General features: G+C 31.1%; 7 protein-coding genes and 1 long non-coding RNA gene across 8 annotated transcripts; 4 read left to right on the top strand and 4 right to left on the bottom strand.

Moving 5' to 3' along the window:
- Positions 1-11,687: 11,687 nt before the first annotated feature.
- Positions 11,688-13,523, bottom strand: LOC136785715 (putative nuclease HARBI1). Its single transcript, XM_066746946.1, has 3 exons — positions 13,408-13,523; positions 12,242-13,007; positions 11,688-11,747 (listed from the first exon to the last, which is right to left on the bottom strand). The coding sequence occupies exons 1-3, from the start codon at positions 13,521-13,523 to the stop codon at positions 11,688-11,690; spliced, it is 942 nt and encodes a 313-aa protein (XP_066603043.1).
- A 5,512-nt stretch (positions 13,524-19,035) lies between these two features.
- On the bottom strand, positions 19,036-21,420 carry LOC136785706 (uncharacterized). Its single transcript, XM_066746933.1, has 5 exons — positions 21,338-21,420; positions 20,883-21,249; positions 20,607-20,804; positions 19,762-20,107; positions 19,036-19,463 (listed from the first exon to the last, which is right to left on the bottom strand). The coding sequence occupies exons 1-5, from the start codon at positions 21,418-21,420 to the stop codon at positions 19,036-19,038; spliced, it is 1,422 nt and encodes a 473-aa protein (XP_066603030.1).
- A 939-nt stretch (positions 21,421-22,359) lies between these two features.
- On the top strand, positions 22,360-24,743 carry LOC136785698 (uncharacterized). The gene is made up of 5 exons (XM_066746921.1): positions 22,360-22,442; positions 22,531-22,897; positions 22,976-23,173; positions 23,672-24,017; positions 24,316-24,743. The coding sequence occupies exons 1-5, from the start codon at positions 22,360-22,362 to the stop codon at positions 24,741-24,743; spliced, it is 1,422 nt and encodes a 473-aa protein (XP_066603018.1).
- A 939-nt stretch (positions 24,744-25,682) lies between these two features.
- On the top strand, positions 25,683-27,575 carry LOC136774916 (uncharacterized). Its single transcript, XR_010822872.1, has 3 exons — positions 25,683-25,881; positions 27,039-27,186; positions 27,265-27,575. It is a non-coding gene; the product is annotated as an uncharacterized lncRNA (long non-coding RNA).
- A 13,053-nt stretch (positions 27,576-40,628) lies between these two features.
- Positions 40,629-42,106, top strand: LOC136774960 (myb/SANT-like DNA-binding domain-containing protein 3). The gene is made up of 4 exons (XM_066729463.1): positions 40,629-40,642; positions 40,728-41,138; positions 41,202-41,410; positions 41,488-42,106. The coding sequence occupies exons 2-4, from the start codon at positions 40,865-40,867 to the stop codon at positions 41,839-41,841; spliced, it is 837 nt and encodes a 278-aa protein (XP_066585560.1). The 5' UTR covers positions 40,629-40,642; positions 40,728-40,864; the 3' UTR covers positions 41,842-42,106.
- Positions 42,107-45,914: 3,808 nt separating this feature from the next.
- LOC136785691 (putative nuclease HARBI1) lies at positions 45,915-47,132 on the bottom strand. Its single transcript, XM_066746908.1, has 3 exons — positions 46,703-47,132; positions 46,340-46,626; positions 45,915-46,213 (listed from the first exon to the last, which is right to left on the bottom strand). Exons 1-3 carry the CDS (start codon positions 46,915-46,917, stop codon positions 45,915-45,917), a joined length of 801 nt encoding a protein of 266 aa, XP_066603005.1. The 5' UTR covers positions 46,918-47,132.
- A 14,353-nt stretch (positions 47,133-61,485) lies between these two features.
- Positions 61,486-63,842, top strand: LOC136775377 (putative nuclease HARBI1). Its single transcript, XM_066730141.1, has 3 exons — positions 61,486-62,519; positions 62,706-62,862; positions 63,024-63,842. The coding sequence occupies exons 1-3, from the start codon at positions 62,384-62,386 to the stop codon at positions 63,817-63,819; spliced, it is 1,089 nt and encodes a 362-aa protein (XP_066586238.1). The 5' UTR covers positions 61,486-62,383; the 3' UTR covers positions 63,820-63,842.
- A 1,100-nt stretch (positions 63,843-64,942) lies between these two features.
- Positions 64,943-66,999, bottom strand: LOC136785684 (uncharacterized). Its single transcript, XM_066746894.1, has 2 exons — positions 66,954-66,999; positions 64,943-65,484 (listed from the first exon to the last, which is right to left on the bottom strand). The coding sequence occupies exons 1-2, from the start codon at positions 66,997-66,999 to the stop codon at positions 64,943-64,945; spliced, it is 588 nt and encodes a 195-aa protein (XP_066602991.1).
- Between the last annotated feature and the right edge of the window lie 4,913 nt (positions 67,000-71,912).

Below are 71,912 nucleotides of genomic sequence, written 5' to 3'. Positions count from 1 at the left end.
TTTTGCTAAGGTGAAAAAATACACTTGCTTAATATTTGGATTTCACTACTTTTTTTAATTGGATAATTTTACTATATTATTTATGCTAGATGGTTTATGTACTTGCCGCCTTTTTTTACAGGCGAAGTCTGTTTTTTGTGGTCAATTATACCTGTTACTCCAAATGCTAATACAAATCTTAAACTTTTATATTGTTAACTAAATATTTTTCAAATTATTATTATGGTGTTGCTTACATTCTTATGATGAAAATGAGCCTAAACACGGCATAACTCGGATACTTATTTCCATATTAATAATGTTTTACATATTTAATTATAATAAATTGTAATTCAAATTAAGCTTAATTTTTTTTATTTATTTAAATAATACATTCCTAAAGAGTATAAAGGGCTTATTAATTGTTATCAGGACTGATACGATGTCTAAACAGATATTGAGCATTGTTTTAGTTTTTAATTTAAAGCTCTATCAAGCAATAATCGAAAGACAATACTCTTTTTTTTATTAACGGCTGTTCTTGTTTACTTTTCTATGGATTGAAGTTAATGTATGTCTCTCAACTGCTATATTATTATTGTTATTGATCTTCTTCAAAAGTTAACAGGCATATGGGCTCTAATCCCATCTATTTGAATTTGACTGTTTACTTCTCACGAGAAGCTGTCAAACGTGCGTCAATTTTGAAGTACCTCGACAAAAAATTTGAAATTATCAAGAGACACGGTAGTGTCTCGACGGCAAGTACATAAAAGTAGGTATAGACGTGTCTATACCGCCGTCGAGGCACTACTGTATCTTATACAGCAAGTTTGGCCGTCTCAATTTTTAAGTCGATTTTTCTCCTTAAATGATACACTGTCATGATTTCAGTAAAGCTTTTCTGGAAATGGTTTGGAACAAACTTTTATTTGAGCCCATGAACATCAAAAATGGTTCACGCAATCCAGAGATCTCATAATCTGTTAGCCATATATATAACGAAAAATTTAATTTCTTTCCGTTATATTCTTCTCTAGCCAGAATGTATGTCTCGGGCTGAAGTTAACCATTAAATAAAATGACATTATATTTACAAATTCGCCGACTAACTAATCGATATAATCGATAAAACTAGTCCGGCGGGCGGCGACTAACTGCTAACTGTCAATTGTATTACCGGCATAACCCTAAAATTTTCATCGAAATTACTCAGCTGTGATGATAGTGCAATATAATTAAAACTGGATAATTAATAAGGAATAAACATGAAGGAGTCAGCAAGTTCATCAGATAAGTAACACTGTATTGTAATACATGTTAATAAAATTTTTAATTTGGTGGTACTTTGTGAGATTTATTTCAGGTTATAATATGCAGCTGTGATTGTAGGACTTCAAACATGATATAATTGAAAATTTCAAAACATTAAGCAAAACTAGCATACCCGATGGTATTATTGAATTTACAAAATTATGTACATTATCCTAAGGTAAAGTATGTATAACTAATTAAACCGCATGAAATGTATATAGATACACATTAATAGTTTATTTACTTATTCTTTAATTCAGGTCAAGCTTGTATTTAACATTAACAATTACTTTGTTGAGTCTCTCTTGTTGGATGTACTTGAAAGGTTATTGAATTCCATGTGACACAAACACAAAAACGTTCTTGGGAGGCAGAACAAACAGTGGAATGGTTGCAGGAACAGCAATGGGGTATTATGGTTTTGGATGAAGTGCATATAATTTCGTGCAAAAATATTCCATCGAGTACTAACAATTGTCTAACCCTAATGTAATTTATGTCTAACGGCTACATTATTAAGAGAAAATGGTAAATAATTGAATATCTGAAAAGATTAAAGAAAACTAGTATACTGAATAGTATTATTGAATTTACTAAATTATGTACATTATCATATGGTAAAATATGTATAATTAATGAGTTATGCATACTATACAATATGGTAATGTATATAATTTAGTAAATTTAATAATTCCATATAGTATACTAGTTTTGCTTATCTTTTTATAGTACAGTATCTGTTTAAAATGTATATAGATAAAAATTAATTGTTTATTTAATCTTTAATTCAGGTCATAGTAAAGTACTTTGGTTTTATGCAACTACGGAGTTTTGGTTGTGCAATGGAAGCAGCAATTTCAAGTGTGGTCAACTGCTGATGACTGGATGTTATATCTGTTTACTAGTGAAGGAAAAGAGAAGCCAATGGGCTATAGTCTTTCAGTAACAACATATTCCATGATGACACATACACAAAAATGTCCTTGGGAGGCTGAACAAACAGTGGAATGGTTGCAGGAACAGCAATGGGATATTATGGTTTTGGTTGAAGTGCATCTAATTTCTTGCAAAAATGTTCCATCGAGTACTAACAATTGTCTAACCCTAATGTAATTTATGTCTAACGGCTACATTATTAAAAGAAGATGGTAAATAATTGAATATTTGAAAAGATTAAAGAAAACTAGTATACTCAATAGTATTATTGAATTTACTAAATTATGTACATTATCGTATGGTAAAATTTTGATTTCAGGCTTACTCATAGTGTTATCATTTAGTATTTTATAGTCACTGTGCAAGTGTATTATAGCAAATAGTAATACTTGTGCTTTGACTTAAATACATTTGGTACAATGAATTAGAAAACCAAGGAAGAATGTTCGCTCACAAACTAACTATTGGAGTTGACTCAAACATTGGGCTTTTCACTGCTTCATTCTGGTACTTGAAATAGGCAAAGATGAAAGCATTGAAAGATTGGCAAAGTAAGAATAAGCCAATATTCAGAAAAACGTCATCCATTGCTAAGCCATAATTTAAGGATGAGACTCATTGGATGAAATTCTGTAAAATTGAGTTAATAACTGTTGATTGTTTTCCTCTGTCACCTATGCTAGTATTCTAGGCCAAAGGCAGTATACTGGTCATTAGTATGGATGAATAATGCACGTTTATTCTCAATTGAAACTCAGTCCAAAAAGTAATGGTTTCCACTCCATTTTGCAGCACCAGAAATCCGACCAGTTTCAACAGTGTATAGAAATTAGCGAAACGAACATTTGAGGACTCTGGCACAGGAAATGTTATAAGGACGACTCGCCAATGTATCTCCTATGTCACCTTTGTCAAGAATTAGCAGCATAAATGTGAGAGTAATTCGTGCTAAAAAAAAACGTGGTATGCAAAACGACAATGTCAGCATTGAATATATGCTTGATTGTAGCTTATTCAAAGCTTTGCGAATTGCTTGTCCAGTCTTGTCCCAGTATCAACTCAAGTAGTTGATGAAACTAGTGAAGTCTAGCAAGGTCAAATGGTGGTAAAAGTCAAATGTTGATAAACAGAAAATGTAAATTAATTAAAACATACATCTTACTTAATTATTTTTATATGTTGAAAGTATGTTTATTGATTATGAAAAATTTAATCAAACTTTTATTATAGCGAAACTGAAAACATTAAACAAGTAGCCGGGGCATTAATTATGAAGTTCATTTATGCAGAATGCATTACAAATATCAATAAATTCAATGTGTTGACTGTGATATTTTTTCAATATTAATATATATTATTTTATTAGTTAAGCGCTGCTGTTTCAAAAAATGAGAAGTGTGGAAAATTTCTTTAAATTCTGTAGACAAATTAAAAGAATTATTTAATTTTTTAAATATTATACTCTTACAAAACGTTTTGAAATTCCACAAAAAACAGACTTTGCCTGTAAAAAAAGGCGGCAAGTACATAAATCATCTAGCATAAATAATATAGTAAGATTATCCAATTAAAAAAAGTAGTGAAATCCAAATATTAGGCAAGTGTATTTTTTCACCTTAGCAAAAGTTAAATTTTTGAAAAATAAAAGGAACAAAAAAGTTACTTGCCGGGCCCGTAATGTCCATGCACAGTGGGAAATTGAATCGTGTGTGAGACTCAGCTATAGCGCAGTTGAGCAAATTTCATGTTAAAATACAGAGTGAAGTTAGCCGAACCACAGACGATTCTATTTCTCACTGCGCATGGACATTACGGGACCGGCAAGTAACTTTTTTGATCCTTTTTTTTCAATAATTTAACTTTTGCTAAGGAGAAAAAATACAATTGCCTAATATTTGGATTTCACTACTTTGTTTAATTGGATAATTTTACTATATTACTTATGCTAGATGGTTTATGTACTTGCCGCCTTTTCTTACAGGCGAAGTCTGTTTTTTGCGGGTATAAAATGAACCCAAAAGACAGATTATTAATAAAAAAAGGTATTGCTGTGGGAATGTTTATATGTGGTGCTAATAATCGTGAAATATCCCGTAAAGTGGAAACATGTGAAAAGACAGTGGGGCCGTTGGTTGAAGCAATACCGAGATCACGGGATAGAAGGGCTTCAAGATCGACGTAATACAAATAGTGCACCCAACAAGACTACAGCGGAGCAAGACGCAGCAATTGTTGCTGCAATGGATGCTCAGCCTTTTGATCCATCGGGTAGAATTTTAGATACAGTGAATGATTTAAATGTTTGTCCAAGAACTGTACGAAATAAATTACACAAGGCGGGAATACACTGTCATTGACCAGCGATGAAAATTAAACTAACCGATGAACATCGACGGAAAAGAATTTTGTTTGCAACCACATATTTAAGAGCCCAGCCAACATTTTGGTACAATGTGGTTTGGACAGACGAGAAAGTTTTCGTATCAACTATGGATGGCAGAATGCACGTATGGCGGCTAGACGATAAACGGTTTGATGACAAATATGTTTTACCGAAAGACAGAAGTGGCAGAATTTCTTTAGCATTCTGGGGATGGACGACTAAAGATGGAGTTGGAGAAATCTATGAAATTGAAACAAAAATGAATGCAGAAATTTATTGCAATGTTTTGGAAATTGTCATGCTTCCTACAGCGAGAGCACTATACCCTGAGGAAGACGTTCCAAAAATTAAATTTGTACAAAATAACTCAAGTGTGCACAATGCACACATGACTAAGAATTGGTTCGCCGAGCCTCCGGAAATCGAATTAATTGACTGGCCAGCAAAGTCTCCCAATCTGAATGTTATTGAAAACATTTGGGGTATAATGACAAAGCGGTGGAGGCCTGATCAAGAAAGATCAACAGCAGCATTACGACGACATGTTTTACAAACATGGAACGATTTAAGAAGCGATCCATCTATTTGTAAACATTTAGTCGAATCGCTCCCAAGACGTTTAAATGCTGTAATAGCCAATAAAGGACACTCCATTGGTTATTAAGGTAAATTGTTTAATTTCTTAATAAAATTAATCGTACAATAAAAATTTGTAAATTAAAAAGAAATTGTTTCCTTAGATCGTTGATTTTTCTTGGTCTGGACCTTGCCGATTTGTCATTATGGCCCATATGTTACCATAACATTCAAATTGGATGATGCTACCAGTCAATTCAATTTATTTCCGGAGCTTTGGAATCTTGTACGAATTTAAATTTTGAACATCATCTTCAGGGAATTCTGCGACCACTGGAATCATGATTGGTACCAAAACATATACTTCTGCATTAATTTTTGTTTTAATTTTATGGAAATTTCCAACTCATTTTTTCGTTCGAATCTACTGCTTCTGTCGATCGATTACATATTTGTCATTGAGCCGTTTATTGTGCCTGCAGCATATCACTGTTTTCCACAGTTGATATAAAATCTATCTCGTTAAAATATCTTAGTCCGCAAACGAAATTCTTCTGTCAATGTTTATTGGTTAGTTTAATATTTTTCGCTGAACGATGATAGATATACACCATGTAATTTATTTCGTATAATTCTTGGGTAAACATTTAAATCATGCACTGTATTTAAATTTATAGCTGATAATTCATCCATTGCAGTAACAACTTTTAGAAAAAAGAAGTTCACTAATTTTATTATTGACAAGGCCCCTTTACAGCCGCTTTTTATGAACTATTTATTTTTTATTAATTTGACGATGGTGAACATATTTATTATTTTGAAATTATTTTTTTACCTACGTATATTTATTCTTATTTATTTATCATTGTATCACTATTTATTTATTTGTCATTGTACTGCATGTGTATTTGTTCTATTTAACATTGTCTTTCTATTTATTTATTTATTGTGATTAAGTAATTTATAAAATGACAAATCTTTTATGTAGAGTGCAAATCGAAAATATGTATTGTGATACACAAATTAATGCGTGATAAATAAAAGTTTTATTTACAAGTGTATTTATAAAATTTATGTATATATTTCCAAACCCTATCCTAATTGTGCAAAAAAGACTTCAGAATGGTTCAAAATAAATATTATTTGTGTAGCATTACAGTAACATAAATCTGATTTATCATTAGAACTTAATGGAATGAAAACTGTTAAACATAATTAATAAAGAAGTAATTATCCCATTTATGCCGTGTTTAGGCTCATTTTCATCATAAAAATGTAAGCAACACCTTAACAATAATTTAAAAAATGTTTAATTAACAATATAAAAGTTTAAGATTTGTATTAGCATTTGGAGTAACAGGTATAATTGATTTACCTTTATTTATGGCCTGCGGTTTATTACCCTAAGCTCGATGCTAGTATGTACAGGTAGGCCGCTTGGTGAGGGAAGCCTTCCCCTCTTGAGAAGTAAGATCTCTTAAAACCTTTATTAATATGTTGGATAGAATATATCTCCCGGAGTGTACACCCTATAGATATTAAAAATTTCTAATTATAAAAAGATATATTGAGTTTTTATATATTTTACCATTTATACTGCATAATTGCTCACAGTCTTCACGACTTCGGCTGCTTCGGCCTTAGTCGCCCTGATAGCCTTGGTGAACAAGTAGCGTCACACCGCGGGCTAATTTCAATGGCGACGTGAAAGTTGATGAAAGAACACGAGATAGTGGGGAGACGGATAGGGCTGATTCAGGCCAAAAATTTCTAATAATTTTGTTTAACCAAATGCTACCATAAGTAACCAGCAAAGTCGAACCCACTGATTTTATATTGAAATTACACCGCGTTTTGGTGTATTTGTGAAACATTTAAACTTTATTTATACTTTAATTACACCGAAACTTAATTCACACAACCATATTACAACATATTTATACTAAGTGTAACAATTAAATTATTTTCTAATGCACACATAATGCATTTTTGGATGTTTTTTGAATTCATATTAGTGTAATTAAATTGTACTTAGTATCGGTTTGTGGTACATAAAAGTCACAAATACATCATGTACTTTTGATATAAAGTCAGATATTATTGCAGATGCAGTGAACTGCAACCATAATTTCACCAAATTTGGGTGTACTCACATCCGCTAAGGTACATTTACCACTATTAAAGACACTCTAGTTTAGTGTACTTTTTGCATACAAAATGCATATTCAAGACTAGGTAGAAAATAGAATAAGTTCGAGTATTATTGAGGACAATCATTATACCTCCTCAAAATTAGCTTAGCATATTCTTTATACAAGAGCTTTATCTGACATTAAATATTTTAACTCATGCTCAATTATTTTAACCGAGTCTTGTTAAATCAGAATTAAAATTTTTTTTCACCTATTCTAAAATGTTCAATTTGCTATGTAGGATTGCCAGTTTTGCTATGTATTGGCATATGTAATGTTAAAAGAATTGCTAATCCTAAATGGCAAATTGAGCATTTTCAGAACTGGTGAAAGAAATCCAAAGCTTAATTATAGTTGACTTTAGTTTCTTAACTATAGTCCTTTGGGTGAGTTCTTCTATCTCTTAATAAAATTTGTTTGGTAAAAACTATAAGCTACAGTAAATTCTATTCAATTTCAAGCTTTAGAAAATGCATAAATTACTAAGATGTTTATTAACAGATGGAGAAATCAGCCCAAGGAGTAAACATGATCAAGCAAATCAAATGCGATTTAAAGACGTATACATTATGAAATAGGTACTCAACATTTTTACTTATGATTACCTTTAGGTTGAACTCAATCAAACCAGGTTGAGTTATCCCAGTTTTAAAATGGTGTAATTTATGTAATAAAAACTATACAACCTTAACTCTGGATTATCTCAACCTGGCTTAGTATTGTTTTTTTTAATTATTGATAAACATCTTAGTAAACCTATCTGTTTGGCAAAACTTGAAATTGAATATAATTTACTACAGTTTGTAATTTTTATGAAACAAATTTTGCCAATAAGTGGCAACACTAAACTTTGGTTAGGGTTAATCTAAATCGGCTATATTCTGTTTCATATTCTTAACACCCCTAACAGATCTTATGACATATAGGCAGTACTACATTTCATGGATAGTTTCAAAGAATAGAGTTAAAGCTTAGTACATTCTTGGCTAAGATCAAGTACCACTCTCTAAGTTTCAATATAATGCATAATTCCATCTTTGTCTTAAGTATTTGGTAAGCTTAAATTCGATCTTAGTTTCATTTATTGATACCACCTCAAAAGTGTAAAATATAATTTAATTAATCAAAGCTTGATACAAGCTTGTTTAAGAGTCAGTTTTTTATCTAATAGTAAAACTTATCTTTCCTGTAAAAACTGCAAATTACAGTAAATTATATTTAATTTCAAGCTATACCAAATGGATTAATTTACCAAAGCATTTATAAATACTAAAAAAACCAGTTCTTAAAGGGGCAAATTATTTTAATAGCAAAACGATGAAATACTGTTCGACAATATTTTCTTCTATTCGTTTATTCAAACAAGTTCAAAAATTAAACTTTTTAATTAACAATAACACTTAACAAACTTAAATATTTCAGTAATTTATAACAGTAATTTAAGAGCATTCGAATTGTTGAAAAGCTATTTTGTTAATAACAGCTGAATGATTTATGCAAAATAATCACATAAACGATTTCAATTTTCCTAAAACAAAATTGAAACAAAATTCGCTTTCCTTTGAAACATATATAAGATTATAAGAATATGAGTTTTCAGTTATATTTTCAATTTATGAATCAATTCTTATATATTGTAGCAGTTATACAAAATAATGAAAATCTGCACACAAATTAAAAAGCAATAATATTCAGTAGTTACAATTAATAGAGAACATAAACCTCCCTTCACATATTTTAATTTAATGCATTAAATAAATTCATTTACCTTCAATGTATAAATACGATCAGCACCATTTTTATCTAAATAATACATTAAATACATCTTACTGCTTTTGAGAAAAGTTGTAAATATAAAATTACTTTACGTGGTAATGGCAATGATCACCGGCGTTCATGTAACAGGGGACGTTTACGTTCGTGATCCGATCCAGATCACGATCCAACCTAGCCTCAGGAATGCAAAGTCAAAAAAAAAATTACTAGATGGATCAGAGGTTTACGCGTGAGCTCGATCAACGGTAGCATTCAGCAGAGACAAATGTTGAGGGAGCGGTGTATGTTATTGGCTATTACTCTTACGGCCGTATGCATAGAACGCTTACGTTCAGTGGTCTGTTCGGGTTACGGTTCAGTCTAGTCACAGTGAGGCAACTGAAGAAAATTCCCTAGATGGATCAGATTTAGTGAGGAGGCTTCCGCGAGTGGCCCAGATCTGATCTGGTTAAGGAGTTTCAGTTGGGACTACACAGACGTAATAAGAGCAGAAATATTCAAAAAACTAATATAAATGTAAGCAAATTATAATTTTTTTTTTATAATTTGTATTATCTTTTCTCTCTTTGCTGTTTCATTTATCATTTAAAAAATACAAATTATGGAAAAATGAGAATTATTTAAAGTCATAAATTTAACTTTTGTTTATTGATGAAAATATATTTTGTGTTTGATATTATTTCTTGTTTTTCAAAATTTATTTAAAGATGAATCAATATCAAACGCATAATAAATATGTAGGTATGTTATCTCTTTTAAATGTAGGAAATTCATGAAATACGAAAAATAATAATTAAGTTTATGTTTGCTGCTACAAAAAGGGAATACCTAGAATGAAAAATATTTGCTTGTTGTATAATTTCTACTTAATTTCACTAGTATATCACGTAGTTAAAAACCAAATACTAAAGCAATTTAACTTTTTTACTTTAAACAGATCAGACTAGACATTCCTGGACAAGTCAGAGTACAAAATTGTTGTTAGAGAACTTACACAAACATAAAACAACCATACATGACAAGAACCAGCTTCAAAAAAAAATTTGGGATGAAATAGCTGCAGATTTAGTGAACAAAGGATATTTAGTAAACTGGGAGCAATGTTCAACAAAATGGAGAAATTTAAAAAAGAAGTATAAGCATATTAAGGACAATAGCAACAGAACTGGTGCTGGTAGCAGAGAAAATTGGGAGCATTTTGAAATAATAGATGAAATTATGTATACGATGCCTGGAGTAACCCCTTTATCAATAGCATATAGTATTTCTGATTCCATAGTGAGGCCACAAGTAACAGAAATAAGTAATACAGATGACCCTGTTACAGAAATAGTAACTAGTGAATTTAATAATAATGCTTGTTGTTCGAAAGTGGGTGATAGGAGAAGCATAAGAAGACGAACGTCAATTAAAACTGTCAAAAAAACAATTGACAACATTTATGAGCAAAGAGAAAGGCATCATCAAGAAAATATGGAATTAAAAAAAGAATTTTTAAGTATTATGAAACAGCATTTTAAACAAATAAAAATGACTATATGTATGCATAATGTTGTGTTTAGAAAGCTCATCATAATTATCTACAAATTTTTATCATTTTTAAACATTAATTTATACTAACTGCCTTTATCGACAAATTTTGAACTTTTAACTATACATATGTACATACATAAACACTAATTTATTAATATTTTTTTGACAAAACAATTGTGGATATTTTAATTCATTGGAACATTAATTGGACATGGATTAACGACAGGTTATTTTAAGCAATTAAATTTTCAGATTCTTCATACTAGAAAAAATTAATTAATTGTTGGCCAACACCATTTGACAGCATGCATTATTTTTTAGGAGGCCTATGTTTTTGTTCTAAACAGAGAAGATGTTAGCCCCATGTCAAAGGTCAAACCATCGTTCTACTTTCTACTGTTTTAAAATTTTGTTAAAAAAATATGATTTTTGCAAAACTATCATATTCAAAGATATAAGCCTTTATGAGAGACTTACTGTATATGGTGCAGGTAAAAGACTGTATAATTGCTCAAGGTGTGTATTAAATAGGTTATAGTATATTAATAAACTTTTTCTATTTGTAGAAGACATAAGTGGCATCTAAATATTATTGCAAAAGGTTTGATGAATCTTAGTTGATCACAAAGGCACAAATGTTATCTTGCGTAACTTCACAACAACCAAATTATGGCTCTTGCTTTGTAAGTATAATAAAGTTTCGTGATATTGTATTAGACAAGTTTCAATAGAATAAATACGCCCCAATATAATAAATTAGGATTAATCAAATTCTAGCAACAAAGAATTATAAATTGCAGCTAAATATTAATTAAAACTGACCTAACGCAATGAGATAAACCTATTAAAAGACTGACCGTATAAAGTGCAGGTAAGAAATTCTTTTGCTGTTCAAGATATGTATTAAAAACATTATACATTAAACATATTTTGTATCTACTGTAGATAACAGTAGCATCTAAATGTTGTTACAAGATGTTACGAAACACCTTTGCCTACTACCCAGGCACAGATGTCATCTTGTGAACCATCCTGAAAACTAGATTAGGACTCTTGTTCTGTGAGCATAATAATGTATATTTAAGTTTGATGATATTAAAAGTAGCTGATAAACAAGTTAGATTAAAATAAATATGTTTCAACATAATAAATCAAGGTAGTATAAAACAGTTAAATTAAATGATTCATTTGTTTCAGCAATCTTATACATTATTTTTCCTTTTTAGGATTGGAACACAAACAGAAATCGAATTATGCTGTTGCTACTAACCCAGCCACGTTTAACGCAAATCTTATAACAATATAATTTGGAAGTACTTATTTAAAACCTATACTGAGTGATAATATTTTATTTACATAACTTGTTTTATTTCATCTGGAATGTTATATACAATGTCAATAAGTAAAACTCAACGTATACACTATCGCGTTGAATGTCTGGTTGAATAATATATTTATATGTAAATTTAACTCATACAATTTTTGAGAGTTCAAATCTATGTAAGAAATATTAATATATTCTCGCATATTAAAAAAGTAAGTGGGCTATTACCTCTCTTTTTTCTTCTCCATCCACAAAAGCATCCACAAATTCGTTATCGATTTCTATATTATAATCGTCTTCGTCATTTACAGTTGGATCAAATTGTTCCTCTTCATTGTCTAAACAAATGTTATGTAATATGCAGCAAGTTAAAATAATAAGAGGGATCATATCTGTGCCGTACATATACACATATTTCAATTTCCTGAATCTAGCTTTCAGTAGACCAAACGTTCGTTCTATCACCATTCTTGTAGCAGATAGTTTTCTATTATAATTAACTTGAACTTCATTTAGATGCCCATTATCTCTATATGGAATGAGAAGAGTTTTGGACAGTGGGTACGCAGAATCCCCTAATAAATGAGTATTCTCAGGAAAAAATTGTTGTGGACTATTGTCTATAGCACGTTTAATTTTGCTAAACTGCCAAATTCGAGCGTCATGAACGCTACCACAATAGCCTGTAAAAACATCAATAAATTTCCTATTAGGATCACAGATTCCTTGGAGGACTATTGAATGAAAGCCTTTTCGATTAATGTAGCTATTAGCATGGTCAATAGGAGCACTTATTTGCACATGACATCCATCTATAGCACCCATTATGCCAGGGAAATTGCTTATTTCTGCAAACATTTCTATATTCCGCATTGAGTGATGTTGATCTGGCCATTTTATGTATTCTGTTTTGTAATTTTGCAAAACATATGCCACATTGAAGACGCATTTCCAAATTGTACTTTTAGCCAAGTTAAATCTATCAGAAACAGATCTGTAACGGAGTATGTTGGTAATATTCAACATAATTAATGATTGAGGTATTATTATTATTTATTATATTGTATTTCGAAATACTTCTACAATTTAAATAAATAAATAATGTACATTATAGGTTAACTCTTAAGAACTGTATATTTTACACGCAGTACATAGTCTTACAAATGAATGCAAAAAGATATCGTGCAATCCTAGCTAGCACAAAGAATTTGGCTTGATGTCCTTTTTATGAAAGAGAAAATGAATTCTTTCTAGAGTTGCAAATATCTTAGAAAAATTCGTAATTCTCAAAATATTGATGATAGAATTCTTTTTATTATGGTAATAAAATGGAAGTTCAAAACTATAGTGAAAGAAATCTTCATGCTAACAAGGATTAAAATTAGAGAATATACCTATATACTTCTTGATTTCCCAATATCCATAGCGTAATAGCAAGTTGTTTAAATGGTAGAATTTTTGGCCCATTAAATGTTTGCATTAGGCATGGACCTATTTTCTCCAATAACATTTCAAACGTCGCTTTGGATAGTCGGAAATGTGATTTAAAGTCTGCAAAAATATTATAGTCTCAAAATATATAAAAGCAAATCATAATTCCTAAAAATATTATTCATAATATTTTTTACAAAATACTAGCTGACATAATTAACCCATTAACGTCCAAAATGTCAAAATTTCTTGCACGTTTTCAAAGTGATTTTTTCCTATGTAATTGGCGTTGAAAAAATTCTTGAACCACATATTCTGACGTAAAATTGCATGCTCTTTCAGAATCCGTTGCCAGAATCATGATAAAACTCACAGGAAAAGAGATATGCTCGATTGAAACATAAAAAACACCTAAATTTTCGAAAAAAAAAATATTTAGGATTTTTTTTCGAAGTGTTACGGTGAAGATATCACCTTGCGACCGTGATCAAAGGTGATCATGGGAGTTGAAGTTTAACAGGGAATTTTTTTGTTGACCTTGAACTATCGCTTCTTTACAAAATGGCGGAAAAAACGAATTTTTTTTTTCAATATTCATCAACTTTTTTCTCGAAATCTATGGTCTTTAGAAAAAAATTCATAAGAACAAAAATGTCTTAGAAGCACTCGAGAAACATCCTAAAATTTTTTCAGAATTTTTTGAGACAATTTTTGATTTTCCGGGAAACTTGTGAAATGGAATTTTCAAAAATGTCTCCAAAAATTCTGAAAAAATTTTAGGATGTTTCTCGAGTGCTTCTAAGACATTTTTGTTCTTATGAATTTTTTTCTAAAGTCCATAGATTTCGAGAAAAAAATTGATAAAGTTGAAAAAATAAAAATTTGTTTCGGCCGCTATGTTCTAAAAACCTATTGGTAAAAAACGATTTCTGTGCAAATTTTAGGAAGATTTTTTTACTCTTAGCGTTACCCAGAGACTACGGCGTGGACGTGGTAAAATTCTGTCTCCTTTGGGGTGCTTTTTTCCCGTGAGTCCCCTTGCCTCTCATGTCTCGGGGTGCTTGTTTTCCGTGAGTCCCCTTGCCTCTCACTTATTCATACTTTTAGGTGTGCTTTTTTAGCCAATATTTATTGCAAATATTTAAATTACATGTTTTGCAGAAAATTCTTGTTCTTATTGGACAGTTTCCATTCGAACAAATCCTCAATTTGTCACTATTAGATCGTCCATGTGCTTTACTTTTGCGACTACTTTTTTGTAAGTAGTATTTGGCAATCGAAATAGTGAACTCTTTTATTCCAACTTTTTTCTTTCCATCGTTAGCAGCATTGAAAATTACAAGAGAATTAGTAATAGACGCCTGTATAAGTCTCATAAAAACTACCCATGTCCATTTTTTTGATCGTATACTTGGGAGTATGTCATTGCAATGTCCGTCATGCAGGTCAACACCTCCCATGAATTTGTTATATAGGTGAAAAGCTTGCGGAAAAGGTATTTCAATTTTAGATTTAGCCTCTGCGCTGTATCTTTTTGAAATAGATAGAGGATTGACACCTGCTGCAGTTGAAGCTATTGAGACGGGCTTCGAATCCATGATAGTAATGAAATTTATGCCACTGTTTACGTCGTGCTTCACCACATATGTCCCTCTTGGAGCTTTCTTATCAAGCACATTTTTTTCTTTGACTCGATTATCTCTGATAGTACCAGTGCATTTCAAACGCAATTTCTTCAAATGTAATACCAAATCCATGTTCGTGAAGAAGTTGTCAAAGTACAGATGAAATTGAGAAATTTTGTTATAACTTATTATTTGAAAAAATGGTTGTAATAAATATAATACTACTCGTGAACCTAAAGCACATTTAGATAACTTATCTCCAATTTGAGAATTCTTGCCGCAATAAAGATCCAAATTCAGTAGATAGCCGTCCGAAGTACACAAGCCCCAAAATTTCAAACCAAATCTTATCGGTTTTCCTCGAATAAATTGTTTCAAAACAGTTTTTGCATAGGATTTGGCCATTATCTCATCAACGGATAGAGCAGTTCTCCATATTCCGAATTTCATGATGTTATTTTGAAAAAGTTTCAGTAGAGAACGAACGCGCCATCCTCGATCATTTGAATCTTTGTCTTTGTTTTTTGAAAACTTCAATTTAGATTTTGTGATTTCAAATTGTTGGCGAGACATTGCAGAAGAAACTACTTCATTAGATAAATACGGATCAGATGACCAGTAATCTCTCTGTGATTTTCTGGGATTGAATGTAGAAAAAATAACTATTCCAATAAAAGTATCAAGATCTTTCAATTTCAGATCATAACCATTGTCTTTACACGCATCAATAATATATTTTTTCATTTCAATAGAAAAAAAGGTTTCAAACAATTGAAAAGGTTCGCTCCTACGTATTTTCTTTTTTTGCGATTCGGACAATAATACTTTATCTTCACAAGAATCAGGGTGTAACTTTTCACCCTCAATCCAAGTGAATTCATGACCTTTTTCAAGTTTATCTTGTTTTTCAGAATAATTTGCACGAGCTTTATTGTAAGTGATATTGGGTATTTCATGTTCGCAATCTGAATCAAAATCGGAACCAGAATCATCGGAACCTGAATAGTCAGGATCCGGAATCAATACGTTGCGTTCTGAATCACTATCTGAAGAATCTGATTCATATTCAGAAGATCTTACACGTTTCCGCGACATAATGAATGAAATTAATGATTTCGTTTATTTATCACTCATCCGTATGTACAAAAATACGAAAGAAGAGAACAAAGAAAGACGAATATTCATGAATACATGAGACCAAAAATTACGCTTATCTGCCGAAATGAAATGGAAATAAAGGATGAAATTTTTGTCGGAATCTATAAGTCTTTGAAAAAAGAATGAAAATAAGTTAGAATCATTCGAGCAATATTGTAAAATTTTTTCCGAGTTTTCGTAGACAGAACGTTTTTTTACCAATAGGTTTTCAAAACATCGGCCGAAACGAATTTTTATTTTTTCAACTTTATCAATTTTTTTCTCGAAATCTATGGACTGTAGAAAAAAACTCATAAGAACAAAAATGTCTTAGAAGCACTCGAGAAACATCCTAAAATTTTTTCAGAATTTTTGGAGACATTTTTGAAAATTCCATTTCACAAGTTTCCCGGAAAATCAAAAATTGTCTCAAAAAATTCTGAAAAAATTTGAGAATGTTCCTCGAGCGATTCTAAGGCATTTTTGTTTTTATGAATTTTTTTCTAAAGACCATAGATTTCGAGAAAAAAGTTGATGAAGATTGAAAAAAAAAATTCGTTTTTTCCGCCATTTTGTAAAGAAGCGATGGTTCAAGGTCAACAAAAAAATTCCCTGTTAAACTTCAACTCCCATGATCACCTTTGATCACGGTCGCAAGGTGATATCTTCACCGTAACACTTCGAAAAAAAATCCTAAAATTTTTTTTTTTCGAAAATTTAGGTGTTTTTTATGTTTCAATCGAGCATATCTCTTTTCCTGTGAGTTTTATCATGATTCTGGCAACGGATTCTGAAAGAGCATGCAATTTTACGTCAGAATATGTGGTTCAAGAATTTTTTCAACGCCAATTACATAGGAAAAAATCACTTTGAAAACGTGCAAGAAATTTTGACATTTTGGACGTTAATGGGTTAAATCATACATGGTATACACAGATAGTTAAGAATGATCACAATTACCTGTCAAAGAATAATTAAGCATCATATCTGGAACATAATTTTCAATCCTTCTATGACTCTCTCTAGTAGAAGGTAATAAAAAGAGATTATCTTCTTCATCGTCATCTTCAAATAACAGGCTCCAAATATTTAAATAATCCATTCTTTTGTTTAACCTGTAAATATAAATTGATAATTAGTCAAACAGCTATAATAAGAATATATTATCCAAGAAATATAAATTGTTGATAATATTTACAATTCTTCCTTTATTTTAATTGCTAGTAAATTTTATAGTTTTACGTCATTTATGTCCGTTAACTTACTTGTCTGATAATTTTAATCCCGCCCGCTTATTTTTGTAAATTAGGGTCCACGGTATTGACAGTAGGTGAGTTCGGAAATTGGTTCTACTCACTTGGTCGAAGCTTTCCCTAGAATTCCCTATTAGCTCGGTCTAGTAATTCTGTGTTCGGACCAACTAGGACCAAGCGAATAGAGGTGAGTGAGCTTACTCTTTTTTATCATACCCCTTCCAAAAGCCTGTCCCCTTTACTGAATTTTGACAAAGTGGGATTTTGAAATACAAGAACAGGGACCATTTAAAATTTTGAATATTAATAACGTTTCTAATTTATTTATAAGTTAATCATCCTATTACGATTCTCTAAAGATTGGTAAAATATCAGTGGTATCAGTCAAGGAAATGGATTATAGCTTGCACATTTGCCCTGTTAGGCAATTTGCATTAGGATTCTTAGCTCACTCACCTCTATTCACTTGGTCCTAGTTGGTCCGAACACAGAATTACTAGACCGAGCTAATAGGGAATTCTAGGGAAAGCTTCGACCAAGTGAGTAGAGCCAATTTCCGAACTCGCCTAGTATTTGTTTGATTTTATGTGCATATCAATACATATGCAGTGCATGTGTGTGATTCGGGTAAATTTTAAATATCTCAAGTTAGATTAAGAGTAAAGTATTTTGAGAAATTAGAAAGATATTTAATGTAAGTTCTAGATATAAATAACTAATTAGTATTTAATTAAAAGGATTGATATTTTAATTATTTAACTAATATAACATAAGTAGTCATTTGAGATTAAAATTTATATAGAGATGTAATATCAATAAGACAATAAGTTGATATTATATCTTATTATTGCTATTTAGATAAAGAAATTAGTGCAGAAATAGTAAACGCAAAATTGTTTGTATTGAAATGTAGGTTCGATTTTTCAGGTTATTTTAAATGAATACGTTAGACTATAAATGAAGACTTAATAGATAAGCAATTAATTTCACTAGTTGAAAGAAGAGGCTTTTACTATGAATGAAATAATAAAAATAGTATCAGATAAGTTATTATTACATTAATTTTGTAGTTATTTGATCAATAATCAGTATAAGAGCCAATTTCTTTGTTGAAATGTGTTTCTTTCTTTCGCAGGCCATTTAAAACAATATATCACTTTTCTCAATGTTGTGTAAGCAGCAAGAATAAATGATCTCTTCTCTAGTTGAAACATTGATGGATAAGACTAATAACATATGTGGCTGCGTTTTAATTTCTTAATGTTCCAGTCTAAAGATGGTTACGTTGAAAGTTAAATGAAAATGATAAATAGCACTGCTATCTTACAGTCTATGTGAAAAATAATTGCTGAAAAGAAATCAGCATATGCACTTCAAAAATCATTTTTAATTAAAATACTCATAAGTGAGTACTTTCAAATGTTTAGTGGCACGTTTATGCTTTAATGAATATAAAATTAATTGGATTAAATACAAGAAAAACTATAAATAAATGGGTATAGTTTATTGCTGTGAAAGCGGTGCAAGAAGAATGAAATGAAATACTTTCAGAAATAAAAGATTTTTATATTTAATTTTATTCAGTATCATTCTTAGTGATTACAAATGCTATTTCCTCCGAATTTTGAAGGTATTTATTTTTAATTGTAATTAATTTATTTATAATTACGTTGGGCTCATTTTTATTAAGTATAATTTTCGGAATATTTGCTTTATCCAATATTTCGGTTTTCCCTTCTTGGTGACCCATATTTGTTAAAGCGTTGAACATATTTATTTTATCCTGTTCTATTAACTCCTTTATACAGCTGAATTCGTCCATGAATCTTATAATCTTCATTTCTATGTCTTCATTGGTTTCATTCTTTTCTATGTTATTATAAAATTCTAGTATTTCTTTATTAAAATCCAAATCTTTCCTTTTTTTCTCTCTAGGCTTATATGTGTTATTTTTAATTTGAGAAAATTCATCTTTCTTCTCTTGCAATATCATCACTAGATAGCCTAAAAAATATACAACTTTAAAGTTTATTTAAAATTTATGTTACAGAAAGAAATTTGATTACAATGATTCCTGAAATAAATATTACAATGACAAATGGATTTAAATTCAATCGAAATGCATTGTCCGTCAAGAAAAGAGTTGAAGGAAATTGAATATTAAGAATGATGGGTACACTACTTTAACGACTTTGATCCACAATAATTGTTATAAGGAAAAGAAACGTTTACACCATATTATCAATTGGAGAAGATACTAGATGCATTTTGGTGGAAATTATTAAGGACAAATTTTACTTACTGATAAACGAATTTATATCTGGTCTTTTTCCTAAGTGTTTATTCAATCTGCTATTGTATGATTCGGAAAAGTTGTTAGTCCTATTTTCAAGCTTATAAACAGAAAAATTAGCAGGCTTTATTTCTTTTATCCAAAATTTTTCATAATAAGAGAAATAGTTTTCAAAGAAATTTCCGAATTGCGATTCAGCCATTTTTCTTAATAGTTGGAATGTACCAATTATATAATTTTGCGGCAATAATGCTAAGAGTATCATTTTTTTAATGATTATAAATCTCTCCGGGTATACCTTCTTATTTATAGTTTGATTTATTAATGAAAAATTTTGAGCTTTTTTGATTAAGGCCTTAAATCATATAAAAATTTAAATAAAATTTAATTTGCTTTAATCTTACATAATTTAAATTTTATAAAACCATGAAAGGGTGTTAAAAAAATATGAAACCCCATGAATATTTCAAGAACTCTAGCTTTCAGGAAAAGAGTATAAATTAACTTTTATCTTATTTATTACATCTAAAATAAAATCTATTATGCGTATAAAATTGGTTTTGTACCTTGCAAAATGTATACTAAAGAAAACATGTACAAAGGTTACCTAGTCTGTTTCAAATGAAAACTTATTTGGTATTGCACATATATTATGTTAACTGACAAAGGCCTTCCAAAATGCTGCATCAATTCATTACGTCATTCTGTTGTTCATCTGTCGATTAAATTTGTTAAATAACTAGAGATAAATTTATTACTATGTTTTCCTGAAATACCTTAGTTTTGGAGATATATATTCATGAATTTCTTTATTTTTTTAATACCCTGCCTATATAACTATATATTAAACTTACTTGCGAATAGTGAAAATAGCAATGCGTAATTCTTATATTTGGATACACTGTTCTTACAGCGTTCGCTGTAGCTTTTTCAAAGTCTATCATTACAATTTGTGGTTTGAATTCAACAAAGTTAGACTTTATAAAATCAAAAACTTTCAAATAATCCACCGTTCGTCTATTTTTCATCAATATCCAAAGACAAGGAATAGCCTAAGTAATGTAATATAAAATTGAACATTATTTTTGTATCGAATTGCAAAAAATATTAGGAAAAGAAATAAGTCTTACTTTATTAACATGATCATTACTAGCAATTGAAATTGTTAAAAGCTGTAGATTTTTCTCCTTGAAATTTGGAACCGATTTAAATGTTCCATCCACAAATATTTTGTCTGCATATGTCATCACGCTTTGGAAAAAAACTTTATCGTAAAAACATATGTTTAGTATGTTTGCATTATCGTCCTTTAATATTGTGGTATTTACACCAATATTTCCACCATTTTTATCATTAATAATGATATAATTGGCAAAATTTGCTAGATCATTTTCTTTTAATTTAATATTCGGTCTATTCTCATTCTTTTTAATACACCGTTGCAGCGTTCGCCTGCAGGTGTTGAACGGTATTTCATTTTTAATAGATGGACTGCTGCTTTGACAAATATGATATAAATTTACATAAGAACAAAAATTGAGAAGGGAAAAATAAATTTTATACATATTAATAATCTTTTACTTACTTCAATACTAAGGAATTATAAATTTGCTTAGGTTTTGTGCTATATGTTTTTGCTGTCTTTCTCATGTCATTTAAAATTAACATTCTATTGTTTTTTACAATATCTGGTTCATGGTTATGAGGAACATCAGAAGGATAAAATTGATTGTCAAAAAATCGACCGTGAGCTTTACAACCGAACTTTACACTTTTTATACAGTATAAATACCTGACAGGAAAATATTTGTTGAGAAGGAAAGAGAGAGTAATAGGGATTATAGAGTATTTTGTTAAAAAAAATATAATATTTACAATTTATTATTTCTTCGGTTTTTTATGAAATATCTATAATCGTTAAAAATCCATAATTTTCTTTCTGATTTATTTGCCAAAGACATCTTGCCACAAATTAAACTGTATATCACAAACCGCAAATGTTGTAGAGACCAGCCTTTTTGCTGCTATACGACTGTTTTTAACATTTAACAACATGTACACATACATGTTCAATGGCTGCGTTTCAAATTTTAAGCGCTAAAGTAGCGCTATATCATGATTGGTCAGTTGAATCAATTTGACCAATCATGACCCGTATCTTACCTAGCGCTACCGTAGCGCTAAAGTTTTGAAACGCAGCCATTGAACATGTATGTGTACATGTTGTTAAATGTTAAAAACAGTCGTATAGCAGCAAAAAGGCTGGTCTCTACAACATTTGCGGTTTGTGATATACAGTTTAATTTGTGGCAAGATGTCTTTGGCAAATAAATCAGAAAGAAAATTATGGATTTTTAACGATTATAGATATTTCATAAAAAACCGAAGAAATAATAAATTGTAAATATTATATTTTTTTTAACAAAATACTCTATAATCCCTATTAGTCTCTCTTTCCTTCTCAACAAATATTTTCCTGTTAGGTATTTATACTGTATAAAAAGTGTAAAGTTCGGTTGTAAAGCTCACGGTCGATTTTTTGACAATCAATTTTATCCTTCTGATGTTCCTCATAACCATGAACCAGATATTGTAAAAAACAATAGAATGTTAATTTTAAATGACATGAGAAAGACAGCAAAAACATATAGCACAAAACCTAAGCAAATTTATAATTCCTTAGTATTGAAGTAAGTAAAAGATTATTAATATGTATAAAATTTATTTTTCCCTTCTCAATTTTTGTTCTTATGTAAATTTATATCATATTTGTCAAAGCAGCAGTCCATCTATTAAAAATGAAATACCGTTCAACACCTGCAGGCGAACGCTGCAACGGTGTATTAAAAAGAATGAGAATAGACCGAATATTAAATTAAAAGAAAATGATCTAGCAAATTTTGCCAATTATATCATTATTAATGATAAAAATGGTGGAAATATTGGTGTAAATACCACAATATTAAAGGACGATAATGCAAACATACTAAACATATGTTTTTACGATAAAGTTTTTTTCCAAAGCGTGATGACATATGCAGACAAAATATTTGTGGATGGAACATTTAAATCGGTTCCAAATTTCAAGGAGAAAAATCTACAGCTTTTAACAATTTCAATTGCTAGTAATGATCATGTTAATAAAGTAAGACTTATTTCTTTTCCTAATATTTTTTGCAATTCGATACAAAAATAATGTTCAATTTTATATTACATTACTTAGGCTATTCCTTGTCTTTGGATATTGATGAAAAATAGACGAACGGTGGATTATTTGAAAGTTTTTGATTTTATAAAGTCTAACTTTGTTGAATTCAAACCACAAATTGTAATGATAGACTTTGAAAAAGCTACAGCGAACGCTGTAAGAACAGTGTATCCAAATATAAGAATTACGCATTGCTATTTTCACTATTCGCAAGTAAGTTTAATATATAGTTATATAGGCAGGGTATTAAAAAAATAAAGAAATTCATGAATATATATCTCCAAAACTAAGGTATTTCAGGAAAACATAGTAATAAATTTATCTCTAGTTATTTAACAAATTTAATCGACAGATGAACAACAGAATGACGTAATGAATTGATGCAGCATTTTGGAAGGCCTTTGTCAGTTAACATAATATATGTGCAATACCAAATAAGTTTTCATTTGAAACAGACTAGGTAACCTTTGTACATGTTTTCTTTAGTATACATTTGCAAGGTACAAAACCAATTTTATACGCATAATAGATTTTATTTTAGATGTAATAAATAAGATAAAAGTTAATTTATACTCTTTTCCTGAAAGCTAGAGTTCTTGAAATATTCATGGGGTTTCATATTTTTTTAACACCCTTTCATGGTTTTATAAAATTTAAATTATGTAAGATTAAAGCAAATTAAATTTTATTTAAATTTTTATATGATTTAAGGCCTTAATCAAAAAAGCTCAAAATTTTTCATTAATAAATCAAACTATAAATAAGAAGGTATACCCGGAGAGATTTATAATCATTAAAAAAATGATACTCTTAGCATTATTGCCGCAAAATTATATAATTGGTACATTCCAACTATTAAGAAAAATGGCTGAATCGCAATTCGGAAATTTCTTTGAAAACTATTTCTCTTATTATGAAAAATTTTGGATAAAAGAAATAAAGCCTGCTAATTTTTCTGTTTATAAGCTTGAAAATAGGACTAACAACTTTTCCGAATCATACAATAGCAGATTGAATAAACACTTAGGAAAAAGACCAGATATAAATTCGTTTATCAGTAAGTAAAATTTGTCCTTAATAATTTCCACCAAAATGCATCTAGTATCTTCTCCAATTGATAATATGGTGTAAACGTTTCTTTTCCTTATAACAATTATTGTGGATCAAAGTCGTTAAAGTAGTGTACCCATCATTCTTAATATTCAATTTCCTTCAACTCTTTTCTTGACGGACAATGCATTTCGATTGAATTTAAATCCATTTGTCATTGTAATATTTATTTCAGGAATCATTGTAATCAAATTTCTTTCTGTAACATAAATTTTAAATAAACTTTAAAGTTGTATATTTTTTAGGCTATCTAGTGATGATATTGCAAGAGAAGAAAGATGAATTTTCTCAAATTAAAAATAACACATATAAGCCTAGAGAGAAAAAAAGGAAAGATTTGGATTTTAATAAAGAAATACTAGAATTTTATAATAACATAGAAAAGAATGAAACCAATGAAGACATAGAAATGAAGATTATAAGATTCATGGACGAATTCAGCTGTATAAAGGAGTTAATAGAACAGGATAAAATAAATATGTTCAACGCTTTAACAAATATGGGTCACCAAGAAGGGAAAACCGAAATATTGGATAAAGCAAATATTCCGAAAATTATACTTAATAAAAATGAGCCCAACGTAATTATAAATAAATTAATTACAATTAAAAATAAATACCTTCAAAATTCGGAGGAAATAGCATTTGTAATCACTAAGAATGATACTGAATAAAATTAAATATAAAAATCTTTTATTTCTGAAAGTATTTCATTTCATTCTTCTTGCACCGCTTTCACAGCAATAAACTATACCCATTTATTTATAGTTTTTCTTGTATTTAATCCAATTAATTTTATATTCATTAAAGCATAAACGTGCCACTAAACATTTGAAAGTACTCACTTATGAGTATTTTAATTAAAAATGATTTTTGAAGTGCATATGCTGATTTCTTTTCAGCAATTATTTTTCACATAGACTGTAAGATAGCAGTGCTATTTGTCATTTTCATTTAACTTTCAACGTAACCATCTTTAGACTGGAACATTAAGAAATTAAAACGCAGCCACATATGTTATTAGTCTTATCCATCAATGTTTCAACTAGAGAAGAGATCATTTATTCTTGCTGCTTACACAACATTGAGAAAAGTGATATATTGTTTTAAATGGCCTGCGAAAGAAAGAAACACATTTCAACAAAGAAATTGGCTCTTATACTGATTATTGATCAAATAACTACAAAATTAATGTAATAATAACTTATCTGATACTATTTTTATTATTTCATTCATAGTAAAAGCCTCTTCTTTCAACTAGTGAAATTAATTGCTTATCTATTAAGTCTTCATTTATAGTCTAACGTATTCATTTAAAATAACCTGAAAAATCGAACCTACATTTCAATACAAACAATTTTGCGTTTACTATTTCTGCACTAATTTCTTTATCTAAATAGCAATAATAAGATATAATATCAACTTATTGTCTTATTGATATTACATCTCTATATAAATTTTAATCTCAAATGACTACTTATGTTATATTAGTTAAATAATTAAAATATCAATCCTTTTAATTAAATACTAATTAGTTTTTTATATCTAGAACTTACATTAAATATCTTTCTAATTTCTCAAAATACTTTACTCTTAATCTAACTTGAGATATTTAAAATTTACCCGAATCACACACATGCACTGCATATGTATTGATATGCACATAAAATTGTACTGAGAGCACATCTTGAATAAAACGCTTCATGCACTCAGTGCTGCTGTTACGTCCTGAAGAAGGCTGCCTGGTTGGATCTTCTTTATCCCTCTGGGTGCGTTCTCATGGGCGTAGACTCACGATTTTGCCCTCTTTAGGTAAAGAGGTTTGTTGATATTTAGTAGGTTCGGGTTACCGTCTTTCTCACTATGCGTGATAGGAATCGAGATGGTAGCTGATTGATGAGATTTGTTGATAGTTTTTATGTTGATTTATTGATTGCTCGTACAATGATTTATACACTGATTGAATGTTACTAGCTGATAGTAAGTTCAGTAATTGACTTTCGTTGAACTCCGCGATTCGAATGCGCAAGACTTATTCTCTGAAGATTGAATTCCGTCGTCACGAAATTACAAGCAGAGCTAAGAATACGAGATTCTAACACAGGAGCAACAATTAACGTGTGTACGAACGAAAATGACGTAAAAGAAGAAGAACGTCTAAGGGTTGTCCGGGGTTTTTAAAGGAGCGTCCCTTATCTGAGAGGAAAAGAAGGGGTCCAGCGTCGCTTTTCTGGACCAATCGAATCTTGATTTTTGGAACTAGGAGTAGGGAAGGCTAGGAGATGTTTTCTAGATTGAGAGTAACCTGATTACGTCACTGGGAGATTTTTGTAGGATGTTACGTAGCTGAGAAAAGAGAAACTCGGGGAAAACTCATCTGCGCTGCAGATGTGTTTTTCCGGTACTTGAAAAGGTCGAGAGGGAAAAAAGGTTGCAGTTTTATTGCTTTGTTTTTGACGATTTAGGTAGAAAAGGGACGTTAAGACGCTTTCCGTGCGACGAAAGTTTCTTCTTTATGTGTGGAATAATATTCTAAATAAAATCTAAATTCTAATGAATTCAATGTCTACCAGCCATTATTATTAATTATTGAGGTTAACATATGAGCTCATAGGTGGTGCTGTTGCGGCTTTGGTCGGCACGTAACACCTCCCCCGTTAAGATTCGAGCGTCCCGCTCGAATTGAGGTAGGGTCTGGTGGACATTGAGTACAATTTTTATATATATATTTTTTTTAATAGCTAATTATAAAGATTAACAATTTTGATTACATGTTTTTCTTAAGTTCTATTTAATTATTTTATGTAGAAAATGATATTTGATAAGTTTGTACTATATGCGATTCGTTTGCGATAGGGGAACGTTTTTTTTTTTTTTTTTTTTTTTTTTTTTTTTCTTTTTACCTGAGTGTTCTGTGGTGGGACGTGAGTTAGTATAAAAAGGGTTGAGCATTTAGTCTGACATTTCAGTTATTCCAAACTCTTCAAGCGTTTAATTTGTATACCCAGAACGAAGTGTAAGGCATAGAGATGGCTCTTTCAATTGATATTATGAAGCTAGTCCAGGCGGCTGAAGAGATGAAGAGAAAAGGCTTTGAGGGCCCCTACTTCAAGGATGGTGAGTTAGGAAAAGATTTTTCTTTGTGTGTATTTATCGTTTTTGTGTTTTATGTTTATATTAAAAAAAAATTTTCAGTTGTGTGTGTAGGCTTTAAAGATTACATTAGGAGTCAGAGGGCTAAAAGGAGGGAGGAGATCAAGGAATGGGAAGAACAATGTGAAAGGGGTTATCGCTGTTTCCAATTGGATTTCGACTTCTTTGGCATCCGATGGATGCAATCCCAACATATGGTGCGGTTAAATCCTCAATTTGTGAATATGCGGGATGAAGAAATTTGGTTGAAGAAAAGGGATGTTATTGGACATTATAGAATGTTGTGTCGTTTTTTGTAAAAAAAAAATTTTTTTTTTTTGTGTGCTTTTCTGAATTTTATATCTATAATTCTTTGTAATTCTAATGTAAGTGTATTATGACGAATATGTAATGTTTGATTTAAAAATTTGTCTATTTCATTAAAGGATATAATCTAACTTGACTTTGTTCGTTACTGTTTTCTTCTCTAAGGCGTTCCTCTTGTATAATAGTTCCGTTATTTCTCCCTTCATTGTTGATAAATAGGACGGGAGCGGTTGGTATCGCTTGTACTTCATTATTTGGGATATTAGCTTCGACATCCGTGCTGTTTTGCGTGTATGTTATTGCTCTGAATCCTCGTCTGAGATGAAGTAATAAATTCGTGATAGAGTCCCAGACAGCGCCGACTAAATAAATGCTCCATCCATAGACAGCGTGAAGCGCATATCCATGAATAAATGTATCGATGACGAATTTTGCGATTTTTGCTAGCACCCAGATTCCCATTAGTACTGAACTAACGTTTCCGAATCTTTCGAATATATTGAATATTTTGCTCCAAACTTCTTTTATTGATGTAGTTAGAGCGGTTTTGTCCAGCAGGGTATTTAATTGCAGTCCGTGATTTTCCGTGTGATGGCCCGTTGCTTCTCTTGCGATAGTATTAAGGACAGTAGGTTTTTCGAGTGGGAACATCATGACCTCTTTTAATTGGCTAATATCTTTATCGGTGTAAATACCTCCTGCTGCTAGATTTATGGGTGCTTCGTAGGTCCAGTTGATATTGAGATTTGCGGCTATTACTTCCGGGGGAATAGCTCTGTGTACCTCAGGTGATAATTTTATCCATTGGTCGTTGATGTAGTACATTGGTGCAACTATTTTATTGCATTCAATTTTATTTCCTGTGTGAATCAGGATTCTAGTTACAGGTGTCATGAATAAACTGTGATTACCACGAAAGACTGGTAACTCTTGATAGCACTCTGTAGTTTCTCTCACAGTCACTTCGACTGGGAGGCACTTTGCTATGTGGACTGATTCTCCTGCTCTATATGACATATATCCTTTTACTTTCATGAAAGAATAAGCAAAATCGGCAGGACGCAGGGATTGTGTACTGAGTTCTGATTTTAATAGTCTGTTGCTCAACTCGCAGTGTTTGACGGCTACTTCATTATATAGTTTTATAATTTGATGTCTCATGTGTCTTTCTAGGAAGATTAGTTTTGAGTTTAGGTATACGAAAATGTCTAGGTTTCTGGGGTTATATTGGAGGTTATGGAAGAATCTGTGTGGTCCGGATCCATCTACAACGAATAATTTTGGGTGTTCTGTTCTAGTGATCTGGTATCCACATATTTCCTCTAGGCCACGGCTCGCTAAAGCGAAGCTTACGGCTTCTGTTGCTGCGGAAAAGACTGTTTCTTTCTTTTCTCTATCAGTTGTTTTGTTTGCGGGTCCTTCGTATAGAATTGAAAAGGTTTTAATATTACAGGTAGTCGTTTTGATTTCCCAGTATGTATTTCCTCCTTCCGAATCTAGACATGCTCCGGAGGAAAAATCGCATCTAACTCCTGAGCGTAGGATTACCTCGTCTCTGTCCAATTTTACTGATGTTTGATAATCCATTAGTGTTATTTTGATATGTCCGAAAGCTACTACGTTATTCCATGAGCCATAATAATCTGAATAGTGTTCTCCTGCGCAAGTTCCATCGTTAGTGAGGGAACCTGCTAGGGTGATCGGTCGAATTGTTATTTGATTTATTGCTAGTTGGTCAAATGAGGATCTTCTTGTTGAGAATGACCTGGTGTGATGCATTCTTAAGCATTCATCTCTTCCTATTTCTTCTATATATTCGATCATACCTCCGCCTACTGCTGAGACGTGCGAGTACATACCGCAGTGCATGACCGTTCTTAAGATTTCTATTTTGCATTGTTTGACATGTATAGAGTCGAAATCTCTAATTTGAAGTAGTTGGATTGCAGTGTCGACAATTTCGGCATCTTCGATGGGTTTCTCGCATTCCTTTATATGGATCGTGTCTAGAGTAGTTATATTAATTGACGGCATTCCACAGTCGTATGCGATAAATCCGTATACGGTCGGGTGGTTTGTAAGAAATAAAAATATCCATATCATAGTTGATGGGTTCATGATCTGGAACAATTAGAGTAAAAAGGAATTTTTTATTTTAGTTTTCAGGAAAAAATGCTAATTTTGCTCTATCACAATGAATTAATTTTCTTCTATTTTTATCTAATTCTATTTCTATATTGTTGGTTTCTGGGAATACTTTTGTGATAGGGTATGGTCCTTTGTAATTATCATCTAACTTTCCAGTTTTATGATCTTTAATTAAATATATGTGTTGTCCGATTTTAAATTGTACTGGGTGTATTTTTTTGTCATAATAAACCTTGGATTTTTCTTTAGCTTTTTCTAGATGTAATCTTGCTGAATTCTGAATATCGCTAATAGTTTTTACTTTGTTTTTAATGAAATCATCATATGTTATATTGCTATCTAGTGGATCTAATTGTGAAGGTATTCTAGCGGTATGTCCAAAGACAAGTTCGTGCGGGGTGAACCTAGTACCTTCGTGTACACTTGTGTTATATGAAAATGTAGCCATATTTAATAATTCGTCCCAGTTCTGTTTGTCAACGTAATGTTTAAGATAATCAATTAATACTTGATGACTTCTTTCTAAAGAACCATTTGATTGCGGGTGAAAAGCTGTCGTTTTTAACTGTTTGATTTTTAATAGTTTCGAGAGTTGAGTCATAATATTGCCGATAAAAGCTGCACCTTGATCGGTTAAAATCGCTTTGGGGCATCCAAATTTGGTTATTATGTTGTTAACAAAAGCTGTCGCTATTTCTTCTGCTGTAGCCTTTACTAAGGGTATAGCGAAGCTGTATTTAGTTAATAGGTCTTGCATCGTCAAAATGTATTTGAATCCATTTTTCGAAACTTCTAAAGGTCCAACTATGTCTAAAGATAGTTTTTCAAATGCTTGTGTGGGTGTATCGGTGATAACCATAGGTTGTTTTGTTTTGATCCTTAGTAATTTCTTTCTTTGGCAACTAGTACAAGTTTTAATGAAATTTTCGATATCCTTTTTTATATTATCCCAATAATATCTTTTACGAATTCTATTGTATGTTTTACTTATTCCTTTATGTCCTCCAACTGGTGAAGAATGATTTTCTTCGATGATGGATTTTCTCAAGTCCATAGGTGGTATAGTTATCTTTTCCTTACAGATTGTTATTGAAATTTGTGTGTTGGAAAATGTTTCGTTAATAATTGTTTCTATTCTGTTCCATGCTTGGTCGTTAAAGATATCTATATTTTTGGTTGTTCTAGCGGAAAATAAATTCAATTTTAGCATGATATTTTTTAAATTTTCGAATGCTTTGTAAAAGTTGTTTTCAATGAGATTTGCAGTATCTTCTTCCATTACAGATAGTATAAAAACTTTATATTTGTTTATTTTAGCTATTTTAACTTCACCGATCGGGAAGTTGGTAAATAAATCTTGAGGGAATTCTATGTTTTGGCTTGTGTTGAGTAAAGTGCCGTTCGTTTTTGCTAAACCAATGATATTATCCTTTTTCATTAGTAGGTTATCTTGAGTATATACTACATGATTTGTTATTTGATTTGAATTGTTGTCTAGTATTGCCTTATCGGAATTTATATTTGTTTGACTAAAGGTAGTTATTTCGTTTGTAGAATTTTTTGAATTGATTGTATCTCGAGTATTACTGAGGCTTGAAAAATTTAAAGGTAAAAGAGTGTCCTTTTGTACTATAAGAGAAGGTTCTTTACTAGTGGTTTTATTGGTTCTAGGTATGGTACCTGTATGTATATTGTTTTGTGTTTGGCTAATATTCGCATTGGGAACGCTATCGGTTTTTACTGAGTCTAACGGTTCCTTGGCAGGTAAATTTTCGTCTGATATCTCGCTGTCTGAGATACCTTTTTCGTTCACTGGTAAGATTTCCTTCTGTATGTTTGGGATTTTCTTTGCGGGTTGATTTGTATGGTTTGTAGGATTTGTGCAACATGTACATTTAGATAATGGTTTTCTTTGGCGTGTGGATTTTCTAATCGGTCTTTCCGTGTTTTCTATCTTGTTTTCTTTCTTCTGTGTCGAACTGCTTGTCGGAATAGGTATTACTATTAAGGGTATTTTATCTGTGGTGCTTACGATATTAGTATCTATTTTTGGATTATCTGTAGTATTTGAGTTTATCGAATTTTTATTTTCTTCTAAAAATATTATTTCAGGTTCTTGTTGAGGAATTGTTGATTCGTTTATCGATAAAGGAGGTGGTGAATCTAAAAATGGTGTGCTAGCTAGAACTTTCGGTCTTTGTCTTTGAGGTAGTGAGGGTGTGATTCCAGCTATGGATGTTGTTCTTTTTCTGGAATGTTTAGTTTCTGTGTCGGTTTTTTGTTCATCTTTCGTTGATTCTGAGTCTGAGCTACTTTCTTGGTTATTTAATAAGGATTTTCTATTATTGGGTGAGTGTTGTTCGGATGTGGAGGAAGAGAGATTTCCTCCAGATGAAGACGAGCTAATTATCTTACTTAGCGATTGCACTCGTGCTTGCATTTCTTCGAGGTTTTTTATTAAGTTGTTTATTTCTATTTCTGGCGCAGTGAGTGTGTTTGTTTTATCTGTAGATTTGTACGGTATATATTTGTTCGAAAAACGTTTCTTCGTAAATTTGCGTGTTTTAAGAGGACTTTTGGTTAGTTTATTATTATGATTGTCTGACGAGTCCGTCTGCATTTCGGATACATCGCCATCGCAGTTGTTTGGTTTTATTTCTATTTCCATATTCTCAGGAGTATTTTGGCTTGATTTGGAATTTTCCGTGTAGTTTTCCCGTGTGTCTACATTTTTACTGGTTTGTTTTATTGTTTCAAGAACTTCCCTGATACTATTTTCCATTTCTATGTCTTCTATTTCTAGGTTTTCTTTGGAGTTTTCTTCTATAATTGAAAGTTGTCTAGACTTATTGTTACTGTTGTTTTCTTCGTCATCCTTAGAGATTACTTCATTTTGTTGGCCAACATTGGTTTCTTCTCTATTTGGAATTACGAAGTTTGAAAGATTTTCTCCAGCATAGGGGGTATATTTTTGTTTATAAGTACTTTGCTTCCTTTTATTAACCTTTTGATCCAATGTAAGTTTATTTATCGGTTTCGTGTATCTACTAGTATTCTCAGTTGACGAAGTAGGTTGATCAGGCCTAGTATCGCTATTTGATTGAATTTTACTTCTAGATCGCGTCATGATCATATCTCTTACATCGGTTGTTGGTTTTTCTTTGATCACCTTTTTGGGTGCCTCATCGGAATCTGAGGAAGATCGCAAACGAGCGAGTGTTCGTGTCATTATCCCATTAGTATCGGGTCTCCATTTGAATTTAATTGGGAAGATTACTGCGGAGTTTCCTTGAATTGGGTTTCTGGATAAAGCGTCCGCATTCGCGTTGACTCTACCTGCTTTATATTGTATCTTAAATTCAAATTCCCTAAGTCTTTCTCTCCATCGCATTACCCGTGAGGTTGGATCATTCATTGAATTTATCCATACCAAAGGTCTGTGATCAGTAATGAGTAAAAACTCCCTACCATAGAGATACGGTCTAAAGGTTTTTAAAGCGAATACAGTAGCAAGCATTTCCTTTTCGGTAGTCGAATAGTTCTTTTCGTGTTTATTTAATACTCTTGAGGCATAGGCGATTGGTTTATCTTCGCCTATTTTTCCTTGTGATAATATTGCGCCTAAAGCGAAACCCGAAGCATCTGTCGTGACTATAAATTGTTTATTGAAGTCTGGATATTGTAGTATTGGTGCTTCACAAAGCTTCTTTTTAAGGATTTCAAAAGCATCTTGATGTTTAGCGGTCCATTCGAATTTACTATTTTTTCCTGTTAAATCAGATAATGGTTTTGCTATTGCTGCGAAGTCTAAGATAAATCTTCTGTAATATCCCGCAAGTCCTAGGAATTCTCTCACATTCTTCTGTTTTTTAGGTACAGGAAATTTCATTACGGCTTCTATTTTTGAGGGATTTGGTTTCACACCTTCGGCGGTTATTAAATGTCCGAGATACTTTACTTCTGTTCTAAGGAATTCGGATTTGTCAATTTGTAAAGTTAAATTTGCAGTTTTAAGACGTTCAGCTAATTTTCCAAACTTAATAGCATGTTCTTCGAGTGACCTGGCGTAAATGACTATATCGTCCATATAAACAAACAATTCGTTTCCTTGAAGGCCTCTGAGAACTAAATCCATAAGTCTTTGAAAGGTCGCCGGTGCGTTTTTTAAACCAAATGGCATTCTGTTGAATTCATAGTGTCCGTTAGGTGTCGTAAACGCAGTCTTTTCTTTGTCGTCGGGGTGCATTCTAATTTGATGAAATCCCGAGGCTAAATCGAATATTGAAAAATATTTCGCTCCTCCGAGCTGATCTAGAATGTCGTGAATTAAAGGTATCGGATATGCATCGCCTATTGTTTTGTCATTAAGTTTTCTGTAATCGATTACTAATCTCCAGCGTTTGTTTCCTTGCGAATCTGGGTTTTTGGGTACTATCCATAAAGGTGAATTGTAAGGTGAAACAGATGGTTCAATAATATCCATTTTAATGAGGTCTGCTACTTGCTTTTGTACTTCCGCGCTTTGTGTAGGAGGGTATCTATATTGTCTAGTGTTTACGGGTATTTTGTCTTTAGTGAGGATTTTATGCGTGCTAACGTTAGTTGCTTGTAAAGGTTCGTTGGGTAAATGGAATATGTGATTGTAATCGCTAACTAAATTAATTACATGTACTTTTTCCTCATCGTTCAAATGATCTAATCGTAAGAGTTTTAAAATTTTCTCAGTTCTATTCATTGTAGAATCTTCTTGAGACAAGTTATCCTCTCCTTGATTATTTTCATCTTCGCTTGAGTCAAAAGGATATAATGGTATTATAGGTACGTCTATCTCAATATCATTTTCTAGTGTATTAACAGCGTATAGTAAAGCTTTCCCGCTTTCGTTTTTTACTAAGGCTTTACCTAAATATATTCCTTCTTTTATATCTATTTGAGGAACGTATCCTTCATTTAAGTTCGAGTTTTCTGTTCTAACGTACATAAGAGTCTTATGTCTTCCCTTTAGTAAAATCTTTTCTCTACCATTAAAAGGAAATTTTTTATTACCCAGGATTAAGTATTTACCCTTGAAATCTATGTGTCCATTTTGTTCGTAAAACATATTATCCCCAATGATTCCATCGAATTCCAACGGAAAATCATTATTTACTACGTGGAATTTGATAAAATGATTGTCCAGTTTAATTTCGATTAAACCTAAAGTTTTAGGCTTATCTGTTTTTGATACACCGTGTAACTCATAAATGATTGTGGAGTCTATTGATTCTGGGTGTTCTAATTGATTTAGTTTAATTAAGCTTAACTCTGATCCTGTGTCTATCAGGAAATTTGCGTTTGAATTTATAAAATTTTTTGAATAAAGCGTTACTGAAGGTGGTTTAAAATTTTTAGAAGTTAAGTTTAATTCACAGTAAGCAGAGAAAAAATTTTCGGGATCTTTAGGTAAGTAAAATCTTACTCTCCCTTTTCTCCTTTTCCGTCCGGAGTTGTTGGTCGAGAAGGTCTTTTGTCGTTTCCCGAATTTTGATTTCTTGAGTTTGGATTGTTTCTTCTATTATTTCTACTGTTATTTGCTTGACGTTTCCTACATTCTTCTATTACATGCCCTAGTTTTTACAATATCTACATTCGCGTCTTGTCCTGCTATTTGATCTCGATCTATTATTATAATTATTTCTATTGATTTTATTTTTCGGATTAAACCAGCATTTTTCCGAACTGTGATTATCCTTTTTGCAGAATTCGCATGCATTTCTAGCGCTCTTATTTTCTGGATTCAACCAACATTCGTGAGAACTATGGTTTGTTTTATGGCAATAATCGCAAGTATTGTCCGCTATCATTTTACTGAGGTTAGTTTTTATTGAATAGCATTCAGCTGCATCGTTTAATTGACTGTTTTGTCTATGAGCGACTTTAACTGTATCGGCCACGAGAGTTTCTAATGAAGAATATGATTCTTTTAAATGTACTCTAATGTTGGTAGGCAACATAGCGTAATATTTCTCTACACAAATTTGTTCAACTAAAGCATCTGTTGTAGCAATTTTATCTTTAATGATTAAGGCTTTAATTTTTTGATTCAAGTTCTTAATATTTCTACCAGAAGCAGAAACTAGAGTTTCAGTAATGGGACCAAGATTACACAATTTTTTATTAAGAGAGAAATATAGGGTTGTTTATAGTATACATCTTCCAGATATTGTTTAAATTCGTCTATTGTGAAAAATTCTTCGTTATTAAGTAGAGCCTGTACTTCGTCAGAGCATTTGTTAATAGCTGTTAGTATTAGTTCTTGTTCCGAAATGTGGTTTGAATAGAACTTTAATCCGCTAACTTTATCTAGGAAAATGTTCAAGGGACAACCAGAAGAGGTTGCGTTAAATCTAGGGATGTTTCTCCAATACGAATCTAAACTTGCTTGGATTTGACTAGTGTCTATCGATCTTGAAAAAACAGTATTGGAACCCGAAACAGAGCTAGTTTCCATTGGTGCTGGATTTGTCGTCATTATTTTGCTTATTATTTCAACGACTTACGATTTAGCGGTTTCACGCAGTGATGAATAGAAGATGGTGTAGTGGATGACTTTCTTCGTACGTCGAGTTGTCGTGAAGTTGGTAGTATGATGTAGGCTGAGTTTTCAAGTAGTGTTTCTTGATTGTTGATTGAAGTTCAATTTTTCTGCTTACTTCATGGTTTTCCAAATCGTCGATGTTGTCCTCCGATTGATGATTCCAAAACGGTATCCCACCGCTGCCACCAAAAATCGAGGTTGTTACGTCCTGAAGAAGGCTGCCTGGTTGGATCTTCTTTATCCCTCTGGGTGCGTTCTCATGGGCGTAGACTCACGATTTTGCCCTCTTTAGGTAAAGAGGTTTGTTGATATTTAGTAGGTTCGGGTTACCGTCTTTCTCACTATGCGTGATAGGAATCGAGATGGTAGCTGATTGATGAGATTTGTTGATAGTTTTTATGTTGATTTATTGATTGCTCGTACAATGATTTATACACTGATTGAATGTTACTAGCTGATAGTAAGTTCAGTAATTGACTTTCGTTGAACTCCGCGATTCGAATGCGCAAGACTTATTCTCTGAAGATTGAATTCCGTCGTCACGAAATTACAAGCAGAGCTAAGAATACGAGATTCTAACACAGGAGCAACAATTAACGTGTGTACGAACGAAAATGACGTAAAAGAAGAAGAACGTCTAAGGGTTGTCCGGGGTTTTTAAAGGAGCGTCCCTTATCTGAGAGGAAAAGAAGGGGTCCAGCGTCGCTTTTCTGGACCAATCGAATCTTGATTTTTGGAACTAGGAGTAGGGAAGGCTAGGAGATGTTTTCTAGATTGAGAGTAACCTGATTACGTCACTGGGAGATTTTTGTAGGATGTTACGTAGCTGAGAAAAGAGAAACTCGGGGAAAACTCATCTGCGCTGCAGATGTGTTTTTCCGGTACTTGAAAAGGTCGAGAGGGAAAAAAGGTTGCAGTTTTATTGCTTTGTTTTTGACGATTTAGGTAGAAAAGGGACGTTAAGACGCTTTCCGTGCGACGAAAGTTCTTCTTTATGTGTGGAATAATATTCTAAATAAAATCTAAATTCTAATGAATTCAATGTCTACCAGCAATTATTATTAATTATTGAGGTTAACATATGAGCTCATAGGTGGTGCTGTTGCGGCTTTGGTCGGCACGTAACACTGCCAACCTCATAGAGTGAAAATTATTATTGCTGTTGGTAAATTGACGCCGCACCCTGATACTACTGGTCGGCGGAAATACGTCAGAGGGTAGAGACTGTAGAGGGACCGCAATATAGATATTTCTAATTACTAATTTCAAAATACATAATGCATGGTCCGTGAGCCAAGACAAATGTTAGTATTTATTGTATCGTACATATATGTATGTACATACCACAAGTTATAAAGTAATATAAAGAAATAAAGTGACAGTTTTAATCTTACTGACAGCTGATATACTGATGGTATAAGTGAATAAATAAAGTGACGAAATTTGTAAAATGTACATAAAAATAATTTTTAAAAGTATATAAAGGACTGAACATTTTAGATAAGTATAACAATAAATTTTATAATATAAAATGTAAGATATAAATATTTTGTGGTACTTTGTGGGATTTTATTTCAGATTAAATTATAGTAATGTGTTTACTATTTCACTGTGCTGAGGATGGAGCTATACGGATTTTCAAAATTAAAATAAAGGAATAGACTAAACATAATGTGGTTATTGTGTCATCGTTGAGATTCAAACTATGTTAATTGAGACGGATAATAAAATAAACGAGTGAAAAAACTGGGTAAATACAATAATAAATAAAGAAGCTGACAACTTAGATATATAATATAAAATGTAAGATATTTTATAGTACTTTCTGGGATTTTATTTCAGATTAAATTATAGTAATGTGTTTACTATGTCACTACTGAGGATGGAGCTATGTGGATTGAACATTAAAATGAAAGGAATAGATTCACCATATTATGGTTACTGTGTCATCGCTGAGGATCAAACTGTGTTAATTGAGATGAATATTAAAATAAACAAGTCAACACAATGGGTAAGTACGATACAAATAAAGAAGCTGACAGATTACATTTGTAATTTCAAATGTAAGGTTTTATATAGTACTTTTTGGGATTTTGTTTCAGATTTAATTAATGTAAAGTGTTTACTATGTCAATGCTGAGAATGGAGCTATGTGGATTGAACATTAAAACAAAAGGAATAGATTCACCATAATGTTGTTTCTGTTTCATCGCTGATGAGGATCAAACTGTGTTAATTGAGACAGACATTAAAATAAATGAGTCAGCAATTTGGGTAAATACAATAATAAATAAAGAAAATGACAGAATAGATATATAATATAAAATGTAAGATGTTTTATAGTACTTTGTGGGATTTTGTTTCAGATTAAATTATAGTAATGTACGTGTGATACTGTATCACTGCTGAGGATGAAGCTATGTGGATCGAACATTAAAAAAAAAGAATAGATTGACCATAATGTGGTTACTGTGTCATTGCTGAGGATCAAACTGTGATAATTGAGATGAATATTAAAATAAAGAAGCTGACAGATTAGATATATAATATAACATGTAAAATATTTTACAGTACTTTGTGGGATTTTATTTAAAGTTAATATATGTAAAATAAAATTTTTGTTTTCTTTTTACAATTGTATCTATATTAATTACTATATGTTGCAATCTCTTAAAATTAAGCCTTTGCTTTTATTAGCAAACTAATAGTTCCACACGGCAGTGATGCCAGAATCAAGCTTTTAGCAACAAAAATGAAGATTAGCGCTAGCAAGCAGCAGTATAAAAAATTTAAAGGGAAGCGGTACAAACACAACTATGCCTGGAGAGCATAGGTGTGATTTGAACTTCAGGCAACATTGGCTTTAGAAGAAGAGCGACTACCGCTAACCGTGACATTTTTACGTGTCATCCGTGTGAGGTGGTGCTGCGTTTACCTAAAAACTCAAAGCAAATAAAAATGCTTTTCCTAAATTGATTTTTAATTTTGATAAAATGGTCAAATGTAGCCATTAATTAATTAGATTTGGTAATAAATACAGAAAATGCGTTTTATTATAACAAATGAGTTGAGGTAAAATAAACTCAATGTTTTTATATTAATCTGTTAACAAATGCATTTTTTTTATTTATTATTGAGTCCAATAAATTAATGGTTATTAAAAAAAAATTCCTTGTAATGAAAAAAAAAATGAAAAAACTTTAAACTTCACCAAGACTCGAACACGAGCCCACCGCATGACAAACGGCAACCTTACCGCCTGCGCTACAGCGCTCACTTGATGTAATAAGAGCAAAAGAGCCTTTTAAAGACTGACTACAATTCTTTCACTAACTCGTCATAAACGATCAAGAATTAGCTGCGATAATAAATACATTTATCTCCACAGCATTATTGCACTAAATTTATTATGTTTTTAATTTGAAGCATACATTTTACATGAAGATACGATACTTTAAGGGTGTTCATGCAATACTCTAAATACAAAACTATTCATATGCTCGTTTATCATAGTTATTCGACTACATATAACAAATATTATAATATTACTTAATTAATTTATGATAGTGGAGCATATGAATAGTTTTTATATAAAGTACTGAATGGTTACCCTTAAATTAACATATCTTCATGCAAAATGTATGCTTCAAATTAAAAACAATAAATTTAGTACAATAATGCTATGTAGATAAATGTATTTATTATTACAGCTAATTCTTGATCATTTATGACGAATTAATAAAAGAATTGTAGTCAGTTCTTAAAAAGCCTGTTTTGCTCTTGGTACATCAAGTGAGCGCTGTAGCGCAGGCGGTAAGGTTGCCGTTTATCATGTGGTGGGCCCGTGTTCGAGTCTTGGTGAAGATTAAAATTTTTTCATTTTTTGTTTCATTACAAAGAATTTTTTTTTTAATAACCGTTAACTTATTGGACTCAATAATAAATAAAAAAATGCATTTGTTAACAAATTAATATAAAAACATTGAGTTTATTTTACCTCAACTCATTTGTTATAATAAAACGCATTTTTTGTATTTATTACCAAATCTAATTAATTAATGGCTACATTTGACCATTTTATCAAAATTAAAAATCAATTTAGGAAAAGCATTTTTATTTTATTTATTCACTTATACCATAAGTACATCAACTGTCAGATAGATCAAAGCTGTCACTACTCCTTATTTCTTTATTACACTTTATTTTTCCGTATACTAACATTTGTCTTCGTCCACGCCGTTCACGGTGACAGGCTGTGAATATAATATATATAATTTTTGATATATTACGTTCTGCATTTAAGATGGCTACTGACGTATTTCCGCTGGCAGTATACTTTGTGGGTAGGGGGGAAAGTGCCATAATATTTTCTTAGGCCCGGTCTTACAGGTCTCAATTAAGTTAATTTCGACATTAAGTAGGGATACCAACCTGAAAAATAATACCTAACTATACTAATATTTTTTTTTTGAAGTTTTAAGCCTGGAAATGGAAGTTTTGTGCCCAGCTTCAGTTCAGGTGTTAGTGTGAACGAAATTTGAACAGGGAAGGATCAAATATATTTCACAATATAGAAATGCAATTAACACAATAAAATAAAGAAGAAGTATCATGGATAAAAAACCACGAAATCACAATTTTTCCGAAGAGGAAAAAATTAGGTTGGTTGAACTTGTCTCCGAATTTTCGAAAGTAGTGGAGAATAAACTAACGGATGCCGTTGGGTGGGATGCAAAAACCCAAGCATGGGCTGAAATTGCTAATAAATTTAATTGCATAAGCAAATCAAATGTGGAACCCGAAAAACTAAAAAATTGCTGGAATAACTTAAAACAACAAACAAGGAAGTATTATTCTAAATTAAAAACAGAAATATATAAAACAGGTAATCTTGGAAAGTTCTAAATGATTTTTGTTCACAACGAAAATTATAAATATATTTTTGTAGGAGGTGGATCAAATAAAACCAAACCGAATATTTTATATGATAAAGTTTATCAAATTATTCAACCTACTGTAGATGGATTATATAATTCCAATGATAGTGATCGCAGCATATACATGGGTGAAACTGCAACGTTTGTTTCTAATGTTATTGAATCAGATGAAGAAATAGAAGATGATCTAAATCTGCAACAAGATGAACATGTCTTTCAGGTAGGGTTATTATAAATTTTATTAATATTATTATTATATTGCACTTCATATATGTAATTTTTTTGGTTATTTCTCAGTATTTAAAAGATACTAACCAAATTAATACATGGAAGAAGTGGAACCCAAGGACATTGAAAGCTCCCCTAAGTGATCCTCTTTCCACAAATATTAAAAAACAAAAAGCAGCAATGCCTGAAAAAAAATCAACACATGAGAACTTAGACAATATTTTAATTAAAAGTAAAATTGAGCTGACTAATTTGATGACTCAAGAATTAAAAGAAAAAAGCCGTTTAGAAAAAGCAATTTTAAGACAAAAGTTGACAGAAAATACCTTAAAAATAAAATTGCTAGAATCTACAATAAGAGGTAATAAAGAAAATAACAACAACGTTGTTGAAAATATTGATATTTCTGATATATCAGAATAACAAGTTAGTTTTATAGGAAACTTGTGATATTTAAATTAAATGAAACTCCTTGTTATAATTTGCGTTACTATATGAGAGAGACATTTATCAGTTTCTAAGTCCTTAAGTTTTTTCAATTCTCTAAATGTTATGTTTTATTTACTGAAGTACAAAGGTTATAAAATTTTAAGTTTATGTTAATATTAAAATACAGTACAAGGATTCTTAACCTAGCTCACTTTAAATTTTATTCTAAATAAAATTTATTATAATAATATTTTAGACAATTGCGTTGATACAAATTTTCATTTAATTTTTGTACAAATGATCGAAATATCAGGTTTGTTTGAAAAAGAATATTCATAAATCATAGGTACCAAGAATTATTTTATTTGGTATGTTAAAGTAGTTTTTCAATGAACCATAGTTGACATTTAATGATTTAAAATTAAAAGAGCAGAAAGTATTAAATATATATTTATTCAATAAAAAGTGGTTATCCATTACAAATATAAATTTTATCTTACAAAACACACTATGTAGACCAATAACACTTTACCTCTCTTTCTAAATAAAGTTTTTATTATAGAAAAAATAAAATATTCTTCTTTCACACAAATTTACAGCTATACAAAATATATATACTTGTTTAATTTGTTATTTCCCACATATATACTATTTCTCATTCTTGTTGAAGTTTAAATAAATTTGCTTGTTAGAGGCAACTGCAAGATAAATTTAAGTTATATTTTATTATTAACATGCATATTAATATAATATGAAAAGTTAGACTTACGCTTCGAAATAATTTTCTATTAAAAATTTCCTTTCATCCTGATGGAAATCTTCGTTATAATTTACCAATAAATTATTGTATGCAGCAATATCTACATTATCTTCAATATCCATTCTTATAATATTATACAAAACAGCACAGGCCATAATAATGTCCATAGTCTTATTAGCAGTTTTGAAGCGAGTTCCTTTACTCAAAGCAGGAAACATTCTTGTCCAAATACCAAATGCTCTTTCCACCATGGTTCTTGTTCGAATTTGTGCCTCGTTATCAAGGTTGCCAAGTCCGCCATCTTGAATAGTACTACGCTCTATAGTAAGTGAATTTTGATATAAGGAATGCAGACTGCACAAAGTATACTGCCAGCGGAAATACGTCAGTAGCCATCTTAAATGCAGAACGTAATATATCAAAAATTATATATATTATATTCACAGCCTGTCACCGTGAACGGCGTGAACGAAGACAAATGTTAGTATACGGAAAAATAAAGTGTAATAAAGAAATAAGGAGTAGTGACAGCTTTGATCTATCTGACAGTTGATGTACTTATGGTATAAGTGAATAAATAAAATAAAAATGCTTTTCCTAAATTGATTTTTAATTTTGATAAAATGGTCAAATGTAGCCATTAATTAATTAGATTTGGTAATAAATACAAAAAATGCGTTTTATTATAACAAATGAGTTGAGGTAAAATAAACTCAATGTTTTTATATTAATTTGTTAACAAATGCATTTTTTTATTTATTATTGAGTCCAATAAGTTAACGGTTATTAAAAAAAACATTCTTTGTAATGAAACAAAAAATGAAAAAATTTTAATCTTCACCAAGACTCGAACACGAGCCCACCGCATGACAAACGGCAACCTTACCGCCTGCGCTACAGCGCTCACTTGATGTACCAAGAGCAAAACAGCCTTTTAAAGACTGACTACAATTCTTTCACTAACTCGTCATAAACGATCAAGAATTAGCTGTAATAATAAATACATTTATCTACATAGCATTATTGTACTAAATTTATTGTTTTTAATTTGAAGCATACATTTTGCATGAAGATATGATAATTTAAAACCATTCAGTACTCTATATACAAAACTACTCATATGCTCAACTATCATAAATTAATTAAGTAATATTATAATATTTGTTATATGTAGTCGAATAACTATGATAAACCAGCATATGAATAGTTTTGTATTTAAAGTATTGCATGAACATCCTTAAAGTATCGTATCTTCATGTAAAATGTATGCTTCAAATTAAAAACATAATAAATTTAGTGCAATAATGCTATGGAGATAAATGTATTTATTATTGCAGCTAATTCTTGATCGTTTATGACGAGTTAGTGAAAGAATTGTAGTCAGTCTTTAAAAGGCTGTTTTGCTCTTGGTACATCAAGTGAGCGCTGTAGCGCAGGTGGTAAGGTTGTCGTTTGTCATGCGGTGGGCTCGTGTTCGAGCTTGGTGAAGTTTAGAATTTTTTCATTTTTTTTTTCATTACAAGGAATTTTTTTTTTAATAACCATTAATTTATTGGACTCAATAATAAATAAAAAATGCATTTGTCAACAGATTAATATAAAAACATTGAGTTTATTTTACCCCAACTCATTTGTTATAATAAAACGCATTTTCTGTATTTATTACCAAATCTAATTAATTAATGGCTACATTTGACCATTTTATCAATATTACAAATCAATTTAGGAAAAGCATTTTTATTTGCTTTGAGTTTTTAGGTAAACGCAGCACCACTTCACACGGATAACACGTAAAAATGTCACGGTTAGCGGTAGTCGCTCTTCTAAAGCCAATGTTGCCTGAAGTCCAAATCACACCTATGCTCTCCAGGCATAGTTGTGTTTGTACCGCTTCCCTTTAAATTTTCTATACTGCTGCTGGCTAGCGCTTATCTTCATTTTTGTTGCTAAAAGCTTGATTCTGGCATCACTGCCGTGTGGAACTATTAGTTTGCTAATAAAAGCAGAGGCTTAATTTTAAGAGATTGCAACATATAGTAAATAATATAGATACAATTGTAAAAAGAAAACAAAAATTTTATTTTACATATATTAACTTTAAATAAAATCCCACAAAGTACTGTAAAATATCTTACATGTTATATTATATATCTAATCTGTCAGCTTCTTTATTTTAATATTCATCTCAATTATCACAGTTTGATCCTCAGCGATGACACAGTAATCACATTATGGTGAATCTATTCTTTTTTTTTAATGTTCGATTCACATAGCTTCATCCTCAGCAGTGATACAGTAAACACACATTACTATAATTTAATCTGAAACAAAATCCCACAAAGTACTATAAAACATCTTACATTTTATATTATATATCTATTCTGTCATTTTCCTTATTTATTATTGTATTTACCCAAAATTGCTGACTCGTTTATTTTAATATCTGTCTCAATTAACACAGTTTAATCCTCATCAGCGATGACACAGAAACAACATTATGGTGAATCTATTCTTTTTGTTTTAATGCTCAATCCACATAGCTCCATTCTCAGCATTGACATAGTAAACACTTTACAATAATTTAGTCTGAAACAAAATCCCAAAAAGTACTATATAAAATCTTACATTTTGAAATTATAAATATAATCTGTCAGCTTCTTTATTTGTATCGTATTTACCCAATGTGACTTGTTTATTTTAATATTCATCTCAATTAACACAGTTTGATCCTCAGCGATGACACAGTAACCATAATATGGTGAATCTATTCCTTTCATTTTAATGGTCAATCCACATAGCTCCATCCTCAGTAGTGACATAGTAAACACATTACTATAATTTAATCTGAAATAAAATCCCACAAAGTACCACAAAATATTTATATCTTACATTTTATATTATAAAATTTATTGTTATACTTATCTAAAATGTTAAATCCTTTATATACTTTTAAAAATTATTTTTATGTACATTTTACAAATTTCTTCACTTTATTTATTCACTTATACCATCAGTATATCAGCTGTCAGTAAGATTAAAACTGTCACTTACTCATTATTTCTTTATATTACTTTATAACTTGTGGCATGTATGTACTACGATACAATAATACTAACATTTGTCTTGGCTCACGGACCATGCATTATGTATTTTGACATATTGTCTATATTGCAGCCCCTCTACAGTCTCTACCCTCTGACGTATTTCCGCCGACCAGTAGTATCAGCAGCGACTATAGCGTAGTACCCAAAATAGTACTACGCTATAGGATATGTCGCTTTTGGGTACTACGGTAGTACCGAAAGTACTACACTTGGCAACCTTGCTCGTTATATAAAATTTCGGCAGGTGTATTTGGATTTGTTAATGGGGTCATTAAATATGGCATATTTGGATAGCCAGAATCTCCCAAAAGCAGACCATTGCCAAATTCGCCAGACTCGAATCGGGCTTTAATGACAGAATTATTAAAAATCGTAGCATCATGAGAAGATCCTGGCCATCGTGCTACAATATCCATAAATTGTAATTTTGAATTTACAATTGCTTGCACATTAAGTGAAAAGAATCCTTTTCTATTACGAAATAATTCTGCATTTTCCCCTCCTGTATAATATAAAATTCTTACATTATTTTATTGAAATTATTTCATTTCAAAAAATTATAATAAGAATATACATATATAGAGCTAATACATTATTTTCTTGCTACAACTCCTAATGTTATATTTACCATAGGATTGTATTCTGATGTGAATGCAATCAATTGCTCCTAGTACCCTTATAAAACCAGCCTGTTTGAAATTTCTTGCTTGAGTTTGTATGATATCATCTTGCTGCATTGGGAATTTGATAAACTCTTTACTTAGTTTAGCTATAGCATTTGAGACTCTATGTACTATTTTGGTAGCAGAATTTTTGCTAACCCCAGAAAAATCACCGATAATTATCAAAAACGATCCTGTTGCATAAAATCTTAATGCTATTAGTAATTGTGTAGTTGGTGAAATTGCATCATTCCTTTAAAAAAATATGAGTATAATAAATTAAATTATTGTTTCACTTTAACCAATTATTAATTATCACAATAACATACCATTGTCTTCTACAAATTAATGAACAGCCAATTGTATTCAATAGCAATTCAAAATGCTCCTTGCGAAGTCTAAATCTACTTTGAAAGTCAATATCATCGTAAATAGCATACCAATTCATTCGTAGACGTATTTTTTTTGATCTTCTTCTAATAATTAACTGTTCATCAACATCTTCCTGATCATTTATACAACAAAATGCCATCTCAAAATCCATTATTACATACAAAATATTAGATAAGTATAACTTTTACCAGAAAACCGTATGATTCGTATTTCAAAACATCTTCCTCTACCCGCTCAATTATACATATACGTACACAAAACTTCACATTACACATTTCCAGGCTTAAAACTTCAAAAAAAAAATATTAGTATAGTTAGGTATTATTTTTCAGGTTGGTATCCCTACTTAATGTCGAAATTAACTTAATTGAGACCTGTAAGACCGGGCCTTATACTAAATTTAAGGAACTTTAAAGGAATTGACTATATAGTGAAATGATAAGCCGCGCATGCGTATATTGAAAGGGTATAATCCCTTACCAGAGATGAAACGGGAGATTGCTCATGCGAGGTCCCGAGGCAATCCCTACCGGTAGGCGGCGCAGGTGTTGGCAAACGCGTGTCTCAGGTCCATCTAACCCCTAACGCCATCTATCGGAAGAGACCACGAAGCACGAGCGTTAAGCTTAGAATAGGGTAAAACATATATGCATTGTTGCCAGAAAGCGGAATAAAGAGAGAGCGGAGATATTTTCTCGGACCTCTCTGTCTTTCTCGCTGTTAGCTTCTAGCAGAAGAGTCGAGGCAAAATCTTTCCGTTTCGCTTTGCCGAAAATCTACCAATAATCGATGTCATTTATATTTGCAGGCCAATGCCTTTATACATGATTTTTTCAGCATATTTATTTATCAGCATTGACTTATTTAAATCAATAATAAATTAAGGAAATGCGTATTTGATATATAATAATTATTTTAACTATAATTTCATCGTTATATTTCGCTTATTTCCGTAAAATCTGCATTTCTTTAGTTTATTATTGATTATTGTAAGTCAATGGCAATTAAAAAAAATTTAATCTTAAAAAAAAAAAAAAAGTACCGATCAGGAATCGAACCCGGACCCACGAATCGCCACGCGATTACCTTACCGCCTAGACCACGAGGCTTCTTCAGAGCACCGTAAACAGATAGTCTTTTTAAGGGCTTGAAATCTTCTTTTAAACCATATAAATAAACGAGCAACCGACAGCTTTATTCATTATTATTCTGTCATAATGGTACACAAATTAAGGAATAATTATATTTTGAATAGTTTTCAAAAGCTTTTCCAATAGCCAAGAACGGAGATAAATAATCAACGCTCGCAGTTTCCGTTCTTGGTTATTGGAAAAGCTTTTGAAAATCTACATTATATAATTATTCTTTAATTTGTGTACCATTATCATAGAATAATAATGAATAAAGATGTCGGTTCTTCGTTTATTTATATGTTTCAATAGAAGATTTCAAGCCCTTAAAAAGACTATCTGTTTACGGTGCTCTGAAGAAGCCTCGTGGTCTAGGCGGTAAGGTAATCGCGTGGCGATTCGTGGGTCCGGGTTCGATTCCTGATCGGTACTTTTTTTTTTTTTTAAGATTAAATTTTTTTTAATTGCCATTGACTTACAATAATCAATAATAAACTAAAGAAATGCAGATTTTACGGAAATAAGCGAAATATAACGATGAAATTATAGTTAAAATAATTATTATATATCAAATACGCATTTCCTTAATTTATTATTGATTTAAATAAGTCAATGCTGATAAATAAATATGCTGAAAAAATCATGTATAAAGGCATTGGCCTGCAAATATAAATGACATCGATTATTGGTAGATTTTCGGCAAAGCGAAACGGAAAGATTTTGCCTCGACTCTTCTGCTAGAAGCTAACAGCGAGAAAGGCAAAGAGGTCCGAGAAAATATCTCCGCTCTCTCTTTATTCCGCTTTCTGGCAACAATGCATATATGTTTTACCCTATTCTAAGCTTAACGCTCGTGCTTCGTGGTCTCTTCCGATAGATGGCGTTAGGGGTTAGATGGACCTGAGACACGCGTTTGCCAACACCAGCGCCGCCTACCGGTAGGGATTGCCTCGGGACCTCGCATGAGCAATCTCCCGTTTCATCTCTGCCCTTACACAATTATACTGAGTATACATACACACATAAAAGCTATCACTTATTTTGAAAACTATTTTGATAAAAGCAGATAAGGTTAATAGTTTATAAAACTCTGATACAGGAATGAAGAAATATTAAATAATTAATAGGATTATAAAAATGGCAGTAATGAGAATTGAATTATAATATTTGTATATACTATATACGTAATAGGTTTTAAAGAGATAAATTTTAGATAAGTATTTTCTATTCAGATTATTTATGTTATCAAAAATAAAGGTATTGTTTACTTTATGGATTTATTTTATACTTGTTACAGGAGTAGTATTCATATTAATCGAATTGCATGATCAGCCAGTCTATGGATTTTACGATTGCGTACAAAATGTGATTATATGGTGTCCTTGAGCTTCCTCAACAAAATTACTAATAAATGCAGTATATTAAAACAAACTATTAAAGTATTATTGTTCATTAGAAAAGTGTGAACTGTATATAAAATATTTAAGTAAACCTTAAGAATAATAAATCTTTCAGGCTATGATTACAGTTTTGAGAATTAATTTAATGCGTATGCTCTTATATAACTAAACCTAATTAAAACATAAAATCATTTTTGAATTATAGTTCAATGAATAATATATCAAAATATAAGAAATCTTAACAGCAGTAACTGAGGGTATCTGTAACTATTATAAGAATGATCTAGGGAAAAGTAGAAACTATTCGAGATCTTCTATATAATTAATATAGTAGGAGAAATATTTTTATAAAAACAAGGTATATTAAATAGTTTTTATATTGTAATATTAATATATATATATAAAAGATTTAAAAATGCTATTACATGATGGGAGCAATACTGATACAGTAGACTGATCTATCACACTATCATTTTTAAAATTTGCTGCACAAATCCTAATTATTCTATTTCCAACATATTAGAGACATATTTTAAAATACTGTAAGATATTAAACTGTAAAGTGACGATGTTTAAAGCATAAAATTTAATAGTGAATATTTTCAGAAGATGAAATAATCTAGGAAGAAGAGGCAAAGATTGAATTCGAATGAAATAAACGCATAGATCACGATAACGATAAAGCATTTGTAATCGCAATATATACCATATATATGATGGGATGTTCAATATATGGTATGATTTAATTTATGAAAGATTTGATTGAAAATCGAGATCCTAAGAAGGAGGGCAAATTTCTGTGTATAAACGGAGTGAATACCTGCTTGAAAAGAGGCAAATATTTGCTACAAAGTATAGTACATTTTTTATTATTTCTCTACTCACTTTTTAAGGATTGGAAATATTTATATTGCAATTGTATCCACTAATCCTCTATTCATAATTACAATCTTGATATATTTTTATTTACTAATATGTATCGCTTAGTTTTATTCAATATATGTAAATGTTAGCATTCAGCAGAGGCAACTCTTGAGTTTTCTTTCTAAACGCCTACTACTATTGAGTAAAATTATAAGATTTAAGAGAAATAGCCAATAATACACATCGCTCTCTCAACAGTTATCTTTGCTGAATACTGTTATGTTTCTACTAATTACAGGAGGATAATATTAATAGTTCGTACTACTTCATTAATTACTTCTTTATTTCAATGTAACCATGTCTTCAACGCCAGTACTAGTTAACATCTGGCTCGGTCGCCATGCTACGGCTACGGCCGCCACACTATGCGCCATCAGAGCCATCTCTGATGCATACATTACAAATACCACTAATGATTCCTATATAAAACAAGTATTATATATAAAAACATATAAAAATGTGTATATATTAACCCATATTATAATAATGATATCTCCAAATATTTAAATGATATTTTAAAAATATTGAGAAAAGTTGGCTTCTCATCGTATATATTGGGTGACCAGTTAACTATATTCAAATCTATATTTCTAAATAATGACTGCCTTCAAAGGCTTTAACGCGGAGTTAGCGTTGTGCTAAAGATGTGTCATGATTGGTCAAATTGATGGAATTAACCAATCATAATGCAACCCTATTTTAGCGCTAAGGATTTCGAATGCCACCAATATGAATAATTTGAAGATAAAATTTCCTGTAGAAGTTTTACATCTAGCTCTTAATACAAAAATTATTAAAGATTAATAATTGATTAATCAGAGACTGCCTATTGGTATTGCAATCCAGTGACTTTCTGCTATTGATCACACTTCGCCAAGCTGTATACCAATCATAACGTTTGAATTAATCATTTTTAATCCAGAATAGTTTATTCATTAAAAGCTACATTTAAAGTTTGTATAAGAAACATTATTTAGGTATTTTTCATTTTACCAAAATTTTTAATTTTTACCATAGTAAAACAGGGTATCTTATTAATTTGTCGCATAGACAATATACGAAACAACGGAAATTTTACAAATTTATGAAACATTGGCGAGAAATATAACTTTCAGTTTTATGCTTAGAAATTCTATACAAAAATGATAATGTATATTCTTTCGTATAAATGTATTAATAAACTAGTTTACATCGAATCGGTTCCCAAAAAATTGATGATGAGGTGTTTTAGTTAACGGGGTATCCTGTTTCTAATGTAGGAAAGAGATCTTCGTAAGTCATTTGTTCATGCAGGATAATAACAATGATAACAGTAAGATTAACGTACAAGTGCATTATGGTCCTTTTGCTCAACTGCAACACAACGCAATTTATACTAATTGTTTATATTGGTGTTATAAATCAATAAAAATGGAAAAAACGTTAAAAACAGGTTCAACCTTATATCCCGATGGTTATATATATTATAGAAATAGTCGATTTATATCAAAAGTTGGAGAAGTTATGTAAGTTCTATATATATTTAAATATCTCTAATAAAATTTACATAAGCAATAAAACCGTTTATGAGTTAAATTGATTAATTCCAGCAATCTCTAGTGTTAATAATATAATCGAAGAAAATTTCTTTACGTAGAATTTAATTATTAAAATGAAACATGAGTAAAAAATAAAGTTTTAATAATTTCATTGTTCGTATTGCGGGCGATATATATTGCTAGTATAAAAATGAAACCATATGGTTTGATTATTGTATATTAAATAGCCTTCGCAATCTAATTAAAGCTATCAATAAAATTTATTTTTCAAAACTTGTACTTGTGAAGGTGATACGAGTCTATATGTGTAACCTCATGTGCATTTATTGATAGATGGTTTAAGCAATATAAAGGTTAATATAGAAAGTTCAACTAATTTCATTTCCTTTTTTTCTTATTTACAAATAGTTATTTAAAATGTTCTGTAATGGGATGTAAAGGACGAGCAAAAATGATAAATTAATCATTTAAATGCACAAAGGTACATTCACATCAGAGGGATGAAACATTCGAATGCAAAGCAAAATTTAGGAAAGAGCTTCTTGAAATGGCAAATAAAGTACCTGTTTCTTCTAAAAAAGTATATGACATGGTATCAAAAAAGTAAGATATTCAATTTTTAAAAAAATTTTTTGAATATATGTATTTAAAGTTAAAATAATAGAAAACTCTAAAGACACATTTGTTATAAGCTAATCATGCTCACTGGAATATTAAGTAGTATCATTGTAGATTTACATGTTGTGTGGAAAAATATATGCATTTTGTTAAAAGTATTTATTACATAAGACTGTAACAAAACGTAATCAGCTACATTTATAAATACTAGTTGTTTATTAAATCATTTATTTTTATTTCAACTCGACGTTAACAAAAAAATTTAATAAAACGTGTTTGGCTTACATAATAGTAAAATCTTTGAGCGCTTTTAAATGATCAAATTTCCTATTTTTTAATAGAAAGATACAATGGTTTAGGATGCCTGGCTTTATACAATAAATGGAAAAAGAATTTACATATTAATGCCTGGTATAAATCAGTAAATGAAAACGTAATGTAAAACAAAAATGATAGCCTAGGAAAATGTTATTGTGCATTAAGGCGGTTATTTATGAGACACATCTATATATTGTCATAGTATGAATATTATTCAGAAAAGACCTCCTATATTTATGAATTTCTAATTTATCTCTTAATGAAAAAACTATTAAGGATTAAAATACCCTAATTCGAAGCTTACAATTAGTAGAACTATCCATTTGTTCTTCTCCTTCTATTTGTCATACTTTGCCAGCTGGCTACTTCTAACGCCAATGAAAAGGCTTAAATTAATTAATTTGTAATCCTTAATAACTTTTTGATTGAAGCTAAATGAAATGCTTATTGAATAATAATTTTGTTCTTATAAACATTTATACTATCTAAATTTATAGATTCGGCCATTACAGGCCGCCTGATATTAATTAGTAAGAAAATATATATTTCATAACAAGATGATTATAATTAATTTAAATCGAAATAAATTGTTAAATGTTCCTTTCATTTTTATATTTACTATTTCATTTTTTGCGTCAGATGCAAGGCAATTTCTTTATGGTATGTTGTGAGAATGGAATCATGTAATGTGGAACTGATATACCTTCTGAATTTGTAGCAACATAATTATATTTTCTAGTGACAAGCTTTTGGATTTTTTGTGCATATATTGTGTATACGTTCTCGTTTCTTTACATATCGTAAACAGATTAATTGCAAATAGCATATGTTTATGATTCACTTAGAAATTAATAAATGTACTTAAAAATATATATTTTTTCTTTGTAATACAGACATTTTGCAGCTTCGAGTTTATTGCCCTTTCATAAAGTAAAGGATACTCTCAAAAAAAGAAAAACCAATTATGCAATAAAAAAAATAAAAACTTTAAAGGATTTGACAATTTATGGAAATGATGAAAATTTCATTCAGTTCTTAAAGTTTAAGTTTAATAACAAAGAACACACTTTAAAATTGTTAATCTTTGAAGAAGCAATCGACATTTCCGTAGCCATGTTTGATGAGAGCTTATTAAGAAAAGTTTTAAACAGTCCAGCATGGAGTATTGATGGAACTTTTGAATGTGTTCCCCGAATAATAAAAGTTTATCAGTTGCTGACAATTATGGTGAAAGTACATGACAAGGTACAATTTCTTCATATCTTAAATATACAGTGTGCAGTATCGACAGATACTAAACTTTTAAAGGGAGTATATCGGATTATGGAAAAATAATTTGAATTTATTTAGTTATCAAATAATTTAACGATGAATCACGCCTAAGCGTTAAAGTGTATGTTTCTCGTTACTTTTACCTGTTTAATACTTTTTAACAATACGCTAAACAAAAATATGGGTTTTATACTTAATAAATTCACCACAAATTTGAAACGTAAAATTTATTTAAATTCAGAAGCTGTAGAAAATATATATTGGGCATTCTTTGTCAAGTGGCAATCATATGTTTTTCAAAGTTGTAAGAAACCTAGAAAGTTATAAGAGGTTTTAAGATTTAATTTTTTCAGATTGTTCTTTCGTAAAGATATAAATATAAAACTGTTTATTTATTTGTTTCTTAAAATGTTATTTTTCCCTTTCTTTTAACAGTTTCTCCCAGTTATTTGGATATTAATGTCTAATAAAAGATCAACAAATTATCAAAATATATTAAAACTGCTGAAATATAAGTTTCAAGATTTGTTTGCACCTTCCCTAATAATAACTGATTTCGAAATCGGATTACAAAATTCTGTACAACTTGTTTTCCCTAGTTCTGATGTTCAAGGTTGCTACTTTCATTATGTTTCAGTGAGTAAATTATATGTATATGAAAATGTAATATTATAGGGTGTCTCTGTGATGAAACATTCTATATACGTTGATATAAAAGTGTAAATTTTATATGAATTATAATAAATTTAAAATTCTCTCAACGATATTATAACTTGAAAAAGGATGCTGCAAATTCCTTTATTTATATTTTATAACATGCATCCAATTTGAAACAAGAGTAAAATCTGTATTAAATTTTTTTATTTCAGGCTATTCGTAAACAAGCACAAAAGTTTAAGCTTTTCGAATTATTAAAATTAAAGACGCCTGAAACTTACGGAAAAAGCAATATTTTATTAAGGAAGATGTACAATTTGGCGCTCCTCTCACCTAACTGTATATTTTTGGGATTTCAATTAATTATTGAAAGTTTAGATATTAAAGATCCTGAAGTTAACGAAATTTTCAAAAAACTTTTCAAATATTATGAAAGGTATTGGCTTACCACAATTAATCCCAGAACATTAAGTACTTTTGAAAGAGCAGATAGAACAAATAACTCACAAGAAAGGTACCATCGGACCTTAAAAGAAATGCTTGGTGCTAAACCATCATTCAGTAATTTCATTTGTAAGTAAACTTTATTTGAAGAATTTGGCTAACTTTTTTGTACTAAATTCTGTCGATTGTATATTACAAAATTAATCCATTACAGCCGCATTAAAAGATTTGATTACGACGAATTATAGAACTCTCAATCAATTCAAATGTGATATTGATGTGAAATATTCCAAGAAACGAAGGGCAGAAAAAAGTTTTGATGCATGGGTACAGGAGGAATCTGAAAAAATGAAAAATATAGATCTTTTACCACAAAATACGAAAATACAGATAATTTCAAATTTTTTGAATAATACATACTGTATAGAAAAATTGAGAATTAAATTTAAGAAATATTTAAGGGATAAAGGTATAAATATATAACAGTGATTCCAATAAGTCATATGTTCTAATATATATTGCATCTGATAATAATGAATTATAAATATTTTATGACATACATAATTTTGCGTTTTGATTTAGATTTGCTTAGTTTGGACAAAGTTCCTGGCGTTCCTGCCTGTAACATAATTGGAAAAGGAAGCAAAACAGGAACCATCATTTTAAAAATGTCAATAAATAGATAATAGTTTATTTAATATATTTGAAGGTTACTTTCAGATTATAAAAAATCCATCACTGTTGTAATTATTTTAGTAAAATATTTGCTTTCACAAAGATTTAATAAAAATATTACCATTTTATTTCTGTTAGGGTTAATTATTTTCAAAGAACCAGTTCTTCTTACAGTTTCAAAATACGATAGATTTTATAATTATCTTGCAACAGCAATTATAATGTTACTTTAATTAAGTTTCGGAGAAATTAATATTTTAATGAATTATCTATTTTATAATTGTATTATTAATTTCTTTTTACGTTCGAAACCAAAATGTATGCAAGTTATGTGCATACGCAGAAAAAATTATTAAAATCTCATTCAAAAACCGTTAATTATAATCTCACAAAACTTATATGACAGTAACCGATATTTTTCATAAGTAATGCAACACTTAACAAAAATGCTTAGGCTGAGTTCTACAAAAGTTTAATGTAGTAAAGTGGTATAATATTTGTAACATGAACTACCGCTTTAAGTAACTATTGCTTATTAATGATATAGTTCATATTGCGGATACTATATCGCTTTAAGTAAGTAAACTATTGTAAGACTTGGCCTTAATAGTTTAATGCCTCCCGTTAGAATATTAATCATTAACATACTTGCAATTATTCTTTAGTTAACACAGCTTAGAAATGTGACAAAATATATTTTATACGAGTATCTTGAGTACTGCATAATTCTGTTAAAATGTTATATCTTTATATATTAGACGACAGATTTTGTATTTTATTTCTATATTGTATATTTTTTATCTGCAGTAGTAATGTGTATTCAAGAGAAAACAATATTTATCAATCCTGGCAGCTCATTTTGCAACTTTCAAAATGCTCATTTTAATTTTTATGCATTCTTCTCAATTGCTGAACTTCTTTTCCCTGAAGTATAAAATGTAAGGAAATTATGTTTTGATTTATTAAATCATAAAGCAGATATTTTTATTATACTTTAACAAGTAATATATCATTAACTTACATTTACTTTTTGAGAAGTTCGATTACTCTCGTTGGTCGTTGATTTTCAAAACTGCAGTATCAGGGAATAATGGAAATATAGCAATACCAATTGCCGCTTAAAAGCAATCTATTCAGTATAAAAATACCTTTATGAAACATTACTATATGAATCATAAAAAATTATGCAAAGCAATTGCAGTAGATATATGATATGACTTTTATGAATTCCATGCTAGTCGTTTTCATCATATTATTAGAAACCTGTAGAAATTGAAAATAATTAATAAAGTTATACTGTCATTAATGAATATATTGATTATTATAAAATGCATTTAAAAACATTCATGTAATGGTTTTAATTACAATACTAGAGGTATACGAAAATATTTTAAAATAGTACCATATTAAAAGCTATCATTGAAACATGCTGTAAAAACCAACGTCATTAAAAATATGTTCATGTTAAATTATACTTGTAATTAATATAACTCTTAACAAATTAGTGTTACATTTATATCTGATTAACATTTGGCTAGCCAGATATATGTGTTATTTAAAAATTACTCGATTAGTCCTTCCAGTTTTTTACAAAAGAGCTGAAAAAACTTCATAAATACATTTTACTTTATGAGCTGATTTAAAATCCATTAAACACTAAAAGTAACTGCAGATTAATAATATAATGCAGCTGTACCCCAGTAACTATATAGAATAAAATAAATTTAGAAATTACATAATATTTTTATTTTTGGTAACATAATTACTTTAAATTTAAAATACTTATCTAAAATTTATCCTTCGAAAGTATATATATATAGACAGTAGATACAAATGTTATAATTCATATCTCTTGTACGCTTTTAATGATTATAACTATTATCTATTTTAATTTTCTGACTTTTGGTCTTAATTTTATAACTTCTAATTTCTTTTTCCTTACTACATATGTTAAAACTAGTCAAGATATTTTACACGTACATGATAATTGTTACGTGTGTGGGTAACTAAGAAAATCTACAAGTGCGCATGCACAACCATCAACTTACTATTGCTTGAATATACTCAACTTAACTAAAGTTCTGTCCCTAGAAAATTACTACAAAATTTTATGGCACTTTCCCCCCTACCACTTTGTGCAGTCTGCATTCCTTATATCAAAATTCACTTACTATAGAGCGTAGTACTATTCAAGATGGCGGACTTGGCAACCTTGGTGGAGGCTCAAAAGTTTGCCGATGAGGCGTTGGCGTGCTTGTACTGCTTGTCGTTGCTGCTGCTTAGCGGCGGTCGAGCGTGATTAGGCTGCGATCCGATGGGTCCTTATCAAGGACCCATCTATATAGTTACCCGCTAGCAATTTCTTTAGCGAGAGAGGTAGTCGCGGTAGCCACCTAGTGGCCGAGCACGGTACTAGTGTCGCTGCCGCGACGCGCCAGTGCCTACGAGGCACGCTGGCCCGTCGCGGAGCGAGAGAGATAGGGTTAGAGTGGGGAGAGAGAGCGAGCTACGCCGCATGCTAGCTCGGGCTCTCAAGCACTCGATTGCGAACAAAGTAAGAAATAAAAATTTTTATGTTTAAGTAAAAACCTTTAAGCATGTTGGTACTTATGTATTTTGATTACAAATAAATGTTAATTAATTATTTTCTCATATCTTTAATTACAGACTTTGATTTTCTATTTAATTTGTTATTTTATAGTTTCAACAAAATAAAGAAAATCTTTTATTCGTTGTCCCAGTATTGGCTCATCGCCTATCCCGGTATTAGTTGAGGCTGTCCCAGTATTGGTTTGGTTCGTCCCAGTTTAGGATTTTCCATAAAAATCATGTCCCACTAAAGGTTAAATTGACTACTTATAAGAATTCCTTTTATTAATTTATATAATATAGTTATAGAAGTTTATCACGTCAGAATATTTACTCAGATATACTGGCTAACTGTGACAAATATTATTTTATCAAAAATAATAGTAATATTTTTATCATTTTTATTATATTATCTTTGGTATCGTAAGTGTCCCAGTAATGGCCATTTTACCTTAGTATTTGTTTTGTTTCTTGGCGACAGAATCATGTATACGGCCTACTCTGCGTGTGTTTGTTTACAGTGACGCTCGCTAGCTCACTAACACACGCAGAGCTATATGGAGTCTATGCCAGCTAGCTGCAGGATAGCCTATTGGGATCTGACACGTGGGCGGAGTCAATATATATAGATATATAGAAAATTCAATATGGCGCAGAAGTGCCTAAGTGTCTAAATGTCTATTGAAATTACAGGAGGGTTATAATGATTTCGATGGAGAATATCTGTACAAACTTTTCTCCCAAATTCAAAAGTTTTAAGGTTTTCAATAATAAATTGCAATTTATTGAAAAATATCCATAAGAATCAATGTAAAACCCGGGCTTCCTCTGCTTTCATTTTTTACCGCTTGGAGCGCTTCAACTATGTCAGATCCCAATATGTTGGAGTGGGGAGAGGGGAAGCATTGAAAATTACTCAAATCAGGTTTCTCTTTACATTTTGGGTTACTCTGACCAAATGAAAGATAGGAAAAATATGAAAATATTATGAAAGCATCTCCTTTTCATGCTGTTTTTAACACTCACCTCAAATTTTCATTAGCACTTTTATTTTTGAAGAATAAAATTGCTAAAAGTGCGAACGGCTAACGCTGGAAAGAGAGATTTTCAGTATAAACGCGGGACAATGGCACAGTCGTATTTCTCAATAGAATTTGATGAAACTAATCAGAAACGATTCCTTTCATTATTTAAATCGTCATGAAGAACGCGGATTTTGGATAAACATCTTAGTTTTCGAGATATGAGCAATTGTAGATACACGTGCGCAACAGCTGATTCGCACAATGGAGGAAATGAGTTTGCGCCGTTCAACTTCAATCGCTCATATCTCGAATACTGAGATGTATATCCGAAATCCGCGCTCTTTATAACGATCTGCGTAATGAAAGGAAACGATTATGATTAGTTTCATCTAATTCTATTGAGAAATACGACTGTGCCATTGTCCCGCGTTTGTACTGAAAAACGCTCTTTTCAGCCTCACGCGTTCGTACGTTTAGCAATTTATTTCATCGAAAGTTAAAATTCTCATGCAAATTAGACGAAAACGTTAGAAAGAGCATGAAAAGGAGATGCTTTCATAATATTTTCATCTTTTTCCAGCGCTTCATTTAATCTGTGTATCGCTAAATGTTATGAAGTGCGTACTCGGAATAGAATCGCGATGTCTCTCTCTCTCTCTCTCTCTCTCTGCTGCGTATAGCCTCGTCAACACACAGTATCCAGGGAGTTAGTCCGTAGCTGTCAAATGCCGCGTTTGCATGGTAAACAAACTTCGGCAACGGATTGCGGAAAAGAAGGATGGATTTTGATAAATAATAGAAATGAAAAACTATATCAGATGAGTATTTTATTAACAAAACATGAAAATAATGGTATAAATTTTTAAGGAAATATACTTTGTGGTTATTTTATTTTTGTTCCAGTTGAAGTCCTGTATCTGTTGACTTACAATGAAGGAGAATAGTACTTACTGACAATAGATGAAAAAGCAATGAAGATTTTCTGTGTGGCCCAGTGATTTTAATAATGGTGACAATGTTATAATAGTGCAAGTGTAAGAGATTAGTGTATGTACATGGAAGCCTTATTGTAAATTATTTATCTACGACAATGCTTGCTATTATTATAAAGCTAGTTAAATGAAAATAATATTTTTCCTCTTCCTTTCCTGATTATATTTACACAAAGTAATTACATACTCTAATATTAGTAATAGGTTATTTAATTTACAAACAAAATCACAATTACTTAATGTTTGTGAAGCGAAGCTGCTTATAGTAATGATATTTATTATTTGCTGTAGTACAAATTGAATACAGTTTCTGGAGTGATCTGCAATATCCTTCCATATGTTTTGTTACATTTATTTGACTCATTAGTTCCTTTCTCTAGTTTTCAACATATACTAATATTTTGTTTATATTCTTAAATAAACTCAGATATGGCTATTTTATTTAATAATTGATTTTATAACATTAAGATGATTGGTAAACCATGGTTCTACAAAATTTGAAGAATGGACACATTAAATATTGTTCTTATAGTGTTTGAAACATCTTCCGTATGATATTATCTCTTGAAATTTGAGAGGATGTTGATCTTCTATACATTTCAGTGTATTGTTGAATTCATATTGTTCTTATCTTCAAAGAAAATTCCAATTCACATTTGGAGAGAGAGATATCCATCCTCTATATATAATACATATTTTGTTACTGCTAATTCCTTGTGAAATTTATGTTCTAAAACCTTCATTAATCCAGTTACTAGACATACAATATCATTTGCAAAGGATGGATAAATCTTTCTATCAATTATAACATCATTATTGCAGTAACGAAATAAGTTCTCTATTTTCAAAATATCTATTCAAGCCTGCAGTTAAAAAACTGGTATAACAATCATTTCAACTACTACAAAAAGTCAGCAGTATTATCAGATCAGTGTGTATGTAAAAATAAGTGGATAATAGTTATAATATAGTTATATACTTGAATAAGATAGTGCAACGGGTGGATATAAATGTCACATAAGATGTTAAAGGATGTAGTGGACTAAGAAGACACCTGCAGAAACCCTATGCAATTTGTATTACATCAAATAATAAACATCATTGCTACAAACAGTTACGCTTTATAAACATTTAATACTTTTAATTAAGTTAGTAATTGAATATATGGCTAATAAGAGAATATATTATTACTATCAGTAAATAGAATTTAGAAAGGAAGAAAGAAAAATATTATTTTAATTCATTTAGATTTAATTTAAAATAAATGCAAGCATTGTCGTACATGATTAATTTACAATAAAACTTCCTTGTACATGCACTCATCGATTACACTATCACAATTATAGCATTGTCACAATTATTAAAATCACTGGGCCACATAGAAATTCTTCAAAGTTTTTTACTTATTGGTCAATGAGTACTTTTTTCTTGCATTGAAAGCCAACAGAAACATGACTTCACCTGGAACAGAAATAAAATAACCACAAAGTAAATTTCCTTAATAATTTTCATGTTTTGTTAATAAAATACTCATCTGATATAGTTTTTCTTCTCTGATAATTATCCAAATCCATCCTTTTATTCCGTAATCATTTTCCGAAAGTATACTCCATGTTTACGATGCAAACTCGCCATTTGAAAGCTACGGACTAACTATCTGGGACGTTTCCGTAAATGAATCGGATTTTCAATCCTGATTAAACACTGCAGAAGTGCAACAGACTTAGGGAAAAAAATATAAATTCCCTAGATCTCAATCGGATTATAGCTTTCCGTAGAATGCAATCGGATTGAGATTGGTCTATCAGAAATCAGAATGATCAAACCAGATCAAACTACTTGGATCAATTATGGAGGAATTGCCTGAGGCCTGAGCAATCTATTACATTTTAAGTCTTTACATATTCTGACTTTCTTAATTTTCCTTACATTTAAATACTTGTAAATATTTTCCTATCAATTTATCTTTATATTCAACTGCTGTTAATTAAAATTAAATTTCAGTTGATATTTAATAACCAATAGTATATTTACAATGGATCTGTCAATAATTTTTAATATTTTATTTGGTGAAGATGATATGTCTGATGATTTCATTCATTTAAGAAGAGAGCGTCATATCAGAATTGATCAGTATTATGAAAGAGTTTTATGTAATTATTCCTTATCAGGTAATTTATTTGTTTTGCTATATAATTTTATTGGTTACTGAACAATAAAGCATGAAACATTAATACATTTATAGAATTGAGTAGTTTCTTCGTTTTCAAATTATTCTAAAAATTTTCCTTCATTCGTAGTTGTTGCAATTTGAATAATAATATACTTTTATGTTAATACAACAATCATATTTTTAGATTTTAAATCACACTTTCGTCTTTCCAAATCTACCTTTGAAACCTTGTTACATAAAATTGGTCCTTGTTTACTGCGGAGAAATGGTAATCCTAAAATACAACCTTGTAAACAGTTAGCCGTAACACTGTGGATATTAGGAAACCAAGAAGTTTATAGGTAAGCGTAAGCTGATATTATACAAATGTCTATTTTTAATTTAGTGAAATATAAATAGTGAATATTAGTCGCAATAATATTAATCATAGAAATATTATGTTTTTGTATATATAATGGACAAAATACATATATAATAGAATCTTTATATTTATTACTTACAGATCAGTTGCAGACAGGTTTAATATGAGCAAAGATATAGTTTGGAAGTGCGTGTTTAACGTATCACATGTTCTAGAAAATCATATTAATGAGTATATCAAATGGCCTACAAATGGTCAATTAATGCGGAATGCAACCAAATTTGCAGAAATTAGCAATTTCCCCGGAGTTGTGGGTGTTATTGATGGATGTCACATCTCAATAAGTGCTCCTACAGAACATCCCAACAGTTACATAAATCGTAAAGGCTTTCACTCTGTAATTTTACAAGGAGTTTGTGATTACAACATGAAATTTATAGACATTTTTGCTGGATATTGTGGTAGCGTCCATGACGCTCGGGTTTGGCAACTGAGTGATTTAAAACATCTGATAGATAATAACAGGGAACAATATTGTCCGGGATATCTACATTTGCTTGGTGATTCGGCATATCCATTATCACGAGTTCTACTTACACCGTATAAAGATAATGGCCACTTAAGTGAACTGCAAATTAATTATAATAAAAAATTAAGTTCCACAAGGATAATAATAGAGCGAGCTTTTGGACTACTAAAATGTAGGTTTAGAAAATTAAATTATATCTACATGTTTAATGTGGATATGGTACCTCTTATTATATTAGCTTGCTGTGTATTACACAACATTTGTATAGATAACGAAGATGAGATTAGTGACAACGAACAATATATTAATGGAGAAAATAATAATGACGATGATTTTAATGATTATGATGAAAATATATTTACAAATGGTGAGGAAAAACGTAATATTATAGCTAATTTAATAAACTGATTGATGGTCGTATTTAAAGTAGGCAAAAGAATATGAAATTTACATTAAATGTAATTGTTTTGTAAAATATATTAGTATTTAAATTAAAAAATGTTTATCTTTTAAAATGATCAAATTGTATTTAATATATATAGATTCTTAGGGCCAGTGTAATGGAAAGCAAGCAAGTTTTATATTTAACTTAATAAACAAAAATCTGAAAATCTATCAATCAAAATTTGCACTCTTACATTGTAGTCGATAATGTTGGATTTAAAGGCTTGTCGACTTTCCATCTGATACCGATCCTTAATTTTCCTTAAACTTGAAGTAATAACAGTTTTTAATTCAATTTTGAAAATGGATACAGAAATTTTTTGCAATAGAACTAGAATTTTATGTTTTTTTAAGGTATAGTAAATATAAAATATATTTTTCCATTTACGATTAAAAAGGACAAAATGTAGGAAAATATTTTTAAATAGCATATAATGCATATCTTAAAGTATGAAATGTACGATCTATATATATTCAGAATTTTCCAGAAAGTCAATAAAATCAATAAACTATTATTTCTAAGTTCATAAAATATTTATACAAAAAATATTTCGAAAACCTTATCATATTTAAAAAATAGCTTAGATAGTTAAGTTTCTACGGTTGTTTTAGATTTCTAGCTTCCATTCTTCGTTATATAAACATATATATAATTCTTTTTCAACTAATCTCGTTCAGTCAGTATGTTTAATACTTAAATTATATATAAAATAGTAATTTTGCTACATTAAAATAATACAGAATCTTCTATGTTCTGCCTTTAGGTAAAAATAATATTTATAAATGATATTCTCAAGTAATTAGTTTATTGAACTACCTAATATCACAGAGAATTAAATAAAATATTTATTTTAAAAGTTTTAAATTATTATAGGATCAAACAGTTGAAAAACATTAGTTTTTAAAATTAAATACAAATCTGAAACAGTCGACACATCATGCTTTCTTATAACTAAAAATTTTAATATACAAATAAAACTTTTCAATTCGAAGCATGTAACACGTTATAACTTTTTATGAGAGATAAGCATAAATAACGAACATAAGATTATATGTGATAATCAAAATAAAAAGTGTAGTCAGTCCACTATAACTTTGTATTACCTTTTAATAATTTGTAAAATTTTTCTTTCATTCGCATATTCTCACGATGATGTTCTTCTTTTTGTATAAAAATATCTTTTAAAGTTATTTTCTCATTTCTTTCACGTTTCTTTATATATCTGTTTAAAGGTACTGAGCAACAAGCATTTTCAATTTCATTGTCTTCGTTACAACCTGTACTTGACAATCTGAAGCCTTTGCTGCTGAATGCTAATGAAATAGGTGTTACTTCAGGCATTGGATTCAAAATATCTTCTAAATAATCTAAATATACCCAATCTTTTCTATTGGCTCCTGTTTGGCTATTGTGAGCTTTAATACTTTTAAATTTTTGTTTTAGATTCTTCCATTTGATAGAGCACTGTTCATCTGATACTGAATACCCTTGTTTCTTAAAATTATCAGAAATTTCTCTCCATATCTTTTTCGAAAAACAATTTTTCTTATTAAGTTGCTTCCACTTCTTTTGAACTTCATCTATCAATAACTTTGTTTGATCATAATTCCAGTTAAATTTACAGGAATCTATAAAGAAAATTGACGATTTACATTAATTTACATGTCCATTTTAAACAGTAGTGGGATTCTGTAACTCTTAGCGACAACTTTCGGTATCGTTAAGTCCAGTTACCGACAGAAATCGCTAAGTGCGATTCTGTAACTCAGAGTCAGCGATGATTGTCGCTTGTAATGTCGGTACTGTCGGTAACCTACCGAATCCTACCGAATAAACGTACCTTTCCTTTTTAAGAAAACTCTCAGTTCAATCTTAGTTAAGCGACGGAGTTACAAACAATTGAAGTTAATATAAATTGTACTAAACCGAATCATTTAGCTGAGAATTGATATTTCACTGAGTCTTTTATTGAAAGGAAAACTAATAATATCGTTATAACTTAACAACGACCGAGATAGATGTCGCTAGAGGTTCAACGGTACTAATATAAAATTTATCCGACGAATAACTTTAATAAACATTTGCTTTTCCTTGCACGCATTCCACCAAAAACTCACAATGCTCGTAATAAATAATATATACCACATCAACTATTATATTGTGAGTGTTTTTGGCCTCAAGTGGGTCAAACCCCTTAACGACAACTGTCGGTATCGCTAACTACCGACAGTTATCGCTTGCGCTAACGAATGAGCGATTCTGTAACTTTAGTTTTACGACAATAGTCGGTGCAACTCATATTTGTACGATAACGATAAAATTCGTTAAGGTTCTAGGGAAGTTGGTAATATTGGTGTATTTAATACCAACCGAAATAGGAATTTTTATGTTACTTGACTATATCAATTTTGACTATAGCAATTCTTACTATAGCAATATTATCATATTTTATTTAAAAGAAGTATTAAAACGTAAGTATATTTTAATTAAAATAAGTATTAAAAATTAATGTTTTAACATTTTTTTGAGTCAGACAATGTACAGTTAGTGCCTGTGTGCTATAGTTAAATAATACAATTAATTCTATATTTTAGAGAAAACCTCTGCATATATACATATATATATATATAGTTATTTTTAAATATAAAAATTGGAAAAATATTAAATTTTATTTCCTATGATTTTTACTGTAAGCCTTAATTTATAAAGAAAATTTATTGTAAGTACTTTTTTGTGATATCTAAATATTAATTTAAGAAATATTTGTGACATTTATTATATTTACTTTCTCGGTAAACTTCTACCGACGCCTATCACAGTCGTCGTTAAGTTAACGATAGAATTCGTTAGCGACCGCCATTTTTAACGACAATTATCGAAAACTTTGTGTTACAGAATCGCTCTTAGCGATATCTCTCGGTAACTCGATTCAATTACCGAAAGTTGTCGATAACTAGTTACTGAATCCATATAGACGGAAGTTACAGAATCGCTCTTTTCGTTACTGCAAGCGACAACTATCGGTAGTTAGCGATACCGACAATCATCGCTGGGAAGTTACAGAATCCTAGCACAGATTCAATATTTGAATGTATACCTATTCCTTCATTAATAGCATCTTCAGTTACTTCTTCTTCATCCATTATCCGCTATGTGCACACCTACACGTTGGCAATCAGGTAAGAATGTGTAGCAATATACATAAACAAAAAAAGTCCGACAAAAGTGACAAAATTTACCGACAGTCAGCGCTGATATTATGCATATGCATCACTACACATTCTTACCTGACTACCAATGTGTAGGTGTGCACATAGCGAATAGCTAATACAGAAATTGCATAAAAAGAAACACTGAATATAAGAATTAAAGTAAAAACGTAAAGGTACTTTTAACAAATGAAAAAGTATATCTAAAAAAAGCTACTTTCTCTCAATTTGAATAGTCACAATTAATTTATGAAAAACTGAGATGTGAGGTAGAAAAAGTTTAAGTTCGAAACTTTTAGCAATTAATCCTATAATTTGTAAATTTGATGATACAGATTTCTTGATCATTCTCATAGTCAGACCAATCTCAATCCGATTGCATTCTACGGAAAGCCATAATCCGATTGAGATCTAGGGAATTTATATATTTTTTCCCTAAATTAGTTGCACTTCTGCAGTGTTTAATCAGGATTGAAAATCCGATTTATTTACGGAAACGTCCCTGGATCGACTGGATCTAGATGTACAATGACCGGCATAAATGGCGTCCCTTGATGCGTTTAGGAACCGCATTTTAGGATCCTTCACTGTATACTCTATTCTGCTAGGCGGAGATAGGGGAATGGAACGCGATAACTATAGTAGTTAGTTTATCTCGCTTTAAATGCGTGAGTGCGAGAGAGAGAGCTTTATACGGCATAGCAGGGCAAGCCAGGCGTCCCGAGGCTTATTTCTATCTGTGCCATTGCCTATGGCTATCTCTCTCGCTCGGTAAGAATCATTCGTCCGTCCTTGTTTAGGTCAGTTCTACGCCAATGGATACTCTCTAAAGAAGATTTTCTCAGGCGACACCATTGAAGACTACGATTACAGCGAGGATTTTAAAATACTGTGCACCTGTCACTGTCAAACGTCAGTATGAAAGATTATTGTCGCTTACAGCGTTTGGTGCAATTAACATTATAAGTCTGGATTATTATGTGATATTCTGTAATGCACATATATATATACATATGTTAATTTACTTTTAATTTTTTAAACCAATAAGTTATTGGCATTATAGAAGAAACTCATTTAAATATAAGAATATACTGGTTTCCACTTATGTAACTTTTCTTGTAAATATAACATAATTTTAATTAATAAAATTCACTCGTTTATTAATCAGACTAAGAAGAGTTATTTCTTTTAAATTTTAACATGTATAAAATAATATCCTAAACGCGCACACTTAACTAATTATTATTAGAGAAATATTTTTATAATCGTTACACATTGATAATAATATATCTCAATATCCTTCAGTTTAAAATATCATTTACATTGAAGAAATCTTGATCAATGGTCATGAAGAGTTCGTGGCTCAATGGCTAGGTCGCTTGCCTCGAAGATTAGTTAAAGCGCTTTTGTCGGTGGTTCGAGTCCCGCGGGAGATATTTTTTTTCATTTTAAAAGCATTATTATCTTTTCTTTTTGTTAATTATTTGGAAGCATTGCTACTGCCTCCAAACATATTTTTGCAAACCTTAAAATATACAATGTTATATTTATGCTTTTTTTGTCATCTAATCCATATGAGCAGGAGCTCGCTTCTTCGGCATTTGTTTTTGTGCATTACAGAATATCACATAATAATCCAGACTTATAATGTTAATTGCACCAAACGCTGTAAGCGACAATAATCTTTCATACTGACGTTTGACAGTGACAGGTGCACAGTATTTTAAAATCCTCGCTGTAATCGTAGTCTTCAATGGTGTCGCCTGAGAAAATCTTCTTTAGAGAGTATCCATTGGCGTAGAACTGACCTAAACAAGGACGGACGAATGATTCTTACCGAGCGAGAGAGATAGCCATAGGCAATGGCACAGATAGAAATAAGCCTCGGGACGCGTGGCTTGCCCTGCTATGCCGTATAAAGCTCTCTCTCTCTCGCACTCACGCATTTAGAGCGAGATAAACTAACTACTATAGTTATCGCGTTCCATTCCCCTATCTCCGCCTAGCAGAATAGAGTATACAGTGAAGGATCCTAAAATGCGGTTCCTAAACGCATCAAGGGACGCCATTTCTGCCGGTCATTGTACGCTGATGTACGCCGTTTAACTTGCAACTTCTCCGCTGCAAGCGCTGTGTTCCATATCGTTTATCCCCTCCACCAACAAGCTCACACTCAATAGAGACCGTGCACACCAACACAATGATAGCGAAGTGTCAATGTGTAACTATATACGTATAAATAAATTACACTCAAAAACTGCGAAAATTGACCGATAGTTTGCGCTGATAGTATGCATATACACCAATACACATTCTCATCTCACTGTCATTGTGTTGATGTGCACGGTCCCTATAGCCTCTAAATCCGCTGAGATGTTGGATTTATTTGGCATAAAATCCTCTCGACGCGTAGCTTCGACCGACCCAGGTCGATTAAGGCTTTACCGAAACCGAACATCACTGAACTCGATAATAAATATTAATCCGCGATCACGTCGGGGTCACCATATATAGGTTTCTACCTACAATAATTTAGACGTGTTCGTTCTTTACTCTTTTTATTTACCGATAACATCAGAAAGATTCTTCACCGAGTTGCTCATCGCTCTACCCTCGTCTAGTCTCTCCACAAAAACTACAGTTTCTACTGAAAGTACTACTCGATCCAGCGTAGCTTTTTCCTATTGGCTCGCTAACAGCTAATCCTGATCGTGGTTTCGAACTATAGCTAAGAATCACATGGAGATACGAAGTACCTGGAGAGAGTATAAGGTCCCGTTTTAGGCGAGGGGGGTACTACGCGAAGGATGAGGGGAAGGAAGGCTGGCCGCCATCTTTGTGGCATAGGTTGCCTATATATTGTAGCGGAGCAGCTTCGGAAGATAGGGTAGAAATCGCGGGTATGGATGAATGAGTGTGAAAGTAGTGATAAGTTGAATGAGTGTGGGGGATAAAGGAATGAGACATATAGTAGGTGTTGTCAAGGGATGTTTGGGGTGAGAAAAGAACATCGGTATGAATATGAACTAAGGGAGAGCAGCAATTACAGTCTTACCGAGTAGACGTGTTTCTAAGAATCTCTAAAAACCGACAAATAGCAAATATAATAAAGAATAGTAGTTTGTGTTTGGTCCTATTAAACGTTTTTGAGTTCAAAGTATTAATAAGTGTTGTTTATTTCGCGCGCGGGTTACGGGAAACGTAACATTTGGTGTCAGAAGTGGGATTCGCGAAAGGAATCGTTTCCTTGTCCCACAATTTTTGTTTTTGAAGAATAAAAGGACTGATAAGCCTCATTCTGTGCGTGCGTGCGTGTAAAAGTTTGAACATTTTGATTTCGTGAGGGAGCGAGCGAGAAAAACATTGAGATGGCACAAGGATCAAGCCCTGGTAGATCAGCGTATGGAGAGCCCCAAAGGATGGGAGACATAGCGACTGGTGATGCATGGACTCTATTAAATCGAGAGGACCTCAACCGACTTTTGGACCAACGCGAGGCTGCCTTGGAGAAGCGGTTGACGGAGAACATCACCAGGGAGGTGTCAACGAGCGTTGTTGACAGGATGTCGGAAAGATTGCTGGAAGGGATTACCCAGAATTTACAGGCCAGTCTTTTCCAATTTGATAATAGGCTTAAGAATCTAGAAACTAGAAGCACAGCTTCCGCGTCCGCGACAAGAAGTGAATCTCTTTCCGTTCCGAGTAGGGAAAACGTTAATAGTGAAATGCCAGGAGGCAGGGATAACGTAGCATCGGTGTCAATTAGAAGGGAGGGAACAGTGGAAAGAGTAATAGATAGTCAGACAAGAAGTGAAATATGTCCGCTGTCATCTGAAGATCGGGTTGGTAATAACCTTCCGACTTCAGATCGATATGACATAAGAAGTGAGGAAAGGAACCAATATGGCGAAATCGATCGAGTGATATCATCTGGAGTTCAGGTTGACAGAAGTCTCCTGGCTTCGGATCGATATCGAATCGAAAGTACTAGAAATGACGTGCGAATTGAAGGTGGTCAACAGCTGTCATCTGGAGTGCGGGTTGACAGGAGTCTCCTGGCTTCAGGTGGTTGCTTCATGACTAACCCTCAGTGGCGACCTCTGTTGTTTGATGGAAGAGAATCATGGCCAGAATTTTATGCAAAGTTTTTGTCAATTGCATCAACCGGTGGGTGGGATGAAAGAACGAAAACAATGACACTTTTAAATTCTTTAGAAGGCCCAGCACTTTCAGTATTAGTAGGATTAAAGGATACTGAAAGAAATAATTTTGATGTTTTAGTTCAAACCCTAGATAGGAGATTTGGAAATAGGCATATGGAGAATTTATTTTATACAACATTCCAGACATATAAACAAAAAGAAAATGAAAGTATTCCAGCCTTAGCGAATGAGTTAGAAAGGTTAGCGTTAGCCGCCTTTCCGAATTGCCCAGCAGACATTAAGAATAGATTATTATGTGGGAAATTCATAGATGCTCTTAAGAATCCTTATTTACAAAGAGATTTAAGGTTATTTGGGGAAAATAGTTTTGATAGACTAGTGACTAAGGCAATGGAGGTTAAAGTAATTGTTGACATGTCGCGAAGGAAAGATAGTAGGTATTCGAAACAAGATAATAATAATGGGGAAAATAATGAAAGAAATAGTTCAGCAAAAGGATATAGGAATGATACTAGTATAAAATGTTACAATTGTGGAAAATCAGGGCATTTTAAGAGAGAATGTCCAGAAAGAAGAAATATTAATAAAGAGAATTCGAAGAAGGGAAACGCCAATTAATCGATATGGAGGGGAGAATGTCGATTCCAAAGGAACCCCCATTTAGTTTAGCATTAGTAAAGGGGG

This window comes from Prorops nasuta, unplaced genomic scaffold (genome assembly GCF_024137725.1).
Source record: "Prorops nasuta isolate Cenicafe-Biocafe unplaced genomic scaffold, Cenicafe_Pnas_1.2 PNAS00001, whole genome shotgun sequence".
Lineage (NCBI taxonomy): Eukaryota > Metazoa > Arthropoda > Insecta > Hymenoptera > Bethylidae > Prorops > Prorops nasuta.
The sequence above is the reverse complement of the archived record's forward strand: the minus strand, read 5'-3'. Positions and strand labels throughout refer to the sequence as shown.

What these genes read in the sequence shown, in the direction of transcription:
- LOC136785715 (XM_066746946.1), bottom strand. Translation starts at nt 13,523, where the DNA reads ATGTTATTGGAGAAAATAGGTCCATGCCTAATGCAAACATTTAATGGG. An exon ending in GGAAATCAAGAAGTATATAG is followed by an intron (nt 13,008 to 13,407) that starts GTATATTCTCTA and finishes ACTCCGTTACAG; the next exon opens with ATCTGTTTCTGATAGATTTA. An exon ending in ATGGAGAAGAAAAAAGAGAG is followed by an intron (nt 11,748 to 12,241) that starts GTAATAGCCCAC and finishes TTATGCTCACAG; the next exon opens with AACAAGAGTCCTAATCTAGT.
- LOC136785706 (XM_066746933.1), bottom strand. Translation starts at nt 21,420, where the DNA reads ATGTTAATTTTAAATGACATGAGAAAGACAGCAAAAACATATAGCACA. An exon ending in TATAATTCCTTAGTATTGAA is followed by an intron (nt 21,250 to 21,337) that starts GTAAGTAAAAGA and finishes TATTTGTCAAAG; the next exon opens with CAGCAGTCCATCTATTAAAA. An exon ending in GCTATTTTCACTATTCGCAA is followed by an intron (nt 20,108 to 20,606) that starts GTAAGTTTAATA and finishes ATATGATTTAAG; the next exon opens with GCCTTAATCAAAAAAGCTCA.
- LOC136785698 (XM_066746921.1), top strand. Translation starts at nt 22,360, where the DNA reads ATGTTAATTTTAAATGACATGAGAAAGACAGCAAAAACATATAGCACA. An exon ending in TATAATTCCTTAGTATTGAA is followed by an intron (nt 22,443 to 22,530) that starts GTAAGTAAAAGA and finishes TATTTGTCAAAG; the next exon opens with CAGCAGTCCATCTATTAAAA. An exon ending in GCTATTTTCACTATTCGCAA is followed by an intron (nt 23,174 to 23,671) that starts GTAAGTTTAATA and finishes ATATGATTTAAG; the next exon opens with GCCTTAATCAAAAAAGCTCA.
- LOC136774960 (XM_066729463.1), top strand. Translation starts at nt 40,865, where the DNA reads ATGGATAAAAAACCACGAAATCACAATTTTTCCGAAGAGGAAAAAATT. An exon ending in AACAGAAATATATAAAACAG is followed by an intron (nt 41,139 to 41,201) that starts GTAATCTTGGAA and finishes ATATTTTTGTAG; the next exon opens with GAGGTGGATCAAATAAAACC. An exon ending in AAGATGAACATGTCTTTCAG is followed by an intron (nt 41,411 to 41,487) that starts GTAGGGTTATTA and finishes GTTATTTCTCAG; the next exon opens with TATTTAAAAGATACTAACCA.
- LOC136785691 (XM_066746908.1), bottom strand. Translation starts at nt 46,917, where the DNA reads ATGGATTTTGAGATGGCATTTTGTTGTATAAATGATCAGGAAGATGTT. An exon ending in TTAATTTGTAGAAGACAATG is followed by an intron (nt 46,627 to 46,702) that starts GTATGTTATTGT and finishes ATTTTTTTAAAG; the next exon opens with GAATGATGCAATTTCACCAA. An exon ending in CATCAGAATACAATCCTATG is followed by an intron (nt 46,214 to 46,339) that starts GTAAATATAACA and finishes TATATTATACAG; the next exon opens with GAGGGGAAAATGCAGAATTA.
- LOC136775377 (XM_066730141.1), top strand. Translation starts at nt 62,384, where the DNA reads ATGGATCTGTCAATAATTTTTAATATTTTATTTGGTGAAGATGATATG. An exon ending in ATGTAATTATTCCTTATCAG is followed by an intron (nt 62,520 to 62,705) that starts GTAATTTATTTG and finishes TCATATTTTTAG; the next exon opens with ATTTTAAATCACACTTTCGT. An exon ending in GGAAACCAAGAAGTTTATAG is followed by an intron (nt 62,863 to 63,023) that starts GTAAGCGTAAGC and finishes TATTACTTACAG; the next exon opens with ATCAGTTGCAGACAGGTTTA.
- LOC136785684 (XM_066746894.1), bottom strand. Translation starts at nt 66,999, where the DNA reads ATGGATGAAGAAGAAGTAACTGAAGATGCTATTAATGAAGGAATAG. An exon ending in TGCTATTAATGAAGGAATAG is followed by an intron (nt 65,485 to 66,953) that starts GTATACATTCAA and finishes TTTTCTTTATAG; the next exon opens with ATTCCTGTAAATTTAACTGG.